Here is a 70,955-nt window from a genome sequence, read left to right as displayed (position 1 = left end):
GGCGCACCCACCTTACTTGGGGGGGGGGCAAGTTTCCCCTCTTCCCCCCTTGGCTGCACCCTAGATGGGATCTAGGGGCTGCCGCACCCCTTGGGGTGGGAACCCTAGAGGGGGCGCAGCCCCCTCCCTCTCCCCTATATATACTTGAGGTTTTGGGGCTGCCATACACAAGAGTTTCCACCTCTCCCTGGCGCAGCCCTACCTCTCTTTCTCCTTGTCTCTCGCGGTGCTTGGCGAAGCCCTGCTGGATTACCACGCTCCTCCATCACCACCATACCATTGTGCTGCAGCTGGATGGAGTCTTCCTCAACCTCTCCCTCTCTCCTTGCTGGATTAAGGCATGGGAGACGTCACCGGGCTGCACGTGTGTTGAACGCGGAGGTGCCGTCCGTTCGGCACTAGGATCTCCGGTGATTTGGATCAGGACGAGTACGACTCCTTCAACCCCGTTCTCTTGAACGCTTCCGCTTAGCAATCTACAAGGGTATGTAGATGCACTCTCCTCTCTCTCGTTGCTAGTTTCTCCATAGATAGATCTTGGTGACTCGTAGGAAAATTTTGAATTTCTGCTACGTTCCCCAACAAAACCGTGGTTAGCCAGAAATCTTTTCCTATTTGACCTATCTGCACCTTGGTTGTGATAGAGAAATGCCCTATCAAGTGAGACTGCACCGATAGCATGCTAGAGTTCCAGAAGATGGCCGCCCCTCCCCTCGTTCCAATGGCTGGAAGAACTATACATTGGTCCAACCATGTGCCTCCTATTTCTCTTGCTAAGCAGGTGGACCAGCAATCAATCTTGGTTTCCTGTATGAAGAGGATTGCCAACTTATGTGCGTGTGCAGTGTCACGGATGACCGAGCGTCTCGCCGGCGTGTTGAGGCCTCTCACGTTCCAGCTCATGATTGGCATGTTCGTGTCATCCATGGGGAAACCGAGAAGTGCTCAAGCTACGGCATAGGTAATCAGGGTGATGCGCGATGAGATGCCGACAACTAACTACTGCTCAGAGTTTAGAACACGAGAACACCATCCGTACATCCTGGGGTCGCCGGCGGCCACCAATAGGCCCAAAACCCCGCCGGCGAATAGCTAGCCTCCTAGCCTGACTACTGTAACAACACATCATGAAGGAAACCAAACCTAACTCTACCCAGCACACTGCTGGTCGTCGTCGGTGGATAGCTAAACTAAGGCTGTCTAACATGGGGAACGAGGCACCATGGCGTCTCCTTGCTGGCTAGGCATGCCAGCGATCGCCTTGAGCGCGTGGGCATCGAGGCTGGTGAGCTTCGTGATGGCCGCGATGTCGTCGTCACACAAGGGTTCGTCGAAACGGCGGATGAGAGCTTCGGCAGCCCGTGCCGTCATCTTATCCTTTGGCCCGAGGACGCCGAGGCCCTGCACCAGCCGGAGCATCGCCCTCTAGGAGACCGGCATCTGGGAGGGGTTCGCAGCTTGGCGTGTGCTGTGCCTGACCGTCTTGGCCTGTGGTCGAGTCTTGAGGGGCGTATTTGTCTCTTTCCGGTGGTTTCCCGACGATCGCTGGCCCCGGCTTGGAGAAGAGGGGCAGCTGCTGTTCGTCATAGTCTCCCTTCCCTTGGAGCTGCATCTCTGTGACCCTCTGCGTGACCTCGCCCAGCTGCACCTCGTGCGTGCTCACAGCCGGCGGGGTGTGACGGGCCAGGTACAGGGCCGGTCCCATGTCTAGGGACAGAGCCGGACCCATGTCCAGTGAGTCGCCGCTGCCTCCATCTTCCACGTCATCGAAGCGGAGCGGCTTGTCGAGCTTGGCGGCGATCACCTCGTCAATCTTCGCGGCCATGGCATCAGGGCAGGGCTGGGGGGGGGGAGGCTGTTCTTCGCTCCATGGAAGAACTCCTCCACCGGGTCCGCTGCCGCATCATGCCCCCCAGCATGGCCCACACCATGCCCTTGCTCATTTGTGAGCCTACGCGGTGGGGCGAGCAGAGAGGGGCCGCCCGATGACTCTACCGCCGCCGAGCCGCCGAGCTTGCGCCGGGCCTCGCTCTTGCCCCGTGCTTTGGGTTGGCGGGAGGGCCCAGCCATCGCGTCCTTCCTCTTGGTGGGTTCGATCGCGGCCTGCTTGTCGATGCAGAGGTGCCTGCCACGCGGTGCGCCCTGGTTGCAGCGCGAGGCGGGGGTGCGACCGCGCGGCTGCTCCGCAGGTGGCGCCGGAGCTGGGGCCGAGCCCCTGTCGCTGGCGCGCCCCTACCAAGGAGCGTGTCCTTCCAGCTCCTCCTCTGGTACCCAGGGTCTCCCCCGTCGTCATCGCGCCGACCCTCAGAGGCCGGCATGCCCCGGCAGCCCGGGGTTGAGGGCGCATGGTTGGCGCCGGGGCAAGCGCCGATCGACCATCCTCCAACCTTTCGGCCGAAACGCCCAGCTCGATCCTAGGGTAGGGGGGGCTCGTCGGGCTCGTTGTTGTCGGAGGGGATGCCGCTCTGCGGCGAGTGGGATGAACGCGGCAAAAGCGGAATCCAGTCCTCCACGCGATCTAGGTGGAGAAGCATGTCGTACTGCAGTAGCTCTGGCAGAGGCGCCACGGCGCGGCTCGGGGGGGGGGGGGAGTAGTCCACCATCTCATCGACGCGCCCAGCGCCCCGGGCATGCTTCCAGATCATGCGCTTCGTGGGGATGTGTGCAGTGTCCCAGCACCAGACCCAGCACGCGAACAGCTTGGTGTCGACGCGCTCGTAAGTCCGGCTGTCGAGGCGGTCGACGACGACCTTGTCGCCGATGGCCTCCACCGCGCCCTCCATCGTCCAGAGCTGCATGGGAAGCTTCTCGATGACCACACGCACGTGCAGCATCCACTTGAGTCAGATGGCGTGGGCGTCCTCCCTCCAGGGCTCGAGTAGGAATGGCACGCCATCCACCGACAGCGAGCCACGCCGCACTTCCAGGTCCTTGTGCGCCGACAGGGTGAAGTAGACGAAGAAGTCCTCGGGGTCGTGGTTGGTGATGCGGAGCAGGTGCGGGGGGATCTTGAGTTCGCGCTCGAGCGCGCAGCCGATGGAAAGCGGGCTCGCCGCGTGCGCCTTGGTGCCCACCGCGGTGACCACGACCGCTTGCTGGTTCAGCAGGAAGACCTGGTGCTCCATCGCTGGCGAGGAGGCGATGACCTTGTGGCTGTTGCGGGGATGGCGGGCGTGGTTTATGAGGGTGCCCGACTCCATTGGTTGTCGCGGTGAGGCAGGCGATGGAGGAAAGGTTAGGCGCTCGCGGATGGGCCGGCGCGGGGAGCGCGGCGGGTCAGCAGCCAGGCCCCTCCCCTTGTTGCGTGGGTTGTCGGCGCACTCTCGGCCGAAATGGCCCTAGCGTTTGCAGATGATGTAGCGGAGTGGATCCCTACAGTCTATGCGACGTTGGTGAGGGCTCAGGCAGCGGAAGCAGAGACCCTTGAATCTGCTTAATTAGGCCTCTATGCCCGCCGAGTGCCCTTGGCTGCGACCGTGGCGAGGTGGCCGGCTCCTCGAAATCTGCCTAGCACTAAATGGATCCTGGCTGGCGCGGAGGTTCTTGCGCGATTGATGGATTTCCCATCCTTCTTCAAAGTCGTCGGTGGCCGGAGAGGGGAGGGGGTTCTCGCTTACCACGATGGATTTGAGGCGGGGGCGCTCAGTTGGGGGAGCCATGTTGCCATCCGCCGGTCCTAAGCCCGCCTCTTCGACCTCCACCCCAGATCCAGGCGGGCGACAACTTGTGCTTCGGGGATCTCGCGACGACGGGTCAGAGGGGTCGCCGGCACCTCCGACGGACCGCTGGACTCGCCCTGGATCTCCACCTTTTCGGGCGTACTCCATCCAAGGCTCGCGGCGGGCGAGGCTGGGGCACTCGCAGGGGAGTGGGGCGGCATAGCCCCTAAGCCGGCAGCCGGAGTAAAGGCGGGGCGGAGGGTGGGTGGGTGGCCGCCGCGGCCGGAGTGGCCCGCGGCGCAGTTGGTGGGGGAGAGGGAGCGCAGCTCAGCTCAGCTTACAACCAAAATATATCAACGACACCACTGTCAACATTTTCTCCCTGAAATTAGATATCTAACCTAACCTAACTGGCTCAACTGCACTATTGACCCGATTAACTGCTGCCCTGAAGCAGCTCGTAGGTTACAGTCACCATACATAGTACAATTTGAGAAGAATTTTCATGTGATTGTCAGGTTATTCTCTGAATCTTTACTGCAATCACCCACTGTTGTGCACATTCAGAAAAGCAGAGCCATGACAGCAATAAACAACAGGAAGACACGACAGTGACCGACGGACAGAGAGACGGAGGGAAAGAGGGAGCGAGCTCATCTGCCAACCACTACCAGCGACCAACAATTTGGATTGTTCGGTGAGGTGCGTGCGTTTGGTGGATCTGGATCGCTAAAGCTCCCATCTTTCCCCCACTCCCCCTCCACCACCGCCGGCAACAACAAGAGCAGGGATCTCGAATCGAGCCCATGGCCACCAGGGTCCTCGACACGCTCGCCGTCGCGGCGGAGGGCGGCGGGGGCGGGGGCGCGCTGCCGCTCACCTTCTTCGACGTGCCCTGGATCTTCACCGGCCCCGTGGAGCGCGTCTTCTTCTACCCCTACCCGCACCCGCCCGAGCGGTTCCGGGCCGCCCTCCTGCCCCGCCTCGTCGCCTCCCTCTCCGCCGCGCTGGGCGGCTTCTACCCGCTCCTCGGCCGCGTCCGCCCCTGCCCGGGCGGCGGCGGGTACGAGTTCTTCTTGCCCGCGGGAGCAGGGGGTGGCGATTCCGTCCAGCTCACCGTCGCCGAGAGCGAGGATGATTTTGACGAGCTCTCCGGCGACGGGCCCCGCGACGTCGCCCGGCTCTACTCGCTCGTGCCGCGGCTCCCGGTGGTCGAGGGGCGCGGGGACGGCGGGTTCACGCTCGCCGCCTTCCAGGTCACCGTGTTCCCCGGGCGCGGGGTCGCCGTCGGCGTGTCGATCCACCACGTCGCCTGCGATGACTCCAGCTACATGCATTTCGTCAAGACCTGGGCCGGCCACTGCCGGTTGGCTGCCGGTGGGGAGGGCGCCGGCGCCGTGCTGCCGCCCCCGCCGTTCCTCGACCGCGCGGTCATCGCGGACCCCCGAGGGCTTGCCGCCAGGACGCTCGACGAAATGCGGCAGCTGGCCGCCAACGGGCCTCCTCCTCCTCCGCCACCGGCGCCTGCGGTGCCGCCGCCCAAGCTGGTCATTCGGTCGTTCACGCTGGCCCGCGGCTGCATCGACAAGCTGAAGCAGCGCGTGGCCGCCGACGCCAAGGACGCGTCCACCCACTGCTCGGCGTTCACGGTGGCGTGCGCGTTCGCGTGGGCCTGCCTGGCGCGCTCCGCCTCCGCCCCCTCGCCCGCCTCCGACGAGCGCGCGCACCTGCTCTTCTCGGTGGAGTGCCGGCGCCGCCTGTCCCCGCCGGTGCCGCAGGAGTACCTGGGCAACTGCCTGCGGCCGTGCTTCGTGGAGGTCGGCGCGCGCGACCTGCTCGGCGCGGACGGGGTGACCACGGCCGCCGCGGCGATCGGCGCGGCCATCCGGGCGCTGGACGGTGACGGCGTGCTCGCCGGCGCGGAGGGGTGGTTCCAGAAGATCCTGTCGCTGGTGCCGCGGCGTCCCATGTCCGTGGGCGGCTCGCCGCGGTACGGCGTGTACGACACCGACTTCGGGCTGGGCCGGCCGAGCAAGGTGGAGCTGGTGTCCATCGACAAGACGCCCGGCACGGTGTCGCTGGCCGAGGGCACCGACGGGCAGCGCGGCATCGAGGTCGGCGTGGCGCTGCCGGAGGCCGACATGGCGCGGTTCGCCTCGTGCTTCTCCGACGGCCTGCAGCAGCTATGAGAAGGGAGAAGATCCTGCTGGTGGTCACTGCAAGAACAAGAGGAGAATCGCAAAATTGCAATGGCTCGTATATTGTTATTATAAAATGTATATTTGAGAGAACCCGATTGAGGCTTATGTTAACGGGATTGATTAGTTACAGTAAGTGAGAGGAGAAGCAAGGGATTCATCGTCGATAGGTCTCGATCATATCATGATCTAGCAAGAACAAGCGCATCATTGTTCGGTCAGTGCCAAAACTCAAAAGGGTTTGGTTGGATTGGAAATGTCTCCCACCAATAATGTACGTTGCGTGTATGCATCATGGGATGAGCCATCGGCGGTGCATCACAGGCTCACAGCTAAGCAAACCCAATGAGATCACCCTCGTTCACACGATCACATCCACTAGGAGGAATGTTCTTTTGTCGGTGCAGAGCACTACTCCAAAACCTGGATATTCAATTCGGAGCCTGTGCACCAGGTGCGTGCAGCGGGTGCCGGCTCATCTGCGTTCATGTGAACAGTAAAAATCAAACCCCGCGCGCCCTCCGACGACGCTAGACCCACCGGTGAAACCATGATCGGGCCGACGACGCTAGACCCACCAGTGAAACCATGATCGGGCGGGGAGAACCTTGTTCCATCTTTAGGGAGACGCCACCGCCTCGTCTTCTTGAGTAGGACACAAACCCTAAACAAGCTGACGGAAACACCAAGAAACAGAGCAAGATCCCTCCCTCCGGAAATGGCCGGGAGCCACCGCACCTCCTATGGCCATAGGGCCACCGGAGACGAGGCATGCCTTGTGTCAGTGATGATGAATAATAGCCTGCTTCAATCAACAACCAAGAACATTAGTGTCTCATGTTAAGGAGCTCGTATTGAAAGCCTCAGAGACTTGATAGCTTAAGACAACCAATTACATCATGTGTGTTCTCCTCCTTCTACCCACGGCTTAGGCTTCGGATGGAAACCTCATATTCTCAGTATCAGGCGATGGAGGCGTCTTTGCGACTTAATCCTCCTTGGGTGCATTGTCTCAGAGCTGTCTACGACTATGAGAATTGTGGTTCGTGGATGGCTTATCTGTGTGGTTAGCTGAGGTAGCTGTTCTTGGGGCGTCACCGTCTATTTGGAAACAGAGTTGGCATTAGGTTGTGATTGGGTCATAGCTCGCACATTGGTAGTTGGTTCTTCAAGGCATGTCCGATGGGTTCTTCATGGTTTGCTTGGTTGCTATAAAGTCGGGGCTGCTGTGGATTGCTTCCAGGTGGTGATGATGACTGGCGCTCAATGGTCGTTTGCAGAGGGCTCGATCGGCACAAGCCCTGCATATCTCCCTTGTGGTGCTCGTCCTCAAAGTTGGAGATGGCAGTTGTTGTTACATGTGATCTTCTGTTAGCATGGGCTAGCATGGCCTTGGTGTTGCTGCTAGCGGGATGGTTCTGGTGGTGGTGCTCTATGGTGAAGTCGGAGTCACCTGCTCGATGTGGCAACGGATGATGACCATGGCACTTGTGACTCCTCCATCGATGTTCTTTTCTTCTTTGTAGCTCCATGGTCTCCATGTCAGTGGCAAGATCAGTCGGTGGTGCCCATGTCATGTGGTTTAGATTGTTTTGATTTTAGCCTAATTTTCTTTAAATTAACAGGGAGATTCTCACTCTCTTCTTAATCAATGAAAATGGAAATTATTTTGCCTTGTTAAAAAAACTAGCACATGTGTCGAAACACATTGTCAACTTCTTAATTATTTAGATACATGTTTTCCCGCCTTATGATGCATATTTGGGCATAATTAAGAAGAAAAGGTAGTGACAAATTTGCTGCCTCTGCTAAAACCGATGTTATTTCATTACCAACAACGTAGCAATCATGTGTTGCCATCAGATTATTGACCCCATGTGAAGATGTAAGACATGTTTGACTGCGAATGAACTGAGAAAACTAATGCCAACAATTTGATCACAATATCCACCTGAAAACATTAAATAGTCTTGGATCCATACTTCTCAATTTGCGGAAACCATAATAATCCACTAGAAACCACTAGCAAGATATATCTTATACCATACGGTTTAAAACTCGGTACGAAGATATTCAAGGATACTAACATATATGCGGCCATACACAGATGTATGTATACACAATAATTAATGCAACTGCGGCAAATTATGCATATGCATATAATTTTTTTATCAAACTTAAGATGATTTAGTCTAACGGGAGATTTTTTCAAACAACAATGTCTTGAATTAACACAACTTATGCTATAAAAATACAATTTAAATGTAGCCAAATTAGTCCTCGATGATAAATGTTAAGATTATATAAGAACAAAATTGTATCTTAATAATTATTTAGAAACATTATTGCATGGTTAATCATGCTAAATAATAATAAAATGTCATAAGCATTTAAACAAAATACCGATGAGTATAAAACTTTAGTACAAATTAACAATTACTTAATCTTTGATCTGTGTGTCATAGTACTTTGTGTATGACACAGACTTCGGGTCGGCTGATAACATATCAGCAAAAACATATTACCAATAGCCAGACACAAAATTACAACAGACCAGTACACGTCTACACATCCGAATGCGATCCAGTTGGTGAAGTCACGTTGCAACTTTAGGCTCTTCATCTCCATCCAAAACAGATCCAACGATCCATATCACCCAAAGGCAAAAGCCCTCAGCACTTAGCAATTTTGGACGAGGGCAGGCTGAAGAAAACACTTCGCAGGAATCTGTTTCGCTCTCCCGCATGCCGGCGTGTCGTACAAGGAGATGGCCTGCACCGCCGCATCGGAGAGGAAGGGGAACCGACCACACCGTGCAACATCACAGAGAGAGATCAAGGGACCCGCGCCGGCCGCCGCATCGGAAAGGAAAAGGAGCCGTGTGGCCGCACCATCGCTGGAGGAGAGGGAGGGGCGGGCTGCTGTCGGAGGAGTATGAGGGCCGCGCGCGCCACCACCGTCAGACCGGACCTCTGCCATCCCGCATCCAGTTGAGGTCGCGCCGTCGCTCCGGAGGAGAGGAGTAGAGACACACTGCCACTACAAGATCGTTCCGCCAAGAAGAAGTCCATCGCTGCCGCCATTGAAGGAGAGAAATCGCCTCAGCGCCTGCTGGCCAGTTCAATACATGTGGCGTACAGATTCAGTACATGTACATGTCCATATACTAGTACCGATCAGGTTCAATACATAAGCAGACTGATTACCGATTAGGCTCATGTACAAATTCAGTACTCATATTTTAACTAACTTCACTAAACTGAAACTGATCCAACATACTAACTAAACTCCAGCGTACTAATATTGTCACTAACTGAACTTTTTTCAGGTGTGAGTAACTGAAATCATAATATGGTACTATATAATCTGTTCAATTTTTTGGGTTCCAATCTGTTTAAATCAAACTGAATAGTTTTTTGCTGCTAGACTGTGCTGTTGTTTGCTGCTAGGCTGCAAAACTGCTAAGTCCTGTAGTTTTTTCCTGTGTCTTATGTAGACCGTTGAATGTGTTTTGGATGGAGATTAGATGGCTAAAGTTGCAGCGTGTTGGATCTCAGTCCCTACACATCAGCAGTAAATCAATACACATTAGGAACAAACATCACATCAGTACAAGCACAACATATCAGTGCAAGCAACAAACCAATAAAGCCAACAATTAGCAGACCAAGTGACCAACACATGCAGCATCTAACACTACAGATTAGAACAACACATACATGAGTAGCAACAGCCGAGCACTAACAACATGGCTAGAGCAGAGCAGACTAGCTTCAACAGCAGTTGTACAACTAAACTTTGAGTTTAAGTACGGCTAGAGAAAAGCAGACTAAAAGAGAGGTTGAGCGAGGAAGAAACGGGGAGAGAAACAGAGGAACCAGAGGTTCACAACATTATATCTTATTATTTCTAAATATCATTACATGATTAATCATGATAACTAATAAAAAAAGTTGTAATATGGTAACATGAATTACCGATAAGTATAAAGTTTTAGTACAAACTAATAAGCAATTCCATTTTTCTATTTCTTAATCATCAGAAAATATTGAGGTTGATATTGTGTTGCCGGAGCTTAACATGGTGCTTCACTTATTGTTTCTCTCGCTCCTTGCTGCAGTTATGAAAATTGAGATATTGCAGATGCCCCTAAAAGAAAAATAAGAAAATAGAATTTTGAATGTTGTTGCTGATGTAAATTGTAATGAATGTTTGTATGCTACTAAAATGTATACATATTTTAAAAAGTTACTCAAATAAAATGTAAAAATAATTTGTGAGCCTTTTTAATGGGAGTAATTATTTGTAGTGACTGAGAGAACCAGCAATGGATCTATCATTATTATGGGGGTAGCTGTATCATGTGCACGACAATGTTGTGAACCGTGTCAAGCAGAAAAACATCATTTTCATACAAGAAAATGAGTTCCAAAACTAGGAGTGATTTATTACAAAGGTCTCCCAATAACGTTCATTATGTTATGCGCATTGACTAACAAGATCTGATGAGATTGCGCCCATTCACATCCACTACTCTTTGTACTTTCTTGTTTTCTTAAGAAAAGCCATTTGATTAGCTTTATTGATTATCACATATTGTTTGGAGGGTCATCGGTCAAATTACATTAAATGCCGCTAGTAAACTACAATCTAGGTAGATTATGTGCTACGTTGCTGGTTTTGCTTGGACAATGTTCATAAGTTACCTCGATGAAGCCTCTAGTTAGTACTCGATAGTTTTCAATGATCACCGCAGGGAATGTTGCCGAGTTCCCCCCACCCCAAACCCCCCGTGCGAGTTGCATAACATCAATGACTTTGGAGTAGTCTGATTGAACAATAATGAGATTACCGCTCTAAAAATGTGCCAAACCTCCCCGTAGGACATACGCTTCAACCACATATGTGTAATTCATGTGCGATGTTGCCAACAAGCTCCAACTACATAACTTCCCCTCTATTCCTAATAACCGCACCCACTGTTCCTACTTCCAGTCGTCCACAAAATCTAGCATCTACATTCACCTTCACACATTTTTCTCTAGGAGGCATCCACCCTTCATCCACTACAGTTTTTCTTGCTTGCCCTCATGTAATTCATTGTCAAGGCACCAATAGACACAACGGCCCTGTTTGGGGTCTGGATTTTATCTCGTCCAGGTGTCTCTTTACCCAACATATATACCAAGCCCCAGTTAAGACCAACTCAGCTTGCCCAACATCCGACATTTACCGTGCCTTATCAGAATGACATGGGAGTTTCTCTAAAGCTATCAATCCCCATATGCCAAAGCAAGTTAAGCCTAGAAATTTGCACTCTTCGTTCGCCCTTGCACTGTGAAAGTAATATGCGTAATGTCCTCACAACCTTGGTGACAAACTAGGCAAACACTTTGTGCAACTATATGTTTGTTTCCCAAAATCCTTAGAAATGGGAGCAGGCCATCCGGTGCTCTACCAACAATATTAATTTTCTGTTTATAGCTTCAACAATTTTACCCAGTATTGTTAGCCATTGATCGGTTAGCCCTCTGAAGCAATTTGGGTCTATGCCCAAACTGTTCACGCCATTGAGTGTGATAGGCCGACTCAACTGAAAGCATTTCTGCCTCCATGACCGACCATGATATATGAATCTAAAGTATTATGTTTGCTTCGATCAACCAAAAGGTAGAGCGGATAAGATCCTCGTCACATTCCCCGATGACCGGCTTGATAAAATCGTTGACATATGTCTGCAAATTTGTACCTCTAGGAGTAAGTATTTTCCTTGTGAAACTCGTAGAGGTCAAGCATCATCCCAAATTTTAATGTGTGTTTCAGCTCCCACTCTCCAAACATGACCCTTTTGTAGGCATTGAACTCCCGCCAAGATAGTTTGACATGTGATGGTATTGCTACTTTTCTGTCATGCGTCTAGAAGTTTCCGTTTGGATAAAATCGTGCCCGAAGAACTCCAGCACAAAGTGAGTCGAGTTCCTCCAACAACCTCCAAACTTGTTTTGCCAGCATCGCTGAATTGAAACAAAACTAACATCTCTAATTCCGTTCCTCTTTTTCCTTTCGGAAATCATATTTTTCACCACGCTAGCCAGTGTATCTTCTTCTTATTTTCTCCCCTCCTCCCCCACACCCACACACCATAACTGGAAAAACGTTTTGGAAGTTAAAAAACACTCATGTCAAAAACCATATCGCTTGGGACACTCTTTAGCAAGATCTCTTCTTGTTGTTTCAATTTTTCTTGTATTGCTTTATTTTACAACCTCACAACTACTCTATCGTCTCCAATTTTTATTTTGTTTCAGTTGACAAAGAAATGTCACTTTTAGGTAGAAAAGCTTTAATATTTTGGATTTGAGCAGAGCACAAGAATTTTCTTAGATAGAAAGACAATGTTTTTTTTGAAAGATACAACCAAAGGCCATCTTATATATTATACTTATCAAGAAAAACAATAGCCAGTATTATGGAAAAACAAGTGGACGTGGACCGACCAATACAAAATAAATTTACACTACAAAATATGGTAGCTTTCTTCTTTCTCCGATTGTATGCCGTCCGTCGAAGATAAAAAACTGCAATGAACCAACAACAAATGAAAGAGACACGTGTGAACGCCTTCATCATACTAGATTTAAAGACCGTAATATCCGGTCATCCTTTGAGACGAGATTCAGAACTTACTGAAGAAGCATCGGTTGGAGCATCATTCTACACACCACCGGTTTAAGGGTTATAGTGGGGGGGAGGGAATGCCCTTTTGTCGGAGCACCCGGCCTTAAAAAAATCCAAGTGGGCTGCGTAGTTTTACTTTCCTCCTCAATGGGCTGGGTGGTCAATGGTGATGAATAAAAGCCTGCTCCCAGGAGCAGCCCAGAACACACACAGCTAGTGCCCTACCGTATCGAAAGCCTAGAGAAGCCCAATTCACTCCTCCCTTCCGTCCACTCCGCTCTAGCCCCCCCCTCACCGCCGGCCGCCGCCGCGATCGGTCGCCGTCCACCATGGCGCTACGCAGAGCAGCCTCCCTCGTCCTCAGGCAGCGCCTCCGGACCCTCGCCCCCGCTCCCGCGCCCAAACCCCTAAACCCTCTGCTCCCGCATCCCCGCCGCCACTACTCCCCGCGGCCGCCGCCCGCGCTCCCCGCGTCCGCCCGCGCCCTCGCGGAGGCGGCCGAGGAGGCGTTCGAGGCGGCCTCCACCACCACCGACCTCTTCGCCGCCTTCTCCCGCCTCGAGACCGCCGTCTCGCCCACCGACAAGCGGCTCGCGCTTGCCTGCCTCAAGCTCGGCCAGCACCTCGACTCCTCGGCCTCCGCCGACCCCTCCCGCGTCCTCGAGCTCGCGCTCCGCTCCGTAGGGATCCTCGAGGCCGGGGGCCCCTGGTCCTCCGGGGCGTCGTCGGACTCCGACGCCGTCTCGCTCGCCATGGCGCTCCAACTCGCCGGCTCCGCCTCCCTCGACCTCACCCGCTTCCACGACGCGCTCTCCTTCCTCTCCCGCTCCCTCCGCCTCCTCACCCCGCTTCTCCCGGCTAAAGACGCCGCCGTTGGGGATGAGGGCGGTGACTCCGATGCCGAAGGGTTCGACGTGAGGCCCGTGGCGCACGCGGTGCGGCTGCAGCTCGCCAACGTGAAGACGGCGCTGGGGAGGCGGGAGGAGGCGCTCGCCGACCTGCGCGCCAGCGTGGAGCTCAAGGAGTCGATCCTGCCGCCTGGCAGCCGGGAGCTCGGTGCGGCGTACCGGGACCTCGCGGAGGCGCACGCCTCCGTGCTTGACTTCAAGCAGGCGCTGCCGTTCTGCCAGAAGGCGCTGGAGCTGCACGAGTCAACGCTGGGGAAGAACTCGGTAGAGCTTGCGCACGACAGGCGGCTGCTCGGTGTGATATACACTGGCCTGGAGCAATACGAACAGGCGTTCGAGCAGAATGAGATGTCCCAGAAAGTGATGAAGAAGTGGGGTGTGGCGGGCGCCGATCTCATTCATGCCGAGATTGACGCGGCGAACATCAAGATCGCACTGGGGAAGCTTGACGAGGCTGTAAGTGTGTTGAAGGATGTCGCTAAGAAGGTGGAGAAGGACAGCGATGCGCGAGCTCTGGTGTTCATATCGATGGCCAAGGCGCTCGCCAACCAGGAGAAGGTCGGGGACACCAAGAGGTGCTTGGAGATCGCTTGTGACATTCTAGAGAAGAAGGAAGTATCTGAGCCTGACAAGGTGGCCGAAGCGTATACTGAAGTATCCTCACTGTACGAGATGGTGAATGAATTTGACAAGGCGATATCTTTGTTGAAGAGGAGCCTGGGGATGCTCGAGAGGATCCCTCAATCGCAGCACCTGGAGGGGAATGTCGCAGCTAAGATTGGATGGCTATTGCTTCTGACAGGGAAGGTGGCTGAGTCCGTCCCGTATTTGGAGGATGCGGTGGAGAGGATGAAGGAAAGTTTTGGGCCGAAGCATTATGGGGTAGGGTATGTATATAACAACCTGGGGGCTGCGTACATGGAGATGGACCGCCCTCAGTCTGCTGCACAGATGTTTGCGCTGGCAAAGGAAGTCATGGATGTTTCCTTAGGGCCTCACCATTCAGATACAATTGAGACCTGCCAGAGCCTCGCCAATGCATACAACACGATGGGAAGGTACTTTCTGTTTACTTTTCAATTCAAATGGGTGTTCACTCAAACACAAACATGCTTTCTTTCTTTTATCCCGGCAGAAAATTCAATGGGCTAAGATAATTTGCATGTTAATCTGCAAGTAGGTTTTTTTTTCCATATTCCTGCCTTTTAGCTAGTTTACATGCCCATGCTGCTACTGCAAGAACTGCCAAGCTAAAAAATTGTTGGCAAACAGTGTATAAAGTACAGACTGGTGGGTGTTACATAGCTAAAATTAGAAGGAAAGAGAGACTGTTTGACAGTGTTTATAGCTCTGGAAGATTTTCTCCACCAACTATTTACAGTGTTTGTATTCAAGGCGGTCGCCGAGACTCTCGGCAGTGATAAAGCAAACACAAAACAAACTTGCTTCACAAAAGGGCAATGAAGCATGAAGTGAGCTGCCGAGTCAATCACCTTTCCTTCAGCCCTCACAGTCCCACAACTTCTTCAGATTGTTATTCTTGATATTGCCAATGAAATGAACACTATATGCTGATCCAGCGGAGTATTCGCATTACACGCCAGCTTCCAAGAGATGGTAACTATCTGGGCTGTTAACTAACTGAATGTTCTGCAGCATAGCCCAAATCTGAATAAAACGATCCATTTGACTTTCTGAATTAATTCTATGAAGGCCTCTCATCCACTTCCCCTCCATAATCCCCTCTTTAACAGAAGTTCTTCCGAGCTGCCAGCATTTAAAGATCAGGGGTAAAATCTTTGAGAGCACCAACCTGTAGCCACTTGTCTTTCCAGAATGAAGCCTGCACACCATTTTTAATCTCAATGTTGGTGCAGCAGCAAAGAGCTGCTAATCATTCTCATTGCAGGGAACAGTTTACCCTTCCAAGGTCTATCCTCATTCTCCGAACCATACCATAACCATGTCAGGTGCAATGCCCGGCTAAAGGAAAACACACTTTTTTCCACTTAACCAAACATAATCCTCCATGAGCATACTCATCCCCACATCAAAGGAAACTTCCCCTGATCTTGTCAATCTTCTTGACGATCCATTTAGAGAGGGAGGAAAAGCAGTGAAAAAGTGGTGAGGGCAGAAAGCGCCAAATAGAAGAGCACCAAATGTCCCTCCCTATGAGCTTTCCTTTCCAGGGCTTTAACCTTCCAGAGATATTATCCAATAAGGCCTGGCAATCAATCTTCCTAGGGTTTCTGTAAGCAAGGGGAACCCAAGATACTTGCACCATCTGACCTCCAAAGACCGAGAGGCTATCACTCAAATCCAAACCATGACAGCTGATTGGGTAAGCCGCATATTTACCAAGGTTCACCTTCAAGTCTGAAGCACAAACAACTCCAAAAAATCGCATGAACAAGGTGCACTGGCACCATAGTGGCGAGCTGGTATTATAAGCACACAGTTGTATGCGGGGTGTTGTTTCCTCTTTAGCTGGAGTCTTGGGACTAAGTTGAGCAACGATGCTTCACTGTAATGGCAGTAATTTGCATGCCTTTTGACTTTGAGTTGATCATTAATATCCTCTACTTTTTAAATGCAGCTATGCCCTGGCCATGGAGTTCCAAAAGCGAGTGATTGATTCATGGCGAAACCATGGTCCCAGTGCTGCGGACGAGCTCAGGGAAGCCATTCGTCTCTACGAGCAGATCAAGATAAAGGCCCTAGCGTTCATGTCACCTGGTGATCAAGCAATCGCGTTGCCTGAACCTCAGGAACAGGAAGTCGATTCTGATCCGGCCAAAGTCGCACAACAGTAATTTGGAACTTCACGTCGTGTACTCTTTTCATTCTATTTTGATGCCACTATGCAGTAGAAGAAATCTTGACTGTAAATGTAGCACAGGAGGCAGTCTTCTGTACCATCTAGAAGATCCGACAGTCTATCTGAAGTAACCGAGACTTTATTTAGCCATGATGAAGAATAGGAACTTGGTTGAACTATTGGGTGAGGAGTTTTTCCATGCTATAGAGTATGAGTATGGAAATATCCCAGTCCCAGAAATCAACCTTTGGTGGACAGCCACTTTGCTGTGACAAGGGAGAAGCCCCTGGGCCCCTGACGGTGTAACGGAGGGCGAGATCTCGACATTTGTTGGTTTCTTAATAAGGTTTTGGTGAGACTTTGGTGCCTATGCTAAGATCAGGATATAACGGTGAGCTCAAAGGGCTACACAACTCCTGCTTTTTTTTCCCTTTTAACTTCGTGTTCTTCTTTGCCTTGCCTCTGAAGTTTCAGCTTCTTGGTCACAGTTGTTCCACCACCCTCAGCTTATGTGCCTTTTGTGTTCTGTTTCTTCACTGCTTGCCAATTCTTTTTATAAATTTTTGAAGAATATTTGTTATTCCTGTTTGTTCTCATCCAAGTAGTAATACAGTAAATCAGGTAAGTGGCTGTACAGTTACAGTAGGAGCAGCTGCTCATGTTGTTCTCAAGTTCTCATGCTCTGAAGAAATATTCAGGGAGAACTGAACCTGTGACACCTTTGAACTGTCATGACAACTAGTTATCATCCATTAGAGATAATATAAATCCTCCTCCTCTTTTCATGCACCATCTTTCATGAATCTTGCGAGCGGCAAAGAAGATGAACACCCCGCAAACAATGTGACACAATTTGTTTTGCTAAGCCGAGTGATGCAACTAACTAAAATCACTACTTACTACAACGTGCTTCATTGCCGCCGCCGCCGCCGCTGCATTCTCCATGGAAGTGAGTGCTGCTCTTCGAGGCCGCCGTGGCGTGTTCTCGCTGCGGTGTGCCTTCTTCTTCTCCGGTGCCGGCGACCTGCACCTGGATGACCACCTCCTCTCGCCTCGGCGGCCGGTCCATTGTCAACGGAGCTTGTTTGCCGGTGATGGCTGCCCGGCAGAGGGGGCAGCTGGCGCAGCCGTGGAGCCAGGTGTCGATGCACTCGGCGTGGAAGACATGGAGGCAGCCCGGCAGGAGCCTTACCCTCTCCCCCTCCTGGAACTCGCCGAGGCACACGGCGCACTCGCTCGCGTCGCCGCCGGTGGCGTCGTCCTTGGCGGCCTTGGTGTACCTGAACGCCGGCAGCGCCCGGATGGCCGGCTCCCCGAGCCCAGTGCGTGGCTCGTCGGGCACCGGCCCGTGCACCACGGGGAGCTCGTGGTCGGAGGGGGTGCTGTTGCGGCGATGGCGGCGGCGGGTGAGGGAGATGACGAGGCTTCTGGGCGCGCGGGAGTCGTGGTCGGAGGTGGTGGCGTGCCAGGTGAGGCAGCAGCGGATGACCAAGACGTAGTAGGTGAGGAGGAGCGCGGAGGTGGTGAGGATGCCGAGCACGGTGAGCACCAGGATGGGCAGGCTGGTGAGGCTCAGCGTCACGTGGTGCGTCAGGCGGGACGACGTCGCCGGAGAAGATGAAGAATAGTAGTACGGCGCCAATGGCGTCGTCGGAGGCGGGAACAGCAGCGTCGTCGACGACGGGGCCTGCTGCCGCGGCACCGGGAAGGCGGGGGCGTTGCCCGCTCCGTCTGCATCCATGGACGCTTGAGCTCAGAAAGAAGGAAGAATGGATGGATGATGGGAGATTGATTAGATTACAATGATGCTGGCGCGACATATGTAGTGGTGGCGGTGGCTCTGAGCTCAGAAGCTGGAGGCAATGGCGGCGATGTGGGCGGGTGGTAGGAGGGAAGGAGGAGGACAAGGATGGGACGGGTAGGAAAAAGGAAGTGCAGTGAGGTGGAGGAAGGGACAAGAAGAATTTGCAGCAGCAAGTTCCCTCGCTTCCATCCAAGCGTTGGACCCAACTTTGGTGTATCTAGAAGCTCATTTCGTTTTCGTCCTTGGTTGTTCGATTTGGAAGGTCTCTTTCGTGCATCTTTGCCTTTGCTTTTGGTCATGTCTGTTGCCACGTTTACACTCTGCTGCTCATAGAATAGTACCCCGGGGGCTGTCTCATGAGTCATGACAGAGGGAAAGAAATCGTGTCATTTGATGATATGGACCAAGCCGCAGAGGACTGAAAATTCAGAAACGGTCGCCTGTTTGGGTTGAGAGATGTTGAAATGGTCTAGAGAAAAAAAAATACTACTAATAGGCAGGTGAGAGATCAGGGCTGAGTGAATGATGAGATTCCGAGGACAGATGTCCCCGTAAACCATTGGGTATTTTCCACAGTTATATGTTGGATATTAAAAAAATCATATATACGTAGGCAGTGGCGTATTTTGGAGTAAAATTAAGGGTAGGCTCAGAATGAAAATTGATAAACTGCGTCGATTGGAAGTAAGTTGGTGCGGCGACGATGACATCCAACTGGGGTTGCGATGAGGATTTTCTCGACACGGGGCTGCGGCGATTGTGAAATTAGAAGAGGTCGCGGCGGCTACGACATCAAACACTTGGATACTTGGATTTACGTTGTCCTTGATTCCATTATACTTCCTGGCCTTGTGCTTGCCGTGACAATTGCAGTAAAGAATAAGTCGGTAGCACGAGCGTGGGAGCAACGGATCTAGGAAAGCTCTAGTGAATTAATCAATTCCAAATTCATGGAGGAAGCAAGGAATCTAGCCCGGCACAACTTGTCTTAAAAAGCTTCCTCATTGTCGTGATCAATCAGCTAGCAGAGCGGAGGAAGAAGAGAGTGAAAGAGTAGAAGCTAGGTAGGGTAGGGATAGGATGGATCCAGAGTTGCACAAGGCGGCGGTGCAGGGGAGCGTGACAAGCCTGAGGAAGCTGGTGGCCGAGCGCCCCGGCATCCTTGGTTCCAAGACGCCGCAGGGGAACACCGCGCTGCACATCGCCACCGAGCTCGGCCATGCCGGCTTCTTGAAGGAGGCCCTCGGTGTGGACTGCAAGCTACTCGCCACAAGGAACGCCGACGGCGACACGCCGCTGCACCTGGCGGCCAGGATGGGGAAGTTGGACGTGGCGGAGCTGCTCGTCAGCCGCGCCAGCGCATGGCGTGCGGAGCACTCCCCTGGGAGCGAGCAGGAGCCTCTGTTCATGGCCAACAAGGCCGGCGACACCCCGCTACACGACGCGGTGAAGCAGGGCAGGAGCACCGTGGCGCTCATGCTGTTGGCCGCCGAGCCCAGCGTCGGCCACACGCTCAACATGAGGAAGGAGTCGCCGCTGCACATCGCCGCCCGGGAGGGCCTCGCCGACGTCGTGGCCAAGATCGTCCGCCAGCCCTGGGTCCACGAGAAGTTTGTCCCCTCCGACTCCACCAACGGCACCGCCCTGCACCAGGCCGTCCTCGGCGGACGCATCCGTAAGTGAATTACTACTACCTTACCTTGGTTTCAAAATATAAGTGTCTCAACTTTGCATTAATTCTTACTATAAAATTATACTCCCTCTGTTTCATAATGTAAGCCGGTCTTTTTGACTCTATTGTAGTGTCAAAAAAACGTCTTACATTACAGGACGGACGGAGGGAATACTAAACTTAAGATTATTATAGTATAATGGAGGAGTATTATAAAAGGGCCATGTGTCTGGTCCTGTTGGTGTGTCGTGCGGTGTAATTACAACTGGTGGCGACGCAAGCAGGTATGGTGGAGATGTTGCTTGACGCGACGCCGCAGGAGCAGATCGGGCTGACGGACTCGAGGGAGAACAACGCGCTGCACTACGCGGCGCTCAAGAACAACGCCCGCGTGGTGAGGCTGCTGCTGAACCGGAAGGTGGAGCTGGCCTACAAGCGCAACCGCGACCTGCAGTCGCCGCTGCACGTGGCCGCCTGCAAGGGCTCGACGGAGGCCATGGTGGAGCTGCTAAGGCATTGCCCTGACGCGGCGGAGACGGTGGACAGCAACGGCAGGAACGCCTTCCGCTTGGCCATCATCAGCGGCAGTGTGGACGCCCTCAAGTGCCTGCTCAAGCACGTCCGCCCCGAGGAGATCGTCAATCATGTCGACCACGCCGGCAACACGCCGCTGCACCTCGCGGCTGCCCTGTCGCGCATCCAGTCGACGCTGCTCCTGCTCAAGGACCGCCGCGTCAACCCCTGCGTCCTCAACCGGGACGGCCAGTCTGCGCGCAGTCTCCTAGAGAAGCGCGACACCACCGAGGAGATGGACGCCTACGAGATGTACATGTGGAAGAAGCTCAAGGAGTCCGAGGCCTCCAGGTGCAAGAACGAGCTGCTGCCTCCGGTCGCGTCTGACCAGTGGGTGCGCAGACGGAGGGCTGGCAACGACGAGTTCAACGTCGGGACCTACACGCTGGTGGGCACGCTGATCGCCACCGTCAGCTTCGCCGCCACCTTCACCATGCCGGGGGGTTACAGCCAGACCGAGGGCACGGCCATCCACGGCCACAAGGCGGCGTTCAAGATCTTCCTCATCTCCAACACCGTCGCCCTCTGCAGCTCCATCGTCGTCGTCTTCTGTCCAACCATGTGGGCGTGGCGGGACCCCGTCGAGGTCGAGCTCAAGCTCGATCAGCTCATGTGGAGACGCAGGCTCATGTGGAGCCGCAGGCTCACAAACCTCGCCTTCCTTGCCATGCTTGTCTCCTTCATGACCGCCGTCTACATCACCGTTGAGCCCACCACGAGGTGGCCTGCGTACCTTGTGATCGCCATCGTAGCCAGCACTCCCGCCGTCGTGTTCCTCACCCTTGGTAAAGAGACATTCTACGTCCCACTATAATTACTCACTTTTAGGCTTTTAGCAATGCAATATGTAAGCCTGATTTTTAAATTTGATCAAGTTGATTTTCTTGCCGTTAATTCCTGTTTGTTCTTTTTATAAATTTTTGAAGAATATTTGTTATTCCTGTTTGTTCTCATCCAAGTAATAATACAGTAAATCAGGTAAGTGGCTGTACAGTTACAGTAGGAGCAGCTGCTCATGTTGTTCTCAAGTTCTCATGCTCTGAAGAGCTGGAACCTGTGACACCTTAGAACTCTCATGACAACTAATTATCTTTCATTAGAGATAATATAAATGCTCCTCCTCTTTTGATGCACTATCTTTCATGAATCTTGCAAGCGGCAAAAAAGATGAACACCCCCCAAACAATGTGACATAATTTTGTTTTGCCTAATCCAAGTCATGCAACTAACTAAAATCACTACTTACTACAACGTGCTTCATTGCCGCCGCCGCCGCCGCTGCATTCTCCATGGAAGTGAGTGCTGCTCTTCGAGGCCGCCGTGCCGTGTTCTCGCTGCGGTGTGCCTTCTTCTTCTCCGGTGCCGGCGACCTGCACCTGGATGACCACCTCCTCTCGCCTCGGCGGCCGGTCCATTGTCAACGGAGCTTGTTTGCCGGTGATGGCTGCCCGGCAGAGGGGGCAGCTGGCGCAGCCGTGGAGCCAGGTGTCGATGCACTCGGCGTGGAAGACATGGAGGCAGCCCGGCAGGAGCCTTACCCTCTCCCCCTCCTGGAACTCGCCGAGGCACACGGCGCACTCGCTCGCGTCGCCGCCGGTGGCGTCACCACCGGACTCGCGGCCTATGCCTACGGCCACGGGCCGTCGGCATAGCCCCGTCAGTCTAGATCACGTCAGCGTACTCCTGTCAGACCGTCGGCATAATAATGCCGTCGGCATAGGGGGGTATGCCGACGGACCTGGGGCAGCCGTCGGCATAGTTTAGCCGTTGGCGTAGTTTTCCGTCTGACAGCAACGGACGGCGCCGTCAAAACTGCTGGCGGCTCAGGAGGGGACACGTGGCAACGATATGCCTACGGCAAAGCCGTCGGCATAGGTTAAATCTATGCCGACGGCTTTGCCGTCTATGCCGACGGCTTGGCCGTAGGCATAGCCCTGCCACGTGTCGCCTCCTGGTAGCTCCTGAGCGTATCTATGCCGACGGCTTTGCCGTAGGCATAGTTTTTTTTCCCTGTTTTCTTTTTTCCAATTTATTTGACAACATTTCAAAACAGAATAATATGAAATATGACAGTTCATCAACATAATTTAAACATAGTCAAGTTCATCATCTAAAGATCATCACTGGCGAAAGTCCACGAACATAAGAGTAGTGCAAGACATGAAACATCATAAAAGTTGAAACATGAAAGACATGGCACAACGGCCGCATACACAGAATCATCATCGACATCAAGCACCACCGAGTCCACCTCCGCCAAAACCACCACCACCACCGAGTCCACCTCCGCCAAAACCACCACCTCCGCCAAAACCACCACCACCACCAAGTCCACCTCCGCCAAAACCGCCACCGCCAAGTCCACCTCCGCCAAAACCGCCACCGCGACCACCATCACTCTGCCAGATCGGAGTGACTGGGGTCGACGCAGCAGGAGTCGAGCCACCGGTCCCCTACATGTTTGAAAGAAGATTCTAACGGTAAATATGACATGATAGTGTTGAATGAACGAGAAATAGTTTGACTTTAGTTAGGCAAATTTACTAACCGGAGTATCACCGCCTAGTGCCAGCCATTCCTCGAACGTGGGAATGTGTGGGGCGTCTCCCGCAGGTGGTGGTGGGGGTCCAACTTGTGGTGGCTCCGTGCGATTAGTCCAAGACACCAACATAGTCTGGATGTTAGTTAAACAAGTCCACTTAGAAACAAGCCGTGATCAACAAAGTCAGAAGGAATGGAAGTGCAAATTTGAGCTTGGTTTAAGAGGGCAAAACTAACCGCCATCACTTGACGACTGTAATCATCGTTTGCCTTCACTCGTTGCAAGTACTCCCTCACCTCAATATGCCTATGCTCGAGAAAGTCCTGATATGCCTACAAAATTGAGGTTGTTTCTAAGTGGGCAGTGATGAAAATAAACTAAGAAAGATAGAGACAAAGAAGATAAGGGGAAGTACTTACAGCATGTTGGCGGACTAAGGGAGGCTGCGAATGCCCCATACTCTCTAACGGGCTCGGGTTGGTAGCTCGAAGCCGTGTGTACGAGATCGACGGAGTGATCAAGCCATCGAAACACGGATACCGACCATGGGACTTACCCTGGATGGCCACCACCGCCGTGTCATCGATCTGAGACTGGGCGACCTCAGGAACGGGAACATCCGGATGCAACTTCTGATAGTTTTGAGTGTAAGACTCCAGGTGTTTCTCGGTGTTGCCGTAGTACTGGCTCTCGCCCTCCTTGCGATCACTCCGCTCGCGGGCCAGCTTCCACGACTCCATGTCTGAGAGCAGCCTCTGCAACTTGTCCTCCTGCAACGTCAAACAGAAGTTAGCCATACATAAGAACATGACGGTAAAGAAGAACCAAAATGCATCTTTCATATAGATATACCTTCATGGCCTTGAAGCCCCAGTGGTTCCTGTTTCCTTGGCCGTGTGTGCCGTCTTTTCCACGATTAGCCCGGGCATTGATGCTCTTGGCAACAAACTCTGGATCGTCACCGACCCACCTATCCACCAAACACGCCCATCCGTCATGCCTTCCATAGCACCAACGAGGAACAACCTATGCAAATTTTGGAAGCATGACATGTGAGCACGAAACATATAGTTGACTCCTTGAAACAATGAAAAGTCAGTAATAGTTACCATCATGAACTGCTCCCTGCTCATGGTAATTTTTTGCCTCTGTGCTTGAGTTTTGGTCATCTTTTGTTGCAGGTAGATGTGGTAGTACTGTGGGACGGCAACCCAACGCACCTCGTACTGCAACTGACGAGCTTTCTTCTTTGCAGACGCAAGTAAGACCACGTCGGCTCTGGCCTTGTGCTCGTCAAGAACTCTATAGAGTTGCCGCAATCATGCATAAACCAGAAGCAAACAAGGCATGATTTGAGTGATTCAATGATAAACTATGAACGAAACTGAAGACAAGTGATTCAAAAGGGAACTTACCCAAAATTTGGTGATCACGGCCTTAGCGGCCGTCCCGTACTCCGCATTGCTGCAAGCCTCGTGGTGGGCCCAACTTGTGGCCAAAAAAAAGTGGACGAGGTCATGGAATTGTTGCTCACCCTCCGATGTAGTCGATCAAAGGAGAGGGACGATCGTTGTGACGCCCTCGATTCAATCGTACACTAATCATACACGCAAATGTGTACGATCAAGATCAAGGACTCATGGGAAGATATCACAACACAACTCTAGACACAAATAAAATAATACAAGCTTTATATTACAAGCCATGGGCCTCGAGGGCTCGAATACATAAGCTCAAATACACAAGAGTCAGCGGAAGCAACAATATCTGAGTACAGACATAAGTTAGACAAGTTTGCCTTAAGAAGGCTAGCACAAAAGCAGCAACGATCGAAAAGGCAAGGCCTCCTGCCTGGGAGCCTCCTAACTACTCCTGGTCGTCGGCGGTCTCCACGTAGTAGTAGGCATCGGCGGTGACATCTGGCTCCTGGGCTCCGTCATCTGGTTGCATCAACCGGAAAGAAGAAGAAAGGGGGAAGAGGGGGAGCAAAGCAACCGTGAGTACTCATCCAAAGTACTCGCAAGCAAGGATCTACACTACATATGCAACATTATCAAAGGAAGGCTATATATGTGGACTGGGCTGCAGAAATGCCAGAATAGAGAGAAGGCCTAGTCCTATCGAAGACTAGCATCTTCTGGAAACCACCATCTTGCAGCAAATAGGAGGGAGTAGAGTGGCATAAAGTAAAGTAGTAGTAGTGTTATCAACCTCGGCCGGAGATCCTTTCTCGACTCCCTGCGAGAAAGATATCCCAGAGCCATACTATCCAGTTACCATCACCATCCAGTTCTCATCACCATCAAATTCTCATCACAAGTATCCAGTTCTAGTTGTATCGATCGGGATACAACTCCAAGTGTCCGTTACCGTAGGACAGGCTATCGATAGATGTTTTCTTCCCTGCAGGGGTGCACCAACTTACCCACCACGCTCACTTAACTCCGGTCGGACACACTTTCCTGGGTCATGCCCGGCCTCGGCCAAACAATACGCCGCAACCCGACCTAGGCTTAATAGAGAGGCCAGCACGCCGGACTAAACCTATGCCCCCAGGGGTCATGGGCCATCTCCCCGGGAACTCCTGCACGTTGAGAGGGCGGCTGGTGAGCAGACCTAGCTATATCCCTAAAAAGGCAGGAGCTTACCAGTCCAACCCGGCGCGCGCCGCTCAGTCGCTGACGTCTATTAAGCTTCGGCTGATGTATACGACGCAGAACGCCCATACTATGCCCACGTGATGGTTAGTGCTATCAGGCCAGAGGCCCCTCGGATCAAATATCCAAATCGTAGTGGATTAGGAACGCGCGGTAACAAGCAGAGACTCACGAAAAATGTGACCCCGTTGCCCCGTCTCGAGGACTTGCGGCAAGGGCTAGGAATGCCCGGCCACGCCTTGTAATTATCTCGCGGGCACCTTCCAGGTCAACCCGACTCCACATCACTCGCAATTAAGCTCGCGCGGGCACCCCTCAGGGTCGACCCGTCTTTAGTAACATGGCTCAGTGTAAAGTCATAGTAATCAAAGTAACGGTGTGTCTAAACATCAAGGGGAAAGCCCGAGGAATCACCCCCGGTGAATTCCACTCGATGTAATCATCAAGGTGAACGTAAGAGGATTCACCCTCGAGGTCCACACTTGAGGGGTTGCACGACAGAGTCGTATCAGAAGTGGTTAAAGAGGAAATCACCTTCGATGACCACGACCGAATAGCTACACTACAGGGTTAACATCTGAAGTGATGTAGAGGTCTCACCCTCGGCACTCGATAGTAACCCAGTAGAGTCGAGCAACTAAGGGTAAAGTGATGTGCGGTGCCGGGGCCTGGTCTTCGATCCCGTTGATCGGGTCTTCTGATAATCCAGCGGGGCAGTCGGGACAAGGCGGGGGTCACTGATGGATCACTAACCAACCTATACTAAGCAGTTTAGGATAAGCAGGTAAGGTACAACAGTAGATACAAAAGCAGGCTATGCATCAAAATAGGAGCAAACAATAACAATAGCAAAATCTAATGCAAGCATGAGAGAATGGAATGGGCGATGTCGGGATGATCAAAGGGGGGGCTTGCCTGGTTGCTCAGACAAGAAGAAGGGGTCGTCGTCGACGTAGTCAATCACAGTGGCATCAGCGGCAGTCTCGGGGTCAACCGGAGAGAAGAGGGGGAAGAAACAGTAAATACATAGTAAGCAAGTGCATAACAGGACAACAGGCAAAGCTAGACGTGTTCTAACGCGGTGCTATGCGGTACCGTGGAAGGAGGGAAACATCCGGGAAAGATTTCCCGATGTTTGCATTTTTCGGACAGATGAAACGGAGGGGGAAAGCTGCAGGTCCTCTATGCTAGGGATGTGTGGAGGACGGACGGACCGTGTATCCGGATTCGTCTCGTCGTTTTGAGCAATTTTCATGTAGAAAACTTTTTCATCCGAGTTACGGATTATTTATTATGATTTTTCAAAGTTTTAAACATTTTTCTAAATTTATTTATATTACGAAAATAAACAGTAAATTACTTTTTACACCTAACTGCAGCTAGCCATAGTGGCTTACAGATGGGACCAGAAGGCTAGGTTGACCCAGTCAGCAGTTGACCAGTCAACTGTTGACTAGTCAACAGGGTCAAACAGGACCCACATGTCATTGACTATTTACCTAAACAAATAAATAAATCTAACTTATTTAAAAGGGCCTACATTCATCTACTACTCCCTCCGTCCGGAATACTTGTCATCAAAATGGATAAAAGGAGATGTATCTAGATGTATTTTAGTTCTAGATACATTCCTTTTTGTCCATTTCGATGACAAGTATTTTTGGACGGAGAGAGTACTAGACTAACTTAGCACTAATTAATACCTAGTAGCACTAATCTAAGCAAGGACCAGCCACTACTGGGCATAGCCCAGCCGGCCACACGCACGGCGCGCACACACACACACTACGCTGCACACATGGGCGCACACAGCCATGGCCAGTTGCATGCGCACACACCATGCAGAACACACACACACACTCACTCACAGCTCGGCCATGGGATGAAGATGATTGGAGTGAGTACCTTTTCACTTCGAAATTCCAGGGACAGATCGTTTACGGAGGGGACATTAGCAAGCAGCTGGCTTAGCTTGAGTGTCTTGTGTGAAAAACATGCCTTAGCAAGGCTCAGCTTCGAAAGCTCAGGGACAAAACCAATAGCCAAGGGATGTTCAGCACAGGAGGGCCAACTATTAAAGGTCATCCGCTGGAGCTTTGGTAGAAAGGTGAGCTCCACTGTTTTGAATTCACAATAGGAGATAACAAGCTCCACGAGTCGTGCGTGTTCTACATGCAGCACCGAAGAGACCCCCTCGTCACACATGAACAAAGATAGTGACTCCAGCTGCTTGCAATAGCTTAGGATGTTGGTTATGTCTGATTCACCAAACCTCATGTATTGTAGATGCAGCCCCGTGAGGCCAGCAAATGCATCTGGGCAATCACGAAAAAAATCATTGAACTGGTCAGCAAAGAACAGGCGGTAGGCTTCGGTGCAAAGATGACCATTCCTGGGCGTCAAGATCTCAAACTCAGCTGAGTCCACTTTCTGGTCCGCCATGGCGAGGCCAACACATTTGCCAATGGAGAGACAGTGAGAAGGACTCAAAAAGAATTTGAGCTTCAGCTTACGAATGGTGATCTTCGAAGACCTTGCATTGAGGATCTTGTTCGTAACATTGGCCACGACGGTGTGAATGCGGACCAAGTCATCAGTGCTAAGATCAATCACAATCTGCGAGAGCATAGTGGGCAGCTTCTGCATTTTTTTGGAAAGTATGCAGGTTTTTACAGCATCGAGGGTACCCACCCTCTCCAGAATGTTGAGCAGCAAATCAGCAGGCAGCTCGCTTAGCCTGTCCCTATCGCCAGCTTCTAAGTCAGCAGGCAGCTCCCTTAGCATGTCCCCATTACAAGCTTGTACTTCAGCAGGCAGTTCGCTTAGGGAGCCCCCATTACTAGCTTCTCTCTTCGACTGCATTTTGCCAGATGGAAAAATTAGTCATCGGTGATGGATCGATAAATTGACTCCATCAGATGAAAAATTACAGCAACAAAACATATGAAACAACTTACATCACGTCGGCCGCGGCGACACCTATTAAGCTCCATGGCGACGCAATAAGCAGAGATAATAATTATTGAAACGACGATATCGCGACAATGGTGAACGCTCGGCCTGAACTTGTTATAGACTCCTCCGATCCTACTCGCAGAAGAAGTCCGATACTACCCAAAAAAGAGACGGAGACGGAGGAGCTGAGGCTTCCGAATCGTAAACCGACCGATTTACTATTATCTCACGAGAAGCAGACATATAAAAACAACTCCTTTTTCTAATACAAATCGAAATTGATCCGTTTCTCCTTGGAATCCGAAGACAGAACGAAATTGGCACCTTTCCCTTGCTTCTCCCAATCCGATTGCAGAAAGAATTTGATCTTCCTTCATCATCTGGATGGTAGCATCTGGAGTAGGGAACAAGTCCGGGGAGGAGATCGGTGGGCGCCGCCGCCGGAGGGTGGGTGGGGAGGGGACAGCGATAGGGCTGACGATGTATGCATATCTCTCCTCGCATATTAAGATTGGGCTCGGGCTAATCTACACAATTGAGCCCATAGGCCCATTTCAACACAACAGTAAAACTATCAAGAACACTCAAATACGGCCCACTAAAGATTTTCCAATTTCGAGGCACAAGACTCGCTAAATACGCTCTAGGTATTCCTGACTCCTGAGGGCGTCATCTATGCAAAGAAGCAGCAGGCCAGCGACAATTCCACCAGGGAACCAAAGACTCAGACCATACCAACCACTAGGAATTCGAGTACTAATAAGGAACCTGGAGAGGAAGTTACTTCTCCTAAGAAGAGCAAGCAGCAGCCAAAGCGCAAAGAAGCCCCACATCAGGTCTACAAACCAGTAGCTAAAACTCTGCTGCTCACTGACGGGAGTGTGAACGATCCTATTGGGAATACGAGTGCAAGCATCAAGGACCCAACCTCAGCCAGTAATGAAGTAGAAGGGGATGATTTTGCTCGTGAACCAAAGAAGAAGAAGCCTACACCGGAAAACTCGGCAGAGACCGCGGCGCGGTCCTGCCCGTCACAATGAGTGTTTTAAGTTGGAACTGCCGGGGGCTTGGGAACCCCGAGACAGTTCGGGAGCTTCGCGGTATTGTGAAGCTTGAAGGACCCTCCCTTCTCTTTGTAATGGAAACGAAAATCAAGCTAAAAGAGTTGAGGATTTGAAGTATACACTTGGTTTTACAGGTAGTTTTGTTGTTGACAATGTCGGCCTTAGTGGCGGCATAGGTCTGTTTTGGTCCAAAGATGTGACCGTTGATTTGAAGAATTTCAGTAAGAACCATATTGATGCACTAGTTCATAACACTAATCGGAACGCTTATGTTTGGCGTTTCACGGGTTTTTACGGAGCACCGCGGGCGGAAGAGAGACACCACAGTTGGCGGTTCTTGCGTACTCTGTACAATATCCCCCATAGTGCATGGTTGTGCGTGGGAGATTTTAACGAAACTTTGTTTGCTTGCGAGCACTTCAGCAGAGCGGCTCGGTCTGAAACTCATATGAGAGCGTTTCGGGAGGTTGTGGATGAGATCTCCTTTCAAGATTTGGGCTGGTCTGGCACGGCTTACACTTGGGATAACCATCAATCAGGAGATGCAAATGTCAAGGCACGGCTAGACAGGGCTTTTGCTAATGAGGAATTCCGTCAGTTTTTTTGTCACATACGGGTTAGACACTTACCTTCAGTTGAGTCTGATCATTGCTTTGTGATAGCAGAAATCAAGCAGGTTTTGACAGACCGGCCTAGGACAAAGAAACAATTCAGGTATGAAAACGTATGGCAGACCCATACAGATTACGATCGTCTTGTAGCCGATACTTGGCGAGGCATACCGCGGACTCCTGGGCTGCAAGGCATTGCTTCGGCACTTGGTACATTGCAGTCAACTCTAGAGCCATGGAGTTTGAGAGAGTTTGGGTGTTTGACACGTACCGTCAGACAACTCCAAAAGCGTCTGGACCGTGTTCGGTGCCAGGCCACAGGAGCGGGGCCGTCGGATGAGGAGAAAAACATTGTTAAAAAATTAAAAAAGGCCCTGTATCAAGAGGAAGTGTGGATACGACAGCGGTCGAGAGTTCCATGGCTTCGCGAGGGTGATCGCAACACATTTTATTTCCAAGCACAAGCAGCGCAGCGCCAGCGAATGAATAAAATCACAGAGTTGCGATGAGCTGATGGCACCGTGTGTGCTAGTGGAGATGAGGATAAAGTGGAGGTGCAGACTTTTTGCCAACAGTTATATGAGTCACAAGGTTTTGCAGACCCACAGTTTTTGTTATCGCATGTGCCGGTCAAGGTGTCACAGGCGATGAACACCGATCTTTCCAAACCATACACCCCGGAGGAAGTCAAGGTGGCGTTGTTCCAAATGGCTCCGTCCAAGGCACCGGGTGTTGATGGTTTTACTGCAGGTTTTTATCAGCGTCATTGGGATTTACTTGGCGATGATGTAACCCAGGCAGTTCTTGATTTTCTGAATGGAGGTGAGCTACCATCGGGTCTGAATGACACTTCTATTACTCTAATTCCCAAGGTCAGACACCCCCAATCAATTACTCAATATCGTCCTATTGCTTTGTGCCCAGTTCTATACAAATTTGCAGCTAAGGCAATTACTAATCGCTTGAGATGCATTATGGACGAGGTAATCAGTGAAGAGCAAAGTGCTTTTGTTCCCGGTCGCCTCATTACTGACAATGTTCTAGTTGCTTATGAAAGCATACATACGATGAGGAGAAGAAAGAAGGGAAAGAATTACTCATGTGCGGTCAAACTTGATATGATGAAAGCATATGATCGCGTTGAGTGGCATTATCTGGAAGCTATACTAGTTCGGTTGGGCTTTTGTATGAGCTTTGTCAGATTGATAATGAAGTGTGTTTCCTTGGTTCGGTTTTCGGTACGTGTCAACGGAGAGCTGTTACCATACTTCACACCTACCAGAGGATTCCGTCAAGGAGACCCAGTTTCACCCTATCTTTTTCTGCTTTGTGCAAAAGGTTTTTCCTCATTGCTAAAATATTACAATGGAATAACTATAGACAGGGGTCTGAGAGTGAGTTATAGATCGCCATGGGTCACACATTTGTTATTTGCAGATGATAGCCTGATCTTCATCAATGCATGTAATCCTAGTGCTCTCAGACTTAATGAAATTCTCAAAATCTATGGAGAGGCCTCCGGCCAAAGTGTTAACCGTGACAAAAGTTCGGTATATTTCAGTTCTAACACTCCTGATTCGTTGAGGCAGGTTATGCAAGCAACATTGAATATCCAAGTGCAAGCATTCAGCGAGAAATACCTGGGGCTACCTACCGCTGTGGGTCAGATCACATCTGGCACATTTGATCACATCAGCGAAAGAGCTTGTGGGAAGATGCAAGGTTGGTCGAAGAAATTATTGGCATGTGCAGGCCGAGAAACTCTTCTTAAATCGGGCGTCCAATCTATTCCTACATATTCAATGAGCACTTTTTTTTTGACCAAAAAAGTTTGAAGAGTCTTACTTCACCAATGGCTAAATATTTCTGGAGTAGCTCTCTGGACAAGAAATCATTGCACTGGGTGTCCTGGAAGGAGCTAGCTACACCCAAGTGCAAGGGTGGTATGGGTTTCCGAGACCCTCATATCTTCAATCTTGCTATGTTGGGCAAGCATGGGTGGCGGCTCATCACCAATCCCAATTCTCTTTGTGCAAGAGTCTTGAAAGGCCGCTACTTTCCCGACATTGACTTCATGCGGGCTACTGTACCCAAGTCGGCGTCGGCCACTTGGAGGGCGATCATCGCGGGGAGGGAGGCCCTACGGTCCGGACTGATTTCCCGCGTGGGCGATGGCTCTTCCATCTTGGTTTGGAACGACAAGTGGATTCCAGGTACAATATCCATGTCTCCTATCTTTCGGCCACAACATACGACCGTCGAGCGTGTGTCCGAGCTTATTGACCCATCTAATTGGTTGTGGAGACAAGAACTTGTTCGTCATACTTTCATTGCTCCTGATGCTGAAGCAATTTTGAATATCCCTATTCGGCAAGGAGGAGGTGATGATTTTCTTGCATGGGCATTCGAAAGATCGGGGAACTACACTGTGAAGTCGGCGTACCGTGCTCTCATGACTCAGAAAGAGTGTGCTGCTCTAGAAGAAGGGACGGCTACCGGAACCACAGAGGAAGATACACAGTTGTGGAAATCTCTATGGAAATTGAATGTCATCCCAAAGGTTAGAGTGTTATGGTGGAGGGTTCTTCGTGGAATTCTCCCAGATGAGGCCACTCTTAACGATCGACATATTGCAGAGATCCGTCGATGCAATGTTTGTTTGGCTATGGACGAGAATCTGGAGCATGCGCTCATACATTGTTCGCATGCAAAACAGTTCTGGGAAGAAACGTATGCTTGGTTTGGCCTCAGACTGCCTCATCTTCATCCAGACTCATGGGCGCGGGATATCACATGTGATCCCCGGTTCACTAATGATGATCGCACAAAGATCACAACAATTATGTGGTCTATATGGCACTCCCGGAACAGAATCAACCACGGCGAAGAGGGAAAGAATCCAACGGCAACACTCAGGGCCACCAAGGAGGCGATTGCCCTCCTTCATCTTCCACGCCGAGATGCTTTGATTTTGCCTGGCTTCGGTTGGAGACCGCCTGATGAGGGACTTGTCAAGATCACTACGGACGGTGCCTTAAACCTAGCGAATGGCAGGGGCGGTGCAGGAGGGGTGGCCAGATCCTCTTCGGCGCTCCTGGGAGCATGGTGCAGACCATATTTGGGTATTTCTGATCCCTTGATTATGTAGTGTTTATCACTGCGAGATGGAGTTCGCTTTGCATCACTTCGAGGATACTCGCATGTGGTAATGGAGACTGACTGGTTGGAGATGGTGACGCTCTGGAACACTCGCCACAATTCTCGGTCAATCGTGGCTCCTTTATTGTTAGAGATAGGAGAGCTATGTAAACATTTTACTCTTTTTGATATTCAGCATGTAAACAGGTCAGCTAATGTCCCGGCGCATCTTTGTGCAAAGCGCGCTTGCACTCTGAATGTGACCTAAAAACTGTGACATCAACGTTAGATGCTTAAGGAGCCCTAAAAACAAGCAATGGTCAAACCTCCTATAAGGAAAGATGAGAGATATTTTCAAGTTCAACGACCGAGACAGTGCACTTGCAGAAATCCATGCCATGCGCGTGTTCACTAATGAATAGTAATATATACCATGCAAACAAGCTACTTGACGATGGGTATGATTTAGAGTATATAAAAAATCTATATCCTAGCACTACCGATGAGGAATGGAAGGAGTTCCTTGATTACCGAGACTCGGATGCATACAAACAGGACAAAGTTGCGCAGCTCCGAAGCCAAATGGTAGGGAACCACAATCTAGGCCCCCATGGTTATGAAGGGAAGCAGCCAATCTGGGATAAGCATGATTCTATGTTTTCTTCACAAGGTCAACTAACACCCTTCAGTAATATTCCGGATCCGTGTGCCAAGAAATATTTTCGATCCCTAGCGGTGCTTCATAAAGAAACCGGACTCTACTACTTCGAAGACCCTACGGTGGCGACAGCGGCCGAAACAATGGTACGTAATTAGCCTATACAACAACACTTTTCATCATATATATGTTTTGGACCAGTTTCTAAACGATATTAGTTTGTTCATGCAGGCAAATTTTACCCAAAACACACCAAGCTCTGAAGATTCGCTAGATGCCCCAAGGTGGTCATCCGACCCAATTCTGTACGCCCTCGACAGGAAGATAGAGCCCACACGAGGTCGTAAGCTCGGCGCCGGCAGTACTTTCTGGGATGCCTACTATCCCCCCCCCCCCCCCCCCAAGAAATGATGACCAAGTCGGAAAAATAAAGAAGGGACATAGAAAAAATAGATAAGTTAGACAATGAGAGGTTAAAGGAAGTCTTACCTGATTTTCTAACAGAGGTTCAGAAGCATATTCAGCCAAAAGGGTCGAAAAATATGCCAGAAATGATGGGTATGCTGTCGGCCCTTGCTCCCACAAAGATCATCAGAAGCCCCTCGGTCAATAATGTCATTCATGGTCATTGTGTGTCACCACATTTGTTGGAGGAAGAAATTCCTTGCACTCTCCTAGCTAGAGTGAGTACCCGAGACGTAACCTTGCAACCAACCAAAGTTTACTCCAACAACATTGAAGAATGTGGTGACCCAAGAAGTGATGTCTTGTCTACCCGTTTCCGTCCAACTGGTGAAAAAAATAAACACGCATCTAAAGGATGTGAAGATGAATGCTAAGGTAAAAACTTCTGCCACCACATGTGCAAATGGTAGACCAGTGGTAAAGAAGGCACAGAAGAAGTCCTTGGCATATGAACAATGTGCTGACAACCCAAAAGCACTTGTCTATATCCTGGGTTAGAGAATGCTATCAGATAAAGAGTACGAGCACCTGAGGCTTGAGATGAAGATTCTACATGACAAAATATTGGAATCAAAGCTTGCCAATGATAAGCATGGATCCATCGCTAACCCAACACACTACACTGCGAAGGTGCCAAAGGGATATACTTCTTTTCAAAAATTCAACGGGGACAAAATATACATAGATTTCAAAGAGATCTTCTACATGTTCAGATTCTATAGTATCAAAACTTGTCTAATGAGGCTATGGGTGCTTTTTCAAGCCATTGAGGTAAGAAGAAAGAAAATTTCTGATGTCGCCATAGCCGACCCTTATCTCATGAACGAGGAAAACCTTAAAAAATGAGGAAGGGAGGCGATGCATGAAGATCTACCTTCTGGATTTCATGCAACATAAGAGGGTTAAAAGATTCCTCCTTGTGTTGTACCGACCCATGTACGTCCTTCTTTGGCTTACGCTTTCACTTTTGTACCTTTCCTTCATATATTTTTTCATGTCTCAAAATTTGTAACTTTGTCATGATCACGCAGTATGTTTCTTCTCTTTTGCGCAGCAACCATTGGGTTCTCCTAGTGCTAAGACCGCAAAGGTGAAATTGTTACATGCTGGATTCCATGAAGAGCCCGGGAAAAGACTGGTCCCTCCTGAAGGACCTTCTTGATTATTGTCTTTTTGATTGGAATACTACAGGAGGCCACACGGTTGAGAAAAACTACAAAGTGGAAAGAAAATGATTGACTTCAGATGGAACACTCTATCTTGTATGCAACAACCGCCGACTAGTCTGACATGTGGCTTCTACACTTGCATTCACATGGAAGAATTCATACAGTCCACGAAAATGTTAAATCATCATGATAAAATCCTCAAATGGGGTCAAGAAGTACAAAACCATCAGCCCGAAAGTTGGCTTAGTGCTCGAAAAACTACAAGTCAAGTTCGCGGCTATCATAAACAAGGAGGTCTGCTTGTCGCCCGGCCTATTCTATAATAACTCCGAAGAAGATGTGTCCAACCAACAAAAGAGCCTTACCTAGTGCATTGCAGCGGGCAAAACTGAAACCGTGACTAAACATATTTGGCGTCATGCACTATGTAGTTGGTGACCATGTATTTTGTGTAACTCGTTTATTCTTAATGTACTTCTCATTCTTTATTAGTGATTACCACTAGTTTTATTCCTGATGTGCTCGCATTTAGTTGATAATTGTCCCCTATTTTCATCATCTAACGCTGATGTCGCAGCATAATATATGCTGCAACGGCAACACTTTTTATTCTAGCCTGGTGCATCAATTAGTGGGGGGCACTAACAAGGGCCTGCCGCTCAAACCACACAGAGTACTGACGGGCGCACAACACTGCCCGCCATAGGTATGGTTGCCCGCCACTGCTATGAGAGGGACAACACAGGCGGGCACCCGCCACTAATGACCCCTTAGCAGTGGCAGGAGGTCAGTGGCGGGTGACCCAAAGAGCCTCGCTCGGCATTGTTGGGCTCTAGGCACCTGCCACTACTAGGCATTCCTGCAGTAGTGCAAGTCTTTGCACCACACAATGAAGGCAGACGATTGGCGGGCCGCAAGCACCAGTCGGCGACCGATTAGGGCTGCCTCGACCCCTACACGCCCTTCCACCCCTAGAAGGGCCACAACTCCGATGACGACAATGATGGAGGGGAGAACGACGGAGGTCCTGGCGGCCAAGGCGACCATCCGTACAAGTTCACTGAGATGGAGAGACCTATTCCAACGTATCATCACCGCTGCCACCTCACTCAAGAAAATAGGAAAACAAAAACCAAAGAAAAACATGGTCTACTAAAAATAATGAGGAGGACAGGTCCCCGCTCCCCTGGCCGTCGGCATGGAAGAGATGAGTGGGACCGAGATGGCCGCGCGAGAGGAACTCTAGACGGCGTCGGTTGTTTCTATTGGACATGTATGTACTTCTAGGTTATAAACTTAGTTGCATGTGGTGTGTATGTGCAAGCTTGAGGTCCTCCTTTGAATCCTTAGATTTTCATTCGGTATTTTTTGGAGGGTTCAAATTTTGTACAAAACAAAAAGCTCGATAGCTAGACTATAGATGTGCGGGGATATGACAAAAGCTAACTCTTTGACGAGGGTCGATGTAGGCTATGGCAGTCTTCGATGGAACCATGGTGTCTTACTCTACGCTTTATCGTGATCGGTCGGATATGAGTTGACCGCGGAGATTGTTTGAGTGGTCAGACCCTACTCTAAGACTCGAGAAGGTTGTCACGTACAATCATGTCCATAAGTTTACATCAATGTTTGGGATCGAAGTTGGTGAGGACGGTACATAGGAGCATTGTTTATCTCCTTGGAGGCATTTTTAAGAACAAGCTCATAATTCACTCCAGGGAATGGTTGTGTTGTGCGATGAAGGTTAGGATAGGTCTTGTAGGTCATTGATTTCTTTATTTTCACTCTTCTTGTTATGCATACATATTTGGTGTAACATCTTGTTTTTCAAGGTAGCCTCTTTTTATTTCCTGTACTTTACTTAAAGAGGAAGAGCTTTTCTTGTTTCTATCTTTGTTCATGTAGTGTCCTCATCATAATGGCGACGTAGTTGTCAAGAAAACACAACCCATCAAATTTAGTCAGTGAAATCATTTCTCCTAGACTAGTGACATGGCATGTATGACGCCTCGATTATTCTATATTCATAGGTCTTATCTACATTAGTTGGCCGCTAAGTCTTTGTTGTGTGCAACTACAATCAATGTGAGTGATTTGGGTTGCAAATTTAATTTTCACCATGAACAAACCAAGAAAAATTGCGCAAGCAAAAGAGCGTGCGTAGTTGTCAAGAAAACACTTCCCCATCAAAACCTTTTCTCCCAGATAATAGACATGGCGTGTACGACGCCCAGACCGTTCTACTTTCATAGGTCCCATCTGCATTTACCGGTTGCTAGTTTTTTGTTGTGTGTAACTAATTGTGAGGTATTTGTTTTGTAAAATTTTATTCCAACATAAACATAACAGGAGAGGTTGCACGAGCAAGAAAGCACACATAGCTACCATGAAAACACACCCCTAGCAAAATCGTTTCTCCTGGATCACAGGGATGTGGCATGTATGAGACCCCCATTGTTCTATGTTCGTAGGTCCCATTTGTATTGGTTGGACGCTCGTTCATTGTTGTGTGCAACTATAGTTGATGTGAGTGATTTGTTTTGTAAATTTACTTTCAGCACTAACAACGCAAAGAATTTACAGCAAATACATCTCATGTGGTTGTCAATAGAACACAACCTCGGCAAAACCAGTCAATGAAACCGTTTATACCTAACCAGTGACATGGCACGTATGGTGCCCTTATTGTTCTACATTTGCAGGTCCCATGTGCATTGGCTGGTCACTAGCTCTTCATCATGTGCAACTACGATTGATGTGAGATATCTTATTTGTAAATCTTCTATATCTAAATAGTTAGACCCCACTAACCTATTTTTCTCAACAGGCAAGCATGACACCTCATCATGCAACATGCATGAGGAAAAAACTCACCTCAACAGGCAACCATGCATAAGAAAGATCCAACTTCAACATGCAAACATGCATTAAATCATACTCCCTCCGTCTGGAAATACATGCCGGAGAAATGGATAAAAATAGATGTATCCCGGACAAGTATTTCAGGACAGAGGGAGTATGTATTTTCAATTTTAGTGCTCATATTATTATTCCGAATATTCATGTTCTATACAAGCAAATATCATTGAAATATATTAACGTACGGGGTATCATCTAGTTAATTTTCAACATGAACAACCAATGGAAGTTGCACAAGCAATAAAGCAGACACAGTTGTCAAGAAAACACAACCCCATCAAAATATGTTCTCCTAGATCAGTGACATGGCATACATGACACCCAAAAATTTCTACTTTCACATGTCCCATCTACATTGAACTGGTCCCTGGTTCTTTATTTTTTTAACAGAAAGACTGTAAGGGAACCCCTTACAGTATAATTGGTGCAACAAACCCAAATTGCAAGTACCATGCCTTGAACCTGGGTGGGTGGGAAGGCATCAGCCCCTTCCCACCACTAGGCTATGCCTTCCCACCACTAGGCATCAGCCCCTGGTTCTTTGTTGTGTGGAACTACATGTGAGAGGGTTCATTTTGTGGATTTTATTTTCAAGAGGATAAAACAAAAGAGGTTGCAGAAGGAAGGAAACTCATAGAGCCACCAATAAAACACAACCCAACCAAAATCGTTTTTTTCCTTATCGTAGGATGTCGCATGTATGACACCTCGATTGTTCAACATTCGTATTTTCCATTTGCATTGGTCGGTCACTAGTTATTTGTTGTGTGCATCTATGATCGTTGTGAGTGATTTTGTAAATTTTCCTTTCAACATAAACAGCCAGAAGAAGTTGCACACATATGAAAGCACATGTGGCTGTTAAGAAAACACAACCCCAGCAGAACGAGATGATGATATCATTTCTACTAGATCAATGATGTGGCATATGGTACCCTTATTGTTCTACATTTGATGGTCCCATGTGTGTTGGTTGGTCGCTAGCTCTCTATCATGTGCAACTACGATTAATGTGATTAGATTTGTACTCCCTCCATCCCATAATGTAAGACGTTTTTTGATTCTAGTGTAGTGTCAAAAAATGTCTTACATTATGGGACGGAGGAAGTATTTATTTGCCTTTTCCACTGACTCACATCACATGTTTTCCACCAACTCACATCAAATGTTGTTGAGATCAATTATTTTATTGATTTCCTCGACAAGGTGTGTGAGTTCATTATTTTTAGGGTTGTGAGTTTTTTTCTTGAACTAAGATGTAGAATTGTTGATGATACTAAGATGTAGGATTTCTCCAATGTTTGTCTTTTCTCGTGTTTATATCTCTTCTACCATTAACAAAAAATACACTCACAATAAAAGAACAACAAAAGTGAATCATCTACTAGGTTATAAACTTAGTTGCATGTGGTGTGTACGTACAAGGTTGAGGTCCTCTTTTGACTCATTTGATTTCCATTTAGTATTTAGAGGGTTCAAATTTCATACAAAACCAAGGGCTTCGATGGATGTACTAGAGATGTATGGGGCTATGACAAAGCCAACTCTTTGACGAGGGTCAATGTTTGCGATGATGGTGTTAAAGGGAACCTGTGTGTCTTACTCTATGCTTTATCATGGCTGGTCATATATGAGTTGGTCGCGGAGCTTGTTGGTGTGGTCGGACCCTACCCTAAGGTTCAGGGAAGGTTGTCACATACGATCATTGCCGCAAGCTTACATGGGTCGAAGTTGGTGAGGACGGCTCACAAGGGCTTTGTTTATCTCCTTGAAGGCATTTCCATAGAACAAGCTCATATGGAGTAGTTATGTTCAGCCGGAGGCCAGGGCATGTCTTGTCGACCGCTGATTTTTTATCTCTTTTGTCATGCATATATACTTGGTGTAACTTCTTCTTTTCTAGGGTATCCTCCTTTATTTTTCATATCTTAAAAAAAAGGGGAACGAGATTTCTACTTTCTATGTTTGTTGTAGTGTGCTCATCAACAAGGCTACAGACATCCAAAGATCTTTCAACAATAAACAACCAAAAGAAGTTCACAAACAATAAAACACATGTAGCTGTAAAAAAACATAACCCACCAAATTAACCAATGAAATCATTGTTGGGGAACGTAGCAGAAATTCAAAAATTTTCCTACGAAACACCAAGATCTATCTATGGAGAGACCAGCAACGAGTAGAAAGAGGGGAGAGTGCATCTACATACCCTTGTAGATCGCTAAGCGGAAGCGTTCAAGTGAACGGGGTTGATGGAGTCGTACTCGTCGTGATTCAGATCACCGATGATCCTAGTGCCGAACGGACAGCACCTCCGCGTTCAACACACGTACAGCTCGATGATGTCTCCCACGCCTTGATCCAGCAAGGAGAGAGGGAGAGGTTGAGGAAGACTCCATCCAGCAGCAGCACAACGGCGTGGTGGTGATGGAGGAGCGTGGCAATCCTGCAGGGCTTCGCCAAGCACCTACGGGAGAGGAGGAGGTGTCACGGGAGGGAGGGAGGCGCCAAGGGCTCAGGTATGGATGCCCTCCCTCCCCTCCACTATATATAGGGGCAGGGGAGAGGGGGAGGCGCAGCCTTGCCCCCTACTCCAAGAAAGGGGTGCGGCCAAGAGGGGGGGAGGAGTCCATCCTCCCCAAGGCACCTCGGAGGTGCCTTCCCCCTTGAGGACTCTTCCCTCTAGGGTTCCCTGGCGCATGGGCCTCTTGGGGCTGGTGCCCTTGGCCCATGTAGGCCAAGGCGCACCCCCTACAGCCCATGTGGCCCCCCGGGGCAGGTGGCCCCACCCGGTGGGCCCCCGGGACCCTTCCGGTGGTCCCGGTACAATACCGATGACCCCGAAACTTGTCCCGATGGCCGAAACAGGACTTCCTATATATAAATCTTTACCTCCGGACCATTCCGGAACTCCTCGTGACGTCCGGGATCTCATCCGGGACTCCGAACAACATTCGGTAACCACATACAAACTTCCTTTATAACCCTAGCGTCATCGAACCTTAAGTGTGTAGACCCTACGGGTTCGGGAGACATGTAGTCATGACCGAGATGTTCTCCGGTCAATAACCAACAGCGGGATCTGGATACCCATGTTGGCTCCCACATGTTCCACGATGATCTCATCGGATGAACCACGATGTCAAGGACTCAATCGATCCCGTATACAATTCCCTTTGTCTAGCGGTATGGTACTTGCCCGAGATTCGATCGTCGGTATACCGATACCTTGTTCAATCTCGTTACCGGCAAGTCTCTTTACTCGTTCCGTAACACATCATCCCGTGATCAACCCCTTGGTCACATTGTGCACATTATGATGATGTCCTACCGAGTGGGCCCAGAGATACCTCTCCGTTTACACGGAGTGACAAAATCCCAATCTCGATTCGTGCCAACCCAACAGACACTTTCAGAGATACCCGTAGTGTACCTTTATAGCCACCCAGTTACGTTGTGACGTTTGGCACACCCAAAGCACTCCTACGGTATCCGGGAGTTGCACAATCTCATGGTCTAAGGAAATGATACTTGACATTAGAAAAGCTTTAGCATACGAACTACATGATCTTGTGCTAGGCTTAGGATTGGGTCTTGTCCATCACATCATTCTCCTAATGATGTGATCCCGTTATCAACGACATCCAATGTCCATGGTCAGGAAACCGTAACCATCTATTGATTAACGAGCTAGTCAACTAGAGGCTTACTAGGGACATGGTGTTGTCTATGTATCCACACATGTATCTGAGTTTCCTATCAATACAATTCTAGCATGGATAATAAACGATTATCATGAACAAGGAAATATAATAATAATCAATTTATTATTGCCTCTAGGGCATATTTCCAACAGTCTCCCACTTGCACTAGAGTCAATAATCTAGTTCACATCGATATGTGATTAACACTCAAGGTCACATCCCCATGTGACTAACACCCAAAGAGTTTACTAGAGTCAATAATCTAGTTCACATTTACCATGTGATTAACACTCGATGAGTTCTGGGTTTGATCATGTTATGCTTGTGAGAGAGGTTATAGTCAACGGGTCTGAACCTTTCAGATCCGTGTGTGCTTTACAAATCTCTATGTCATCTCCTAGATGCAGCTACCACGTTCTATTTGGAGCTATTCCAAATAACTGTTCTACTTGGAGCTATTCTAAATTGTTGCTCCATTATACGTATCCGGTATCTCTACTCAGAGCTATCCGGATAGGTGTTAAGCTTGCATCGACGTAACCCTTTACGACGAACTCTTTTACCACCTCCATAATTGAGAAAATTCCTTAGTCCACTAGTTACTAAGGATAACTTTGACCGCTGTCCTGTGATCCATTCTTGGATCACTCTTGTACCCCTTGACTGACTCATGGTAAAGCACACTTCAGGTGCGGTACACAGCATAGCATACTGTAGAGCCTATGTCTTAAGCATAGGGGACGACCTTCGTTCCTTTCTCTCTATTCTGCCATGGTCGAGCTTTAAGTCTTAACTTCATACCTTACAACTCAGGCAAGAACTCCTTCTTTGACTGATCCATCTTGAACACCTTCAAGATCACGTCAAGGCATGTGCTCATTTGAAAGTACTATTAAGCGTTTTGATCTATCCTTATAGATCTTGATGCTCAATGTTCAAGTAGCTTAATCCAGGTTTTCCATTGAAAACACTTTCCAAATAACCCTATATGCTTTCCAGAAATTCTACGTCATTTCTGATCATTAATATGTCAACAACATATACTCATCAGAAATTCTATAGTGCTCCCACTCACTTCTTTGGAAATACAAGTTTCTCATAAACTTTGTATACACCCAAAATCTTTGATCATCATCAAAGCATACATTCCAACTCCGAGATGCTCACTCCAGTCCTCAGAAGGATTGCTGGAGCTTTGCATACTTATTAGCATATTTCAGGATAGACAAAACCTTCCGGTTGTATCACATACAACCTTTCCTCAAGAATCGTCGAGGAAACAATGTTTTGACATCCTATCTGCAAGATTTCATAAATAATGCAGTAATTGCTAATATAATTCCAACAGACTCTTAGCATCGCTACGAGTGAGAAAGTCTCATCGTAGTCAACTCCTTGAACTTGTCGAAAAACATCTTAACGACAAGTCGAGCTTTCTCAATGGTGACACTTACCATCATTGTCTGTCTTCCTTTCAAAATCCATATGTACCTAACAGCCTTACGACCATCAAGTAGTTCTTCCAAAGTCTACACTTTGTTTTCATACATGGATCCTCTCTCGGGTTTTATGGCCTTGAGCCATTTATCGGAATCCGGGCCCACCATCGCTTCTCCATAGCTCGTAGGTTCATTGTTGTCTAGCAACATGACTTCCAAGACAGGATTACGTACCACTCTGAAGTAGTACGCATCCTTGTCATCCCACGAGGTTTGGTAGTGACTCGATCCGAAGTTTCATGATCACTATCATAAGCTTCCACTTCAGTTGGTGTACGTGCCACAGGAACAACTTCCTGTGCCCTGCTACACACTTGTTGAAGTGACGGTTCAATAACCTCATCAAGTCTCCACCATCCTCCCACTCAACTTTTCGAGAGAAACCTTTCCTCGAAAAAGGACCCGATTCAAGAAACAATCCCTATTGCTTTCGGATCTGAATTAGGAGGTATACCCAACTGTTTTGGGTGTCCTATGAAGATGCATTTTATCCGCTTTGGGTTTGAGCTTATCAATCCTGAAACTTTTTCACATAAGCGTCGCAGCCCCAAACCTTTAAGAAATGACAACTTAGGTTTCTCTAAACCATAGTTCATACGGTGTCATCTCATCAGAATTACGTGGTGCCCTATTTAAAGTGAATGTGGTTGTCTCTAATGCCTAACCCATGAACGATAGTGGTAACTCGATAAGAGACATCATGGTATGCACCATATCCAATAGGGTGCAACTATGACATTTGGACACACCATCACACTATGGTGTTCCAGGCTGTATCAGTTGTGAAACAATTTCCACAATGTCTTAATTCTGTGCCAAACTCGTGATTCAGATATTCATCTCTATGATCATATCATAGATCTTTTATCCTCTTGTCACGACGATCTTTCAACTTCACACTGAAATTACTTGAACCTTTCAATAATTCAGACTCGTGATTCATCAAGTAAATATACTCAACATCTACTCGAATCATCTGTGAAGTAAGAACATAACGATATTCACTGCATGCCTCAGCACTCATTGGACTGCACACATCAAAATGTGTTACTTCCAACAAGTTGCTATCTTGTTCCATCTTACTGAAAACGAGGCTTTTCAGTCATCTTGCCCATGTGGTATGATTTGCATGTCCCAAGTGATTCAAAATCAAGTGAGTCAAAACGGTCCATTTGCATGGAGTTTCTTCATGCATATACACCAATAGACATGGTTCGCATGTCTCAAACTTTTCAAAAACGAGTGAGCCCAAAGATCCATCAATATGGAGCTTCTTCATGCGTTTTAAACCAATATGACTTACATGGCAGTGCCACCAGTAAGTGGTACTATCATTACTATCTTTTGGCATGAAAATGTGTATCACTACGATCGAGATTCAATCAACCATTCAGGTTTAATGCTAATCTTGATGGTAGAGGGAGCGTGCGATGTTTGATTACATCAAACTTGGAAACACTTCCAACATATATCGTCAGCTCACTTTTAGCTAGTCTCCGTTTATTCCGTAGCTTTTATTTCGAGTTACTAACACTTAGCAACCGAACCGGTATCTTATACCCTGGTGCTACTAGGAGTACTAGTAAAGTACACATTAACACAATGTATATCCAATATACTTCTATCGACCTTGCCAGCCTTCTTATCTACCAAGTATCTAGGGTAATTCTGCTCTAGTGGTTGTTCCCCTTATTACAGAAGCACTTAGTCTCGGGTTTGGGTTTTACCTTGGGTTTCTTCACTAGAGCAGCAGCTGATTTGCCGTTTCATGAAGTATCCCTTCTTGCCCTTGCCCTTCTTGAAACTAGTGGTTTCACCAACCATCAACAATTGATGCTCCTTCTTGATTTCTACTTTCGCGGTGTCATAACATCGCGAATACCTCAAGGATCATCATATCTATCCCTGATATGTTATAGTTCATCACGAAGCTCTAACAGCTTGGTGGCAATGACTTTGGAGAACCATCACTGTCTTATCTGGAAGATCAACTCCCACTCGATTCAAATGATTGTTGTACTCAGACAATCTGAGCACAAGCTCAACAATTGAGCTTTTCTCCTTAGTTTGCAGGTTAAGAAAGTCATCGGAGGTCTTATACCTCTTGACATGGGCACGAGCCTGAAATCCCAATTTCAGCCCTCAAAACATCTCATATGTTTCGCGATGTTTCAAAAACGTCTTTGGTGCCTCAACTCTAAACCGTTTAACTGAACTATCACGTAGTTATCAAAACGTGTATGTCAGATGTTCGCAACAACCACAGACAACGTTCGAGGTTCAGCACACTGAGCGGTGCATTAAGGACATAAGCCTTCTATGAAGCAATGAGGACAATCCTCAGTTTACGGACCTAGTCCGCATAATTGCTACTATCAACTTTCAACTAATTTTTCTCTAGGAACATATCTAAACAGTAGAACTATAGCGTGAGCTACGACATAATTTGCAAAAACCTTTTGACTATGTTCAGGATAATTAAGTTCATCTTATGAACTCCCACTCAGATAGACATCCCTCTAGTCATCTAAGTGATTACATGATCCGAGTCAAACTAGGCCGTGTCCGATCATCACGTGAGACGGACTAGTCATCATCGGTGAACATCTTCATGTTGATCGTATCTTCTATACGACTCATGTTCGACCTTTCGGTCTCCGTGTTCCGAGGCCATGTCTGTACATGCTAGGCTCGTCAAGTTAACCCTAAGTGTTTTGCATGTGTTCCGAGGCCATGTCTGTACATGCTAGGCTCGTCAACAACCGTTGTATTTGAACGTCTGAATAAAACACCCGATCATCACGTGATGTTTTGAAACAGCGAACTGTCGCAACGGTGCACAGTTAGGGGAGAACACTTCTTGAAATTGTTGTAAGGGATCATCTTATTTACTACCGTCGTTCTAAGCAAATAAGATGTATAAACATGATAAACATCACATGCAATCAAATAGTGACATGATATGGCCATCATCACTTTGCTCCTTTTGATCTCCATCTTCGGGGCTCCATGATCATCATCGTCACCGGCATGACACCATGATCTCCATCATCATGATCTCCATCATCGTGTCTTCATGAAGTTGCCTCGCCAACTATTACTTCTACTACTATGGCTAACGGTTAGCAATAAAGTAAAGTAATTACATGACGTTTAAGTTGACACGCAGGTCACAAATAAATAAAGACAACTCCTATGGCTCCTGCCGGTTGTCATACTCATCGACATGCAAGTCGTGATTCCTATTACAAGAACATGATCAATCTCATACATCACATATATCATTCATCACATCCTTTTGGCCATATCACATCACATAGCATACCCTGCAAAAACAAGTTAGACGTCCTCTAATTGTTGTTTGCATGTTTTACGTGGCTGCTATGGGTTTCTAGCAAGAACGTTTCTTACCTACGCATGAACCACAACGTGATATGCCAATTGCTATTTACCCTTCATAAGGACCCTTTTCATCGAATCCGATCCGACTAAAGTGGGAGAGACAGACACCCGCCAGCCACCTTATGCAACTAGTGCATGTTTGTCGGTGGAACCGGTCTCACGTAAGCGTACGTGTAAGGTTGGTCCGGGCCGCTTCATCCCACGATGCCGCCGAATCAAGATAAGACTAGTAACGGCAAGCATATTGAACAATATCGACGCCCACAACTACTTTGTGTTCTACTCGTGCAAAGAATCTACGCAATAGACCTAGCTCATGATGCCACTGTTGGGGAACGTAGCAGAAATTCAAAAATTTTCCTACGTAACACCAAGATCTATCTATGGAGAGACCAGCAACGAGTAGAAAGGGAGAGTGCATCTACATACCCTTGTAGATCGCTAAGCGGAAGCGTTCAAGTGAACGGGGTTGATGGAGTCGTACTCGTCGTGATTCAGATCACCGATGATCCTAGTGCCGAACGGACGGCACCTCCGCGTTCAACACACGTACAGCTCGACGATGTCTCCCATGCCTTGATCCAGCAAGGAGAGAGGGAGAGGTTGAGGAAGACTCCATCCAGCAGCAGCACAACGGCGTGGTGGTGATGGAGGAGCGTGGCAATCCTGCAGGGCTTCGCCAAGCACCTACGGGAGAGGAGGAGGTGTCACGGGAGGGAGGGAGGCGCCAAGGGCTCAGGTATGGATGCCCTCCCTCCCCTCCACTATATATAGGGGCAGGGGAGAAGGGGGAGGCGCAGCCTTGCCCCCTACTCCAAGAAAGGGTGTGGCCAAGAGGGGGGGAGGAGTCCATCCTCCCCAAGGCACCTCGGAGGTGCCTTCCCCCTTGAGGACTCTTCCCTCTAGGGTTCCCTAGGCGCATGGGCCTCTTGGGGCTGGTGCCCTTGGCCCATGTAGGCCAAGGCGCACCCCCCACAGCCCATGTGGCCCCCCGGGGCAGGTGGCCCCACCCGGTGGGCCCCCGGGACCCTTCCGATGGTCCCGGTACAATACCGATGACCCCGAAACTTGTCCCGATGGCCGAAACAGGACTTCCTATATATAAATCTTTACCTCCGGACCATTCCGGAACTCCTCGTGACGTCCGGGATCTCATCCGGGACTCCGAACAACATTCGGTAACCACATACAAACTTCCTTTATAACCCTAGCGTCATCGAACCTTAAGTGTGTAGACCCTACGGGTTCGGGAGACATGTAGTCATGACCGAGATGTTCTCCGGTCAATAACCAACAGCGGGATCTGGATACCCATGTTGGCTCCCACATGTTCCACGATGATCTCATCGGATGAACCACGATGTCAAGGACTCAATCGATCCCGTATACAATTCCCTTTGTCTAGCGGTATGGTACTTGCCCGAGATTCGATCGTCGGTATACCGATACCTTGTTCAATCTCGTTACCGGCAAGTCTCTTTACTCGTTCCGTAACACATCATCCCGTGATCAACCCCTTGGTCACATTGTGCACATTATGATGATGTCCTACCGAGTGGGCCCAGAGATACCTCTCCGTTTACACGGAGTGACAAAATCCCAATCTTGATTCGTGCCAACCCAACAGACACTTTCAGAGATACCCGTAGTGTACCTTTATAGCCACCCAGTTACGTTGTGATGTTTGGCACACCCAAAGCACTCCTACGGTATCCGGGAGTTGCACAATCTCATGGTCTAAGGAAATGATACTTGACATTAGAAAAGCTTTAGCATACGAACTACATGATCTTGTGCTAGGCTTAGGATTGGGTCTTGTCCATCACATCATTCTCCTGATGATGTGATCCCGTTATCAACGACATCCAATGTCCATGGTCAGGAAACCGTAACCATCTATTGATTAACGAGATAGTCAACTAGAGGCTTACTAGGGACATGGTGTTGTCTATGTATCCACACATGTATCTGAGTTTCCTATCAATACAATTATAGCATGGATAATAAACGATTATCATGAACAAGGAAATATAATAATAATCAATTTATTATTGCCTCTAGGGCATATTTCCAACAATCATTTCTCTTGGACCAATAACATGGCATACACGACGCCTCGATTGTTCTATAGTCTTAGGTCCCATCTGCATTAGTTGGTCGCTAAGTCTTCTTTTTCCGCGAGAAACTTCAAATCTATTCATCTTCAATCATGGCAGTACAAAGAACAACAGAGGTAATAAAAATTACAACCATATCCGTGGACCACCTAGCGGTGACTACAAGCACTGGAGCGAGCCGAAGACATGCCGTCGTCATCGCCCCTTCCTCACCGGAGCGGGGCAAACCTTGTTGTAGTAGACAGTCCGGAAGTCTTTGTTATGTGCAACTACAATCAATGTGAGCGGTTTGTTTTGTAAATTTTATTTTCACCACAAACAACCAAGAGAAGTTGCACAAGCAAGAAATCGCACGTAGTTGAAAAAAAACATGACCCCATCAAAATGTTTTCTCCTAGATCAGTGACATGGCATGTATGATGCCCATATTGTTCTACTTTCACAGGTCCCATCTGCATTGACTGGTCGCAAGTTTTGTGTTGTGTGCAACTACATGTGTGTTGTTTGTTTTGTAAATTTTATTTTCAACACAAACTAAACAAAGAGTGGTTGCACAAGCAAGAAAGAAGCACATAGCCGCCAAGAAAACACAACCCCATCAAAACCGTCCCCCTAGATCACAGGAATGTGGCATGTATGACACCACCATTCTTCTACGTTCATAGGTCCCATCTGCATTGGATGGACACTAGTTCTTTGTTGTGTGCAACTATAATTGATGTGAGCGTTTTGTTTTGTAAATTTTACTTCCAGTTGCAGCAAGAAAGCACATGTAGCTGTCAAGAAAACACAACTCCATCAAAACTAGCCAATGAAATTGTTTCTCCCGGATCAGTGACATGGCATGGCGTCTCGATTGTTCTATATTGACTGGTCCCATCTGCAGTGGCTGGTTGCTAGGTCTTTGTCATGTGCAACTACAATCGATGCGATCGATTTGTTTTGTAAATAGATTACATATGTGACATTATCATTATGAACTGTTCAATCTCTAATATCACTGACATCCTGGCCATATGCTAATTGTCCTCACTTGTTAGTGATGCAATAGTAGTTAGGGTATGTATGTGGTCTATCTATGGACCCAAATGCTAAGCATGTGGAAAGGAGTAATCAATTTGGAAGCGGCCGCTCGCACCAACCGCTTTCCTGTTACACCTCGTCCACCGTTTGTGGCCTATAAATAGGCCATGACTCCAGCGCCCTTCTCCCCTGCCTCATCTCTTCTCTGTTTTCCTCCCTCAAACTAATTTATACCACACAACATATTTCTCTTTTACGCGTTTCTTGCTGCAACTTTCTGCATCATATCATAGAAACTAGTTAATCCTCTCGTCTTGAAATTGAGGGGTACTGGTTTCTATTTTTAATGATGCATGAAGAACATATCAGATCAGGACCTTCGTTTTCTTTCAGATTAGATGAGGATCTTTGTGACCTCTTCTGTGTTGGATATTGATCAAAATGCTTTTGTTGATCTATTTTTCCTCCTGATTTGTTTAATTTGCAGGTTGTTTTGTAAACTATGGCGCAACGTTAGGGCCCCTGTTTGGAACCAAGAAAATGTACTCCTCCGATTCAAAATAAGTGTCACGGTTTTAAATTAAGGTTGGATCGGAGGGAGTAGGAATTTTGAAGGATTGAATTCCTATAGGAAAAAATATATCCTAAGGTGCCCTTTGGACAATGGAATGGCTCACCAAGGCGCAAAATGCTAGTGATGGTCGTCCTCCATGGAGGTGGGTATTTTGAAAAAATCAAAAAACATATTTTAAAGTTTCAAAATATTCTGAAAAAAATCATACATGTTAACATGGATGTATTCTACATGTGTGTAAATTTTGAAGATGAAATACATTATGATGAGAGCTACACAAAAAAGACAAATCACGGTTTTCAAACTGATGAACAGTGCAAACACTGTTCACTATTAGAAATGCACGATTTTCTCCTCTTTGTGTAGCTCTCACCATAATGTATTTCGTTGTGAGATTATACACATGTATAATACATCCATATCAATGTGTAGAATTTTTTTCAGAATTTTTTGAAACTCCAAAATGTAATTATTGATTTTTTTTTTAAATATCCACCTCCATGGAGGTCGCCCGCCAAAAGCCCTCACCAAGGTTCCTTTGAAATTCGTATGGAAGGGCGATTCATAAGAGTTTTGGAAGAAAAGAAACATGAGGTAAGGCCTCGTGTGTTTAGATTCCTCCTTATTTCTAGAATTCTTGTGTTTTCCCTTTGTGGTATCCAAATGGCGGTGTTGGACTGTTCCTGTGTTTAGATTCCCGGACAAATTCAGGTTACATGGCATCTTAATGCATGTGTTTTACATATTCATATTCGTAGGTTTTGGGTTCATGCGTTTCAAACGGGGCCTAGATCTACCCCTTTTGATTGCACACATTATATTAATCAATTAAACATACTACAATTCCACACATACATGAAAGGCGATATGCGCACCACACGGAGAGAAGAGGTAGAGCACCAATAAACCAAAATCCAGACCAATGCCATACACAGTCCTGCAGAATGTGCTTGAGGCGTGTTGGACGAGGACGTTCCCCACGCCAACCTGGATTCAGATGTGATGCATCTCACCGTTGTTGTCATGCCACCAACCTTGTACCACCACTTGCCAGTGCAGCCACAAGAGGCGACAACTGCCAGACACAGAAAACATAAGGCCTACCGCTCCGAACAGACGACAAGCAGATGAGGCCATTAGCTCAGCGGCACCATCAGGAAAAACGTCGCCGTGGTGAGGAAGAGGCCGAGGCCACCTTATTCGTGGCATCATCAACTTCACCAAATTGGCGCTACTAGATGAAGACAAAGCCATGTACCTACGAAACAAGAGGAAGAGCAATGGGAGCTCACCCCCTCCCCAACCAGCCGAAGCAGCTAGCGGAGAGGGTGTGGAGATCACCACTCGTCAGCGTCCAAAGGCGGGTAGAAACCTTCGCCTCTTCGTGAAGGGAAGATAGCGAAGCGGATTTTGCTTCGGCATTTTTTCCTGTCAGAACTACCCCTTTTACTCAAAGGTTGGCACACAATTTTGGAGGATTTAGACCCTTAGTGATTTTTTTCACACACCACATATGTAATTTGACTCAAAGGAATTGCTCTGCACTTTTTTTGATTGAAAATTTTCATTTCCTTCAAATCTTGTAACAATGTATTTTGTTTTGTCCGTCAAAAATCTGGATCATCGGCCAACTAGCTGACAGCCCAAATCAAGTGCATATTTTTTTATCTAAGTCAATTTTTTAGTTGGATCAATTATAATTTGGCAGATCATTTTTTTCGAAATATTTTTAGGCAGACCATTAAGTCAATTTTTTAATGTCTAAAAAAAGTCATTTTTTGTAGGATCACCATTATTTCTGTTGAGGATCACCGCTAAGTCAAATGTTTTTAGACATATCATTAAGTCAAGTCTTTTTTAGACATATCATTAAGTCAAGTTTTTTTAGACAAATATCATTAAATTGAAGATGAACAAGTGCTGAGTAGGCCTGTCCAGCGAGCTTCTAGCCCAGTAACGCAAAGCCCAAACATAAGTGGAGTGGCGACCAGGCACGCCCACCAGCCAGCGACCTCCCTCCCATTTCCCACCCCTCTCCGCTCTCCTCTCCTCTTTCTGCCGCCGCCGCCGCCGCCGCCGCCGAAGCCGACCGACGTCTGCGCCGAAGCCGACCGACCGACGTCCCCATTTCTCTTCGGTTCAGCGGTGGACCGCGCGGTAGTTCCACGACCCGAAGTCGATCGTTCTTTTTCGTTCTAGTCTAGGGTTTTAGTCTGGGCTACGTTGAGGGCACGTGCGACCGCGATGGTTTCGATCTGATATTTTTCCGTCGGAATCCAAGGGTACGGCCTGCCCGAGAGTGCCAATGTGATGTTTTCTTGTTCAAATCTAGGGGATACGGGGTGCCCCGAGAGTTTCGGTGTGGTGGTTATCTCGTTCCAAGGGAATCTCTTAGAGCGAGAGGTACATCTCCTCCAAAGGCTTTGTGATCTCCATGAATTCTGGCAAACGCAGCCATATTATGAGCCATACTGTTGCTGGATCTTCTTAGGGCAGTGATGGTGACCTCGTTGAACAAATTCATAAGGTCCCATATATCAGTGACGAGGGGAAATAGTACTGATTGGTTTTTAGTCTTGGTATTCAGAATAGCAGTCCGTCTCCACTCTCCACACACACCGCCCCCCCTGTAGTTTTTACTTGACTCCGAAAGGCCATGCAGAACAGCAGTTAACTCAGCTTCTTCTGCATCTTTGCACGCCGGCATAAGCTGTCCCCAGAAACAGCGACCTGGCCCAAGCAGTTTCTGACGATAAAACCTGCAGTCGTTTCCCTGGAACTCTGAATGAAAGATACGTCAGAGTTCAGTTTCCAGAAACCTGCCGGCGGTGATTCCCATTGGCCTCCCCCAGGCACAACGTTTTGCTGCATTGAACACGTCGACAGGTCTGCATGGACACTGTCCAAACGACGCTCACTTCGACTGCAGTGTTGCCTCATTTCACTTGTCTGTTTCCCCTTCTTAGTCTCTGTCCTCCTCACACTCGTCGGGAGACTGTCGCACTGATTAGTCAACTGAGTATTGTTCTGGAGCTCCATACTGCGCATCCCACTGCTGATTTCTTCTGCATATTTAACTAGAGGCCAACCAGCGCTCTCCCTTTTGCGTGAACACAATCCTCCCGCAGCCACCAGGCTCGCCACAGGAGCAGGAGAATCCGAGAGCGTTCTTCTGAAGTACAAGATCCGAGAAGGTTCTGTAACCAATCATTACCTGTGAATCGAAAACGATTTTCATCAGGCAGTTCCCAAAATGCCCTCATTTCACTCGGCGCTTTGGATTTAGTGCAGTTAACCACTGCATGAAATTCATTCTCCGTCTCAATGCCACAGATATTACAGATGCGGTCTACCTCGAGCGCTCTTTTCCACTTGTTTTCTTTTGTTGGCAGAGTTTCAGTGGCTACCCGGCCCGCCAAGCAAATATCCTAATTTTTTCTGGCACTTTAGCTTTCCAAATATAATCCCATATGCTCCTGTCTTTTGCATCACGAACTGAACTGGAGGCCGTCATATTACTTTGCTGCTTCAGCTGTGAACCCAGCTTGTAGGCGCCGTGAACAGAAAATACGCCAGACTTCTCCTCATGCCACGCTACGCAATCCCCAACATCAGTCTGGGGGATTTTGATTTTACAGATTTCCTCCGCATCGTAGTTGTGAAAGAGTTGGTGTATCAGAGCCTCATTCCACTCCTTTTTATCTTTATGCATCAGTTGGTTTACCCACCTTAGTTTAGATCTCCTTTTAAATTCTGTAACCTTGAGGCCACTTTTCCTACGAACCCACTGGTCCCTTTGCTTTGATTTTGAGATTTGGGAGCAGGGACGGGAGGGTTTTGATTTGGGTGCGTCGTAGGCTGCAGGCCAAACGAAGTTTGATCTGTTTGAATTCATGATTATTGACTAACTGACAGCATTTTCATCAGATCACTAAGATGGCTGATCTCTGTACCAAGTTTACCTTGTCCGGATGCCACCGGTTTTACCCTGAGTTTCCAGGTTAGAGCAAATTCAGACCCAATTCTCCTTTTTATTGTCATTGCTTATGTTAGTTTGACTGACCTTTATCACTTGCAGATCACTGGTATGATCTGATTGAAGCTCCTGTCCGTGTGCCGAAGTTCACCCCTCGCAAGAAGCACAACCGTGCGTATAGGTCCCGCCATGGTGAGTTTTTGAACTTGCTGCCTCTGTATTCTTTGCTTCACACTGGAAGCTATCATATGTTAGTTTACAGGTCTAGTAACAGATTTGCTGTACTAACTGTAGTCTCTCCACAAATCCTTTTCACTTTTCAGGCCATGTTATCATTGGTTTCCAGGTAAATGAAGACACAGAGCAGCTGTTCGAGGACGATGGTGTGGAGGAAGAGGAGCAGCTGTTCGAGGACAATGCTGTCGAACCAATTCCTGTGAATGAAGTGGAGGGGGTCGCCATTGATGAGGATGTTCCAGAGCTGGGAATTGAGGACCAGGGTACACAATTTATAGATTATTCTTTCTGTCAAGGATAGTTAGATTGCTCATTAAATTTTAATCTTTTTTTCTTTGGTTACACAGCAGAGGAGGAACATGTCGAGGATGATGACGTGGAAGCAATAATTCTGAATGAGGTCGCCCCCATTGATGGCGGAGATGTTCCTGAGGAATACACTGAGTACGAGGGTGGCCTTCTTGCGGGTATGCAACTTGTATTTTTTTTCCAAGCATAATTAGATTTCTACTAGTTCTAATACTTCTCATTGTTACACAGCTAAGCTTGGTGGCGAGGACGGCGACAAGGTCGGGCTTTAGATTGCTACTATTTCTGGTATGTGATGGATCGAACCTAGGGTTGATCTTTAGATTGCTACTGTTTCTGTTTGTTTGTTGTGATGAGATCACATGGTTTTTATTATATGCTTATTTGCTTACATGGATGACCCTGACTCCTTAAATAAACAACATGGTCTTTGTTTGCTGTGATTAGAATAGAAGGGACTTGTGTTCATTGCTTATACATTCTGAACTGGCCAATGTATCTTAGCAAATGGGATTGGATGACTAATACCTTTTATGTGCTAGATCAACTTGGTTTGCTATGATGAGAACATAAGGGACTTGTGTTGAGAAAATGCCTCTTGAAAAGTGCCTTTTCATTGCCTATACATCCTAAATTTACCAAAATATCTTAGCAAATGGGATTAGACGACTAATATCTTTTATGTGCCAGATTAAAGATAAATATAGTTTGCATATTGAAGTTATTGCCATTGAAGTGTCTGTGTTTTATCCTCTGTCCCTTTATGCTGGATTAGATCTTAAGGAAGGTATATGCTATAAAATTGCACCTTCAATGTTTGTATATGACAGCAACTCATATTCTCTAACTTAAAATAACCAAGGTATCTCATGATCACCTTGGATTTAATTTTATTTTCTTTCTGCTTTGCTGTGCTGAGTTCACAAGGACTACGTCTTTGGAAAGTGACTTCTGAAAAAGTGCTCCTGCACTATGAATTCTGAACTAGTCAAGTTTTTTTGTGTAAAATGTTAAAATAATGAAACAATAATTGTACTCCCTCCGTCCCATAATATAAGAACATTTTTGACATTAGTGTAGTGTCAAAAACGTAATGTCAAAAACGTTCTTATATTATGAGACAGAGGGAGTAATGTTTTTTTAACCATCTCTGCTCGCATTAACCATACTGTAGCGAAAAGTTGGCCCCACTTCAGAACTGGTTTTAGCTTCTAGAATATTTATTGGTCATTTAGATCTTGTGTCGTTGATCTTTGTTTCTGCATTTTGCATTCCTGATTTCTTTGTGGAATGCGTTTAGAAGCATAGTTTCCAGACTTTGATGTAGATCTTATTTGACAATCTTGTTTGTTCTAATGCAAGCTCATCAGCATCGGGGGCCGGAAGATTTTGACTAGCATCTCAAGTCCAGTATCATGAACCTTGTTTTTCTGTCAAATAATCCATTGTCTCTACCGAAGTGAACTACGTGATGATTATGGCCGTATGTCAGTGTAAATGTCTCGTCTACTGCTGAATGCACTGAAAGTACTTTCTGCATGTGATGATTATGGCCGTATGTCATGTAAATCTCTCGTCTACTGCTGAATGCACTGAAAGTACTTTCTTCACTGTTCATTCCTGCATGTTGAAGTTGTTTCATTTTTACTTTTTTGTTTAGGATCAATGGGTGATATCTTTGTGCTAACTGGCCTTGAATCTATGATAATTTATACATGGATTCTAGCTGCTGGTTTGGAACCAAGTAGTCTATATGATACTGCACTCTGCTGCTGGTATTTGGAGGTACGACGCGTTTGACGGCGTATGGTCCGAGGCAAAATCCTTTGTCGAACCCTGTGTTTTAGTCTTGTCCAGGGTTCAATTCCAGCAACTGACAATTTTTTTTCCTACGCACCTAAAACCATCTAGCCAAGCAGTGTACATGTATAGAATCCCCAGCGGTGCACGGTCGTGGTAGTTGGAGTTCGAAGCATGCTTCTTCAGGTAGAGACAGATCCGTTTCAAAAAAAAAAAAAAGGTCGAGACAGTCCGTCGCAAAAATCACTCTTCCCATGCCATAACTTGCTGCCATTTTGAGAGCTTGTATCATGGCCGTAGGCTGCGTCACACCTGCGTGTAGTGAGCTTGCCTGTCACCGCCACGAAAACATCACCAATTCATCATCGCAGCCCCTAGCAATTCAACCCCAGCCCCTGTCACGATCATGACATCCCCTTTTTTTTTCTTATCTTACGATCATGACATCCCTAGCAACATACGTACTACGCGGTATATAGTTCAGAAGATACAAGGATTTGAGGTGGAGGAGCACCAAATCCTAGGGTTTGAGCACAAGAGAGGAGGAGAAGGGGTTGTGGTTCGACAACCACAACTGACTAGATCGGGATCGCGCCATGGCGCGAGGGTGCCGGTCCCGACGTTTTGGTTAAGCATGTCGTGCTAAGTTAGTAGGAACTTACGTTTAGCGTATGAATTCAAACATGATAAAAAAATAAAGTAAAGAAGAAATATTCATTTGTGATAGAAGGCATGAAATTATAAGACAACTTAAAGTTCAGCATGTTTGTAAGACCACAAAAGACGCGCATCAAGCACAGCATAAAAGATAGACCAAAAGCAACATTTAATAGATCAGGATTACAACAAGTCATTTACTCCCTCCGTCCGGATTTATTAGGCCTAAAGACAACTTCTCTTAGACCAAAACACATAGTAATTTGCCCACATTTATTCTTCCATTCCACTCCAAATGCACTCTCTCACATGCATGCAGCCAATAAAAAAGCACGCATGAAGCGTATTAATTTCTTAGCCATGACACCAACAACAATGGCTTTCAATGCAACCAATGAAATGGTTGCATGCATGCACCTTTTCAAAGCGAGACCTTGTAAAAAGGGACATGCTTATGATGCTAAGAGGCCTAATAAACCCGGACGGAGGGAGTACATAGAAAGTTATGCATTCCGCAGATCAAAAGCCGTTAATAACAATTAAAGCTTGTCATTTATATCGAAAGAGACCAGCAGCGCATAGGGCAGCAAGATAGTACAAAATACTGAAAGTGAAGTATTTATACAGAAGGCTAGTGACACTTAGATAGCAGTCCACACAAGTTTTAAGGATTATAAAAGTCCACGCTAACTAATACATCTACCAGAGTCTTCGATTTTCCTTCGCCAAGAATGGTTGAAGTTCCTCATTGCTCCGAGAGAAGTTGTGTAACGCTGGCCCAGGAAGAGAAAAAAAAATGATATTCTTCGAGAAGATATCTCAACTCATTAAAGATTCATTAAATTCTTGGCAAAGGGAAGACCCGTGTCTCAGGACTCAGTGAAATATAGTTCATTTTTCAGCCTAAATATATACACATAAAAAATGATTGGACCCTTCTATCAAAGGTCACAAAAAATAGCAATCGAGCTCAATATGTTATTTAGAAAAAAAATTGGTAGACCATGTACATAACATTCATGAAGCCCTCCAGTTTCATAGGAAACCCAGGGGAGAAGAAAAGAAACTAAAACACACATGGGTTTTATTTCATTTACAATCCATCAAAAGATGAATGTAGAGAACTCATGATCTGTGATTATTAACAACAATTCAAGTTCTGATCTATAGAGCTGGCAATTAACATTAAGCACAATGGTATAATCCTCTACTGGTTACTCTCAATCTAAAATCAACAGTTAAATTACTATTTATCACCATCAAGCCAGCATATGCGGTTCATATATAAACTAAATCAAGCAAGCATACACACTTCATCTCCAAATAGGATTCATCTCGTGCGGTCTGGTTACCCAAATCCAACCAAAGATCCTCACAGAAGAGGAGGGGGAGGGGGTAGAGGAGGAAGAGGAGCTTACTTGCGAGTAGAAGCCAGAGCGTAGGGGCAGGGAGTATATGGACCAATAACAATAAGTGGCCAGTAAGATGCGCACCAAGTCATTCATCAGGTTCAAGGTACGCTCCAGCTCCCTCTGCAAAATCAAGTGGGATCACAAGCATTGTCGGATAAAAAAGGCAACGCAGTGATGAAAGCACTATGTATGGCTATCTCACCCTGAGCTCCTTGGCCAACTTGCTCTCTTTCTCCTTGGCCGCCCTAGGGAGCCTCCCCCTCGGCGGAACGGTCTTGACGTGGTCACCATGGACCTGGCTCGGCGCCCTGGCATCCCTCTTCCTGGGCACGCCCCTAGGCCGGTCAGGGCCCGCCACCCCTGTGATCTGGCAGTCGCTGTCCTCGGCCGCCGCTGATGAGGAGGGGCACTGGGGAAGCGGATGCGGCGGAGGCATTTGACGCGGCGGGGGCGCAGGGGAAGATTTACATGGAGATCGGGATCGTGCCTTGGCGCGAGGATGCCGGTCCCAACGATGTGATCAAGCAAGTAATGTTCATATTAGTAGAAATCCTCGTTTAGCATATGTATTCAATAAAATAAAAAAAGAATAAACATTCATTTGTAATAGAAACAACACTTTTCCATGTAAATCTTCTCAAGGAACTCATGCAAGTCTTTCTACTCTACTGAACTGTTTAAAGTGTTGAACATTTAAGCCACAACCAAAATTGAAGTGCATATTGCAAGAAAGAATGGCATATCTAGTTGTATCCTAAGCTATTTCTTTTCTCTATATCCATGTATTATGGGGTATTTCTCCATGCATGAATATTACACAGGGCTAGAATAGGAACCTGATCTTATACATCTTAGGTGTACAAACAAAACCTACTACAGAATCAATCAACCCATCGCACCCGAGTGCTCTGCTCTCCAAGGCAAACGAAGCCATGCGCCGTCGAGCTTCGTTTGCCTTGCCATCATTTTCCCCGCTTCCTTTTTCTTGTGTTCTGCCAGATGGGTGTCGGGTTGTGGAGAGGCTTCTTGCGACAGCGTCCCCTTGGTGGCAAAATTTCATGTTTTGACCCTTTTTGAGTATAAAATCGGGATCTGACCCCTGTTTGCAATTTTTTTGAAATCTGACCCTTTTGCTACCGCCAGGGAACATGGCGGTAGGCTTGAACATGCTACCGCCATGGCTCCCGACGGTAGGTCGACGACAGGAAACGGTAGGCAGCCATTACTGGGCTGACATGTCCTAACTGCCCTACCGCCGCTGGGGGTGGCGGTAGGGTGTGGTGCGCTGCCCGGCAGTGTTCTATGACATAAAGTGAGCCCGACAGTGGTAGGGTGCGGCAAGCGCGACAGAGTTCTGTGACTGAAAATGATGGGTTCTGGACGGTAGGTTTACACAGGCTACCGCCGGTGTACCTGGCGGTAAGCTGTGAATACCTACCGCCATGCCTCTGTTGGGGAACGTAGCAGAAATTCAAAATTTTCCTACGTGTCACCAAGATCTATCTATGGAGAAACCAGCAACGAGGGGAAGAGGAGTGCATCTGCATACCCTTGTAGATCGCTAAGCGGAAGCGTTCAAGAGAACGGGGTTGAAGTAGTCGTACTCGTCGTGATCTAAATCACCGGAGATCCTAGTGCCGAACGGACGGCACCTCCGCGTTTAACACACGTACAACCCGGTGACGTCTCCCACGCCTTGATCCAGCAAGGAGAGAGGGAGAGGTTGAGGAAGACTCCGTCCAGCAGCAGCACAACGGCGTGGTGGTGGTGGAGGAGCGTGGCAATCCTGCAGGGCTTCGCCAAGCACCGCGGGAGAGGAGAAGGGAGAGAGGTAGGGCTGCGCCAAGGAGAGGTCAAAACCATGTGTTGGCAGCCCTCAAGACCTCAACTATATATAGGGGAGAGGGAGGGGGTGCGCCCCCTCTAGGGTTTCCACCCCAAGGGGTGCGGCTGCCCCCAATCCCATCTAGGGTGGCGGCCAAGGGGGGGAGAGGGGAAACTTGCCCCCCAAGTTAGGTGGGTGCGCCCCCTCCCCCAACCCTAGGCGCCTTGGGCCCTTGCGGGGGGCGCACCAGCCCACCTGGGGCTGGTCCCCTCCCACACTTGGCCCATGCAGCCCTCCGGGGCCGGTGGCCCCACTTGGTGGACCCCCGGGACCCTCCCGGTGGTCCCGGTACGTTACCGATAAAACCAGAAACTTTTCCGGTGACCAAAACATGACTTCCCATATATAAATCTTTACCTCCGGACCATTCCGGAACTCCTCGTGACGTCCGGGATCTCATCCGGGACTCCGAAAAACATTCGGTAACCACATACAAACTTCCTTTATAACCCTAGCGTCATCGAACCTTAAGTGTGTAGACCCTACGGGTTCGGGAATCATGCAGACATGACCGAGACGTTCTCCGGTCAATAACCAACAGCGGGATCTGGATACCCATGTTGGCTCCCACATGTTCCACGATGATCTCATCGGATGAACCACGATGTCAAGGTCTCAATCAATCCCGTATACAATTCCCTTTGTCTAGCGGTATTGTACTTGCCCGAGATTTGATCGTCGGTATGCCGATACCTTGTTCAATCTCGTTAACGGCAAGTCTCTTTACTCGTTTCGTAACACATCATCCCGTGATCAACCCCTTGGTCACATTGTGCACATTATGATGATGTCATACCGAGTGGGCCCAGAGATACCTCTCCGTCACACGGAGTGACAAATCCCAGTCTCGATACGTGCCAACCCAACAGACACTTTCGGAGATACCTGTAGTGCACCTTTATAGCCACCCAGTTACGTTGTGACGTTTGGTACACCCAAAGCATTCCTACGGTATCCAGGAGTTGCACAATCTCATGGTCTAAGGAAATGATACTTGACATTAGAAAAGCTTTAGCATACAAACTACACGATCTTTGTGCTAAGCTTAGGATTGGGTCTTGTCCATCACATCATTCTCCAAATGATGTGATCCCGTTATCAACGACATCCAATGTCCATGGTCAGGAAACCGTAACCATCTGTTGATCAACGAGCTAGTCAACTAGAGGCTTACTAGGGATATGGTGTTGTCTATGTATCCACACATGTATCTGAGTTTCCTATCAATACAATTATAGCATGGATAATAAACGATTATCATGAACAAGGAAATATAATAATAACTAATTTATTATTGCCTCTAGGGCATATTTCCAACAGTCTCCCACTTGCACTAGAGTCAATAATCTAGTTCACATCGCCATGTGATTAACACTCACAGGTCACATCGCCATGTGACCAACATCCAAAGAGTTTACTAGAATCAATAATCTAGTTCACATCACTATGTGATTAACACTCAATGAGTTCTGGGTTTGATCATGTTTATGCTTGTGAGAGTGGTTGTAGTCAATGGGTCTGCAATATTCAGATCCCTATGTATTTCGCAAAACTTTATGTCATATCGTAGATGCTGCTACCACGTTCCACTTGGAGCTATTCCAAATTGTTGCTCCATTATACGTATCCGGTATCTCTACTCAGAGCTATCCGGATAGGTGTTAAGCTTGCATCGACACAACTCTTTACGTCGAACTCTTTATCACCTCCATAACCGAGAAACATATCCTTATTCCTCTAAGGATTATTTTGACCGCTATCTGGTGATCCACTCCTTGATCACCTTTGTACCCTCTTGCCAGATTTGTAGCAAGGCACACATCAGGTGTGGTACACAACATAGCATACTGTAGAGCCTAAGTCTAAGGCATAGGGGACGACCTTCGTCCTTTCTCTCTTTTCTGCCGTGGTCGAGCTTTAACTCTTAACTTCATACCTTACAACTCAGGCAAGAATTCCTTCTTTGACTGATCCATCTTGAACACCTTCAAGATTATGTCAAGGTATGTGCTCATTTGAAAGTATTATTAAACATTTTGATCTATCTTATAGATCTTGATGCTTATTGTTCAAGTAGCCTAATCCAGGTTTTCCATTGAAAAACACTTTTCAAACAACCCTATATGCTTTCCAGAAATTCTACATCATTTCTGATCAACAATATGTCAACAACATATACTCATCAGAAATTCTATAGTGCTCCCACTCACTTCTTTGGAAATACAAGTTTCTCATAAACTTTGTATAAACCCAAAATCTTTGATCATCTCATCAAAGCGCACATTCCAACTCCGAGATGCTTACTCCAGTCCTTAGAAGGATTTCTGGAGCTAGCATACCTTTTAGCATCCTTAGGATCGACAAAACCTTTCTGGTTGTATCACATACAACCTTTCCTTACGAAAACTGGCAAGGAAACTCGTTTTGACATCCATCTGCCAGATTTCATAAATGCAGCTAATGCTAACATGATTCCGACGGACTTAAGCATCGCTACGGATGAGAAAATCTCACCGTACTCAACTCCTTGTACTTGTGAAAAACTCTTCGCCACAAGCCGAGCTTCACAGACGGTGACATTACCGTCCACGTCCGTCTTCTTCTTAAAGATCCATTTATCTCAATGACTTGCTGATCATCGGGCAAGTCCACCAAAGTCCATGCTTTGTTATGATACATGGATCCTATCTCGGATTTCATGGCTTCTTACCATTTGTCGGAATTTGGGCCCACAATCGCTTCTCCATAGCTCATAGGTTCATTGTTGTCTAGCAACATGACCTTCAAGACAGGATTACTGTACCACTCTGAAGTAGTACGCATCCTTGTCACCCTACGAGGTACGGTAGTGACTTGATCCAAAACTTCACGATCACTATCATAAGCTTCTACTTCAATTGGTGTAGGCGCCACAGGAACAACTTCCTGTGCCCTGCTACACACTTGTTGAAGTGACGGTTCAATAACCTCATCAAGTCTCCACTATCCTCCCACTCAACTTTTTGAGACAAACTTTTCCTCGAGAAAGGACCCGATTCAAGAAACAATCCCTATTGCTTTCGGATCTGAATTAGGAGGTATACCCAACTGTTTTGGGTGTCCTATGAAGATGCATTGTATCCGCTTTGGGTTCGAGCTTATCATCCTGAAACTTTTCACATAAGCGTCGCAGCCCCAAACTTTTAAGAAATGACAACTTAGGTTTCTCCAAACCATAGTTCAAACGGTGTCGTCTCAACGGAATTACGTGGTGCCCTATTAAAGTGAGTGCGGTTGTCTCTAATGCCTAACCCATGAACGATAGTGGTAATTTGATAAGAGACATCATGGTATGCACCATATCCAATAGGGTGCAACTATAATGTTCGGACACACCATCACACTATGGTGTTCCAGGCGGTATTAATTGTGAAACAATTTCCACAATGTCTTAATTGCGTGCCAAAGCTCGTAACTCAGATACTCATCTCTATGATCATATCATAGACATTTTATCCTCTTGTCACAATGATCATCAACTTCACTCTGAAATTACTTGAACCATTCAATAATTCAGACTTGTGTTTCATCAAGTAAATATACTCAACATGTACTTGAATCATCTATGAAGTAAGAACATAACGATATTCACTGCATACCTCAGCACTCATTGGACTGCACACATCAAAATGTGTTATTTCCAACAAGTTGCTATCTTGTTCCATCTTACTAAAACCGAGGCTTTTCAGTCATTTTGCCCATGTGGTATGATTTGCATATCTCAAGTGATTCAAAATCAAGTGAGTCCAAACGATCCATCTGCATGGAGTTTCTTCATGCGTATACACCAATAGACATGGTTCGCATGTCTCAAACTTTTCAAAAACGAGTGAGTCCAAAGATCCATCAACATGGAGCTTCTTCATGCGTTTTATACCAATATGACTTACATGGCAGTGCCACAAGTAAGTGGTACTATCATTACTATCTTATTTCTTTTGGCATGAAAATGTGTATTACTGTGATCGAGATTCAATAAACCATTCCTTTAGGTGCAAGACCATTGAAGGTATTATTCAAATAAAAAGAGTAACCATTATTCTCCTTAAATGAATAACCGTATTGCAATAGACATAATCCAATCATGTCTATGCTCAACGCAAACACCAAATAACAATTATTTAGGTTTAACACCAATCTCGATGGTAGAGGGAGCGTGCGACGCTTGATCACATCAACCTTGGAAACACTTTCAACACATATCGTCACCTCGCCTTTAGCTAGTCTCCGTTTATTCCATAGCCTTTTATTTCGAGTTACTAACACTTAGCAACCGAACCGGTATCTAATACCCTAGTGCTACTAGGAGTACTAGTAAAGTACACATTAACATAATGTATATCCAATATACTTCTATCGACCTTGTCAGCCTTCTCATCTACCAAGTATCTAGGGTGATTCTGCTCCAGTGGCTGTTCCCCTTATTACAGAAGCACTTAGTCTCGGGTTTGGGTTCAACCTTGGGTTTCTTCATTAGAGCAGTAGCTGATTTGCTGTTTCATGAAGTATCCCTTCTTGCCCTTGCCCTTCTTGAAACTAGTGGTTTCACCAACCATCAACAGTTGATGCTCCTTCTTGATTCCTACTTTCGCGGTGTCAAATATTGAGAATATCTCAAGGATCATCATATCTATCCCTGATTTGTTATAGTTCATCACAAAGCTCTAGCAGCTTGGTGGCAATGATTTTGGAGAAAGATCACTATCTCTAGAAGATCAACTCCCACTCGATTCAAGTGATTGTTGCACTCAGACAATCTGAGCACAAGCTCAATGATTGAGCTTTTCTCCCTTAGTTTGCAGGCTAAGAAAATCGTCGGAGGTCTTATACCTCTTGACGTGGGCACGAGCCTGAAATCCCAATTTCAGCCCTCAAAACATCTCATATGTTCCGCGACGTTTCGAAAAACGTCTTTGGTGCCTCAACTCTAAAATGTTTAACTGAACTATCACGTAGTTATCAAAACGTGTATGTCCGATGTTCGCAACATCCACAGACGACGTTTGGGGTTCAGCACACTGAGCGGTGCATTAAGGACATAAGCTTTTTTTCTGTCCGCATAATCGCTAATGTCAACTTTCAACTATATTTTCTCTAGGAACATATCTAAAGAGTGAAACTAAAGCGCGAGCTTACGACATAATTTGCAAAATCTTTTGACTATGTTCAGGATAATTAAGTTCATCTCATGAACTCCCACTCAGATAGACATCCCTCTAGCCATCTAAGTGATTACATGATCCGAGTCAACTAGGCCGTGTCTGATCATCACGTGAGACGGACTAGTCATCATCGGTGAACATCTTCATGTTGATCGTATCCTCCATACGACTCATGCTCGACCTTTCGGTCTCTTGTGTTCCGAGGCCATGTCTGTACATGCTAGGCTCGTCAAGTTAACCTAAGTGTTTCGCGTGTGTAAATCTGGCTTACACCCGTTGTATGTGAACGTAAGAATCTATCACACCCGATCATCACGTGGTGCTTCGAAACGACGAACTTTCGCAACGATGCACAGTTAGGGGGAACACTTCCTTGAAATTTTAATGAGGGATCATCTTATTTACAACCGTCATTCTAAGCAAATAAGATGCATAAACATGATAAACATCACATGCAATCAAATAGTGACATGATATGGCCAATATCATTTTGCTCCTTTTGATCTCCATCTTCGGGGCTCCATGATCATCATCGTCACCGGCATGACACCATGATCTCCATCATCGTGTCTCCATGAAGTTGTCTCGCCAACTTATTACTTCTACTACTATGGCTACCGGTTAGCAATAAAGTAAAGTAATTACATGGCGTTTGTTCAATGACATGCAGGTCATACAATAAATTAAGACAACTCCTATGGCTCCTGCCGGTTGTCATACTCATCGACATGCAAGTTGTGATTCCTATTACAAGAACATGATCAATCTCATACATCACATATAATTCATCACATTCTTCTTGGCCATATCACATCACATAGCATACCCTGCAAAAACAAGTTAGACGTCCTCTAATTGTTGTTTGCATGTTTTACGTGGCTGCTATGGGTTTCTAGCAAGAACGTTTCTTACCTACGCATAAACCACAACGTGATATGTCAATTGCTATTTACCCTTCATAAGGACCCTTTTCATCGAATACGATCCGACTAAAGTGGGAGAGACTGGCACCCGCTAGCCACCTTATGCAACAAGTGCATGCCAGTCGGTGGAACCTGTCTCACGTAAGTATACGTGTAAGGTCGGTCTGGGCCGCTTCATCCCACAATGCCACCGAATCAAGATTGGACTAGTAACGGTAAGCATATTGAACAAAATCAACGCCCACAACTACTTTGTGGTCTACTCGTGCAAAGAATCTACGCAATAGACCTAGCTCATGATGCCACTGTTGGGGAACGTAGCAGAAATTCAAAATTTTCCTACGTGTCACCAAGATCTATCTATGGAGAAACCAGCAACGAGGGGAAGAGGAGTGCATCTACATACCCTTGTAGATCACTAAGAGGAAGCGTTCAAGAGAACAGGGTTGAAGGAGTCGTACTCGTCGTGATCCAAATCACCGGAGATCCTAGTGCCGAACGGACGGCACCTCCGCGTTCAACACACGTACAGCCCGGTGACGTCTCCCACGCCTTGATCCAGCAAGGAGAGAGGGAGAGGTTGAGGAAGACTCCGTCCAGTAGCAGCACAATGGCGTGGTGGTGGTGGAGGAGCGTGGCAATCCTACAGGGCTTCGCCAAGCACCGCGGGAGAGGAGAAGGGAGAGAGGTAGGGCTGCGCCAAGGAGAGGTCAAAACCATGTGTTGGCGGCCCTCAAGACCTCAACTATATATAGGGGAGATGGAGGGGGTGCGCCCCCTCTAGGGTTTCCACCCCAAGGGGTGCGGCTGCCCCCAATCCCATCTAGGGTGGCGGCCAAGGGGGGAGAGGGGAAACTTGCCCCCCAAGTTAGGTGGGTGCGCCCCCTCCCCCAACCCTAGGCGCCTTGGGCCCTTGTGGGGGGCGCACCAGCCCACTTGGGGCTGGTCCCCTCCCACACTTGGCCCATGCAGCCCTCCGGGGCCGGTGGCCCCACTTGGTGGACCCCCGGGACCCTCCCGGTGGTCCCGGTACATTACCGATAAAACCAGAAACTTTTCCGGTGACCAAAATAGGACTTCCCATATATAAATCTTTACCTCCGGACCATTCCGGAACTCCTCGTGACGTCCGGGATCTCATCCGGGACTCCGAACAACATTCGGTAACCACATACAGACTTCCTTTATAACCCTAGCATCACCGAACCTTAAGTGTGTAGACCCTACGGGTTCGGGAATCATGCAGACATGACCGAGACGTTCTCCGGTCAATAACCAACAGCGGGATCTGGATACCCATGTTGGCTCCCACATGTTCCACGATGATCTCATCGGATGAACCACGATGTCAAGGACTCAATCGATCCTGTATACAATTCCCTTTGTCTAGCGGTATTGTACTTGCCCGAGATTTGATCGTCGGTATGCCGATACCTTGTTCAATCTCGTTACCGGCAAGTCTCTTTACTCGTTCCGTAATACATCATCCCGTGATCAACCCCTTGGTCACATTGTGCACATTATGATGATGCCATACCGAGTGGGCCCAGAGATACCTCTCCGTCACACGGAGTGACAAATCCCAGTCTCGATTCGTGCCAACCCAACAGACACTTTCGGAGATACCTGTAGTGCACCTTTATAGCCACCCAGTTACGTTGTGACGTTTGGTACACCCAAAGCATTCCTACGGTATCCGGGAGTTGCACAATCTCATGGTCTAAGGAAATGATACTTGACATTAGAAAAGCTTTAGCATACGAACTACACGATCTTTGTGCTAAGCTTAGGATTGGGTCTTGTCCATCACATCATTCTCCAAATGATGTGATCCCGTTATCAACGACATCCAATGTCCACGGTCAGGAAACCGTAACCATCTGTTGATCAACGAGCTAGTCAACTAGAGGCTTACTAGGGACATGGTGTTGTCTATGTATCCACACATGTATCTGAGTTTCCTATCAATACAATTATAGCATGCATAATAAATGATTATCATGAACAAGGAAATATAATAATAACTAATTTATTATTGCCTCTAGGGCATATTTCCAACAGCCTCGTGGCGGTAGGCTCCTCTCTGGCTTTTTTACAATAACTTGATCATTATAATAACCTCGCACTTATAGATAGTAAAATCGATGTATCCATTAAGTTCAACATATCAAATAGGTTCAACTACTAACATAGGTAGCAATAACAGGACACCGAGTAGTTCAACATAACACAACTACTTTAAGTTAGCAAGTTAAACATCACTAGTTCCTCCCCCTCCCCCTCTTGGCGGCACGCTCCTTGTTTGTCTTCAAGCGGCCCTCGTCCGGCTTCTTCGAGCAACGACGAGGAACCGGTTTCCGAAAAGGTGATGGGCTCAGAACATCCTGGTGCGGATGAGATACCCTCTTCGCCTGGGTTGGCTGAGTCGGTTGAGGCCCATCATCGTCGTCGTACTCCTCCTCATCACCTTCTTCGTCGTCACCTCCTTCGTCTTCTCCCTCTTCTTCCTCTTCGTCCTCATCCACTTTCTCTTCTTCCTCGGTCTCGTTAACAAGACGAGACAATGAGATGGCATGGCTCGAGGAACCTCCGCCGGTGTGGCTTGATGAAGCTAGGGCACGTGTCGACCCACCAGGAGGAGGAACATGCACATCAACCGAGGCAGCACACCCAAGCATGCCCGCTAGCTTGCGGTGACGGTTCATGATCTTCTGCAATAACAAATATAGTAGAGTATGACTTGGATCAGGTTTAGGGTTGCAAATAAGTAAGAACATGGCATGGATCAAATTTGCATTCACTCCAATAGAATGCTATGAGGCTTAAAGTTACCTTCATTGTTTCCCTTAGCTTGTTGTCACCCTCCACAGTTCCGGGGTCAGAACTTAGCGCACTCGAGCCGTCGAAAATGTTTTTGTTTAGCTCTGCGGCCTGCAAATCCAAGGATCATTAAAAAGTTAGCGAGAATGACCATGTCATCATCATTAGCTCGAATGCATTTCAACAAACTTACCACTTTGTTCATCAGTGGCGCATACTCCCTGAAATCACCTTGCATATCTCTGAGGTTTCTCTTGTATGCTTCATCCTCAGAGTCCTCCTCCTCCTGAAGTGATGTCATGTACGCTTCCGTCCATCGTGGCCTCAGACGCAGACGAAACTTGATGCCATCGTCATACCAATTCATGTGCCTCTCATACACATTCCAGAAAATGCCTAACCTCTCTCCATCTTTGCGGAACGTCCTCTCGTCCCACATTGTCACAAAAGATTTGTGCTCGTCAGCCCAGTCCAATATCGACTGAGAATACCGCCTGCTCTTCCTGCATAGGGGCATAACAAACAAAAAAACACAAAAGACCATAAGAACGTCGAACTTAAAGAAATCACGTTAAAGAGATGGCAGCACATACTTGTGAAGGTCGTAACCGCCGGTGTCGTGGGGCCTTGCCGGTGGTGTGTGTTGCAATACCACAAATTGTGTCGCCACGCGTTGTGGTAGGTGCCATTCAACGGCGTGCACGCATATCAGCGAGACAATGCACCAGAAGAGAAGGCGGTCCCGCTCGCACATCTCGTTCAGCTCGAACCCCCAAGCTCTATCGTGATACAGCCACCAGTTAACCTATACAAAGATTGTTTAGAAACCGTGAAAGTATAAACATTAAAAACTAGCTCGCTCATTGGTATACCTGAAAAGATGTCAGGTTGTCCAGCTCGTTGGTGAAGGCATTGTACATCGCAC

The 70,955-nt window shown here is 47.6% G+C and overlaps 6 protein-coding genes and 1 pseudogene across 9 annotated transcripts; 5 read left to right on the top strand and 2 right to left on the bottom strand.

Annotated features, from left to right (window-relative positions):
* Positions 1-4,282: 4,282 nt before the first annotated feature.
* On the top strand, positions 4,283-6,114 carry LOC123139908 (coumaroyl-CoA:anthocyanidin 3-O-glucoside-6''-O-coumaroyltransferase 2). Its single transcript, XM_044559620.1, has one exon. The coding sequence runs from the start codon at positions 4,466-4,468 to the stop codon at positions 5,846-5,848; it is 1,383 nt and encodes a 460-aa protein (XP_044415555.1). The 5' UTR covers positions 4,283-4,465; the 3' UTR covers positions 5,849-6,114.
* Positions 6,115-12,757: 6,643 nt separating this feature from the next.
* On the top strand, positions 12,758-16,634 carry LOC123139906 (protein KINESIN LIGHT CHAIN-RELATED 2). Its single transcript, XM_044559619.1, has 2 exons — positions 12,758-14,501; positions 16,043-16,634. Exons 1-2 carry the CDS (start codon positions 12,865-12,867, stop codon positions 16,257-16,259), a joined length of 1,854 nt encoding a protein of 617 aa, XP_044415554.1. The 5' UTR covers positions 12,758-12,864; the 3' UTR covers positions 16,260-16,634.
* A 77-nt stretch (positions 16,635-16,711) lies between these two features.
* On the bottom strand, positions 16,712-18,032 carry LOC123139907 (RING-H2 finger protein ATL1-like; annotated as a pseudogene).
* A 1,077-nt stretch (positions 18,033-19,109) lies between these two features.
* On the top strand, positions 19,110-19,751 carry LOC123139718 (ankyrin repeat-containing protein At5g02620-like). The gene has a single exon (XM_044559448.1). It carries the CDS (start codon positions 19,149-19,151, stop codon positions 19,749-19,751), a length of 603 nt encoding a protein of 200 aa, XP_044415383.1. The 5' UTR covers positions 19,110-19,148.
* Positions 19,752-20,022: 271 nt separating this feature from the next.
* LOC123135095 (ankyrin repeat-containing protein ITN1) lies at positions 20,023-21,193 on the top strand. The gene has a single exon (XM_044554209.1). It carries the CDS (start codon positions 20,027-20,029, stop codon positions 21,125-21,127), a length of 1,101 nt encoding a protein of 366 aa, XP_044410144.1. The 5' UTR covers positions 20,023-20,026; the 3' UTR covers positions 21,128-21,193.
* A 3,530-nt stretch (positions 21,194-24,723) lies between these two features.
* LOC123139905 (uncharacterized) lies at positions 24,724-28,929 on the bottom strand (the record flags this gene model as incomplete). Its single annotated transcript, XM_044559618.1, has 3 exons — positions 28,470-28,929; positions 27,418-28,368; positions 24,724-24,795 (listed from the first exon to the last, which is right to left on the bottom strand). Coding segments are annotated over exons 1-3 (1,059 nt in total), but the record flags the coding sequence as incomplete, so codon positions are not given.
* Positions 28,930-50,440: 21,511 nt separating this feature from the next.
* LOC123139904 (uncharacterized) lies at positions 50,441-56,949 on the top strand. Of its 4 annotated transcripts, none has more exons than XM_044559617.1 (8): positions 50,441-50,952; positions 51,317-51,404; positions 54,738-54,810; positions 54,889-54,978; positions 55,110-55,286; positions 55,374-55,490; positions 55,564-55,620; positions 56,703-56,949. In XM_044559617.1, the coding sequence occupies exons 1-7, from the start codon at positions 50,900-50,902 to the stop codon at positions 55,602-55,604; spliced, it is 639 nt and encodes a 212-aa protein (XP_044415552.1). In that variant the 5' UTR covers positions 50,441-50,899; the 3' UTR covers positions 55,605-55,620; positions 56,703-56,949. The 4 variants fall into 4 exon arrangements, with proteins under 4 accessions (XP_044415552.1, XP_044415551.1, XP_044415550.1 ...); XM_044559616.1 differs by having other exon boundaries at positions 56,695-56,949; XM_044559615.1 differs by having other exon boundaries at positions 55,371-55,490.
* The last annotated feature ends 14,006 nt before the right edge of the window (positions 56,950-70,955 follow it).

This window comes from Triticum aestivum, chromosome 6B, assembly GCF_018294505.1.
Source record: "Triticum aestivum cultivar Chinese Spring chromosome 6B, IWGSC CS RefSeq v2.1, whole genome shotgun sequence".
NCBI lineage: Eukaryota > Viridiplantae > Streptophyta > Magnoliopsida > Poales > Poaceae > Triticum > Triticum aestivum.
The sequence above is the reverse complement of the archived record's forward strand: the minus strand, read 5'-3'. Positions and strand labels throughout refer to the sequence as shown.

Bases quoted from the DNA above. Each gene is read 5' to 3' on its own strand.
- LOC123139908 (XM_044559620.1), top strand. From the start codon at position 4,466: ATGGCCACCAGGGTCCTCGACACGCTCGCCGTCGCGGCGGAGGGCGGC.
- LOC123139906 (XM_044559619.1), top strand. From the start codon at position 12,865: ATGGCGCTACGCAGAGCAGCCTCCCTCGTCCTCAGGCAGCGCCTCCGG. The intron at 14,502-16,042 runs GTACTTTCTGTT...TTTTAAATGCAG, and splicing joins GCATACAACACGATGGGAAG to CTATGCCCTGGCCATGGAGT.
- LOC123139718 (XM_044559448.1), top strand. From the start codon at position 19,149: ATGGATCCAGAGTTGCACAAGGCGGCGGTGCAGGGGAGCGTGACAAGC.
- LOC123135095 (XM_044554209.1), top strand. From the start codon at position 20,027: ATGGTGGAGATGTTGCTTGACGCGACGCCGCAGGAGCAGATCGGGCTG.
- LOC123139904 (XM_044559615.1), top strand. From the start codon at position 50,900: ATGGAATGGCTCACCAAGGCGCAAAATGCTAGTGATGGTCGTCCTCCA. The intron at 54,811-54,888 runs GTTAGAGCAAAT...TATCACTTGCAG, and splicing joins GTTTTACCCTGAGTTTCCAG to ATCACTGGTATGATCTGATT. The intron at 55,491-55,563 runs GTATGCAACTTG...ATTGTTACACAG, and splicing joins CGAGGGTGGCCTTCTTGCGG to CTAAGCTTGGTGGCGAGGAC.